The 71,675-nt window shown below is 32.6% G+C and overlaps 10 protein-coding genes and 1 long non-coding RNA gene across 12 annotated transcripts; 8 read left to right on the top strand and 3 right to left on the bottom strand.

The window, feature by feature from the left end:
- The first annotated feature begins 8,392 nt into the window (after positions 1–8,392).
- Positions 8,393–11,918, top strand: LOC119689830 (protein FAM92A). The gene is made up of 5 exons (XM_038104745.1): positions 8,393–8,681; positions 9,251–9,410; positions 9,475–9,615; positions 10,148–10,621; positions 11,072–11,918. Exons 1-5 carry the CDS (start codon positions 8,542–8,544, stop codon positions 11,378–11,380), a joined length of 1,224 nt encoding a protein of 407 aa, XP_037960673.1. The 5' UTR covers positions 8,393–8,541; the 3' UTR covers positions 11,381–11,918.
- A 2,153-nt stretch (positions 11,919–14,071) lies between these two features.
- On the bottom strand, positions 14,072–18,129 carry LOC119662212 (heat shock factor-binding protein 1). Its single transcript, XM_038071785.1, has 2 exons — positions 17,856–18,129; positions 14,072–14,665 (listed from the first exon to the last, which is right to left on the bottom strand). The coding sequence occupies exons 1-2, from the start codon at positions 17,952–17,954 to the stop codon at positions 14,510–14,512; spliced, it is 255 nt and encodes an 84-aa protein (XP_037927713.1). The 5' UTR covers positions 17,955–18,129; the 3' UTR covers positions 14,072–14,509.
- Positions 18,130–19,399: 1,270 nt separating this feature from the next.
- LOC119662483 lies at positions 19,400–21,702 on the top strand. The gene is made up of 2 exons (XR_005250787.1): positions 19,400–19,477; positions 19,544–21,702. It is a non-coding gene; the product is annotated as an uncharacterized LOC119662483 (long non-coding RNA).
- Positions 21,703–22,542: 840 nt separating this feature from the next.
- LOC119662481 (RING finger protein vilya-like) lies at positions 22,543–24,775 on the bottom strand. Its single transcript, XM_038072111.1, has 4 exons — positions 24,112–24,775; positions 23,893–24,050; positions 23,619–23,823; positions 22,543–22,574 (listed from the first exon to the last, which is right to left on the bottom strand). Exons 1-3 carry the CDS (start codon positions 24,484–24,486, stop codon positions 23,628–23,630), a joined length of 729 nt encoding a protein of 242 aa, XP_037928039.1. The 5' UTR covers positions 24,487–24,775; the 3' UTR covers positions 22,543–22,574; positions 23,619–23,627.
- A 100-nt stretch (positions 24,776–24,875) lies between these two features.
- Positions 24,876–27,454, top strand: LOC119662482 (calmodulin-beta-like). Of its 2 annotated transcripts, none has more exons than XM_038072113.1 (2): positions 24,876–24,958; positions 26,766–27,454. In XM_038072113.1, the coding sequence occupies exon 2, from the start codon at positions 26,879–26,881 to the stop codon at positions 27,335–27,337; it is 459 nt and encodes a 152-aa protein (XP_037928041.1). In that variant the 5' UTR covers positions 24,876–24,958; positions 26,766–26,878; the 3' UTR covers positions 27,338–27,454. The 2 variants fall into 2 exon arrangements, with proteins under 2 accessions (XP_037928041.1, XP_037928040.1); XM_038072112.1 differs by having other exon boundaries at positions 26,761–27,454.
- A 2,058-nt stretch (positions 27,455–29,512) lies between these two features.
- LOC119688200 lies at positions 29,513–30,276 on the top strand. The gene is made up of 2 exons (XM_038102883.1): positions 29,513–30,183; positions 30,264–30,276. The coding sequence occupies exons 1-2, from the start codon at positions 29,513–29,515 to the stop codon at positions 30,274–30,276; spliced, it is 684 nt and encodes a 227-aa protein (XP_037958811.1).
- A 250-nt stretch (positions 30,277–30,526) lies between these two features.
- Positions 30,527–32,491, top strand: LOC119688199. The gene is made up of 3 exons (XM_038102882.1): positions 30,527–31,224; positions 31,294–31,765; positions 32,120–32,491. Exons 1-3 carry the CDS (start codon positions 30,527–30,529, stop codon positions 32,489–32,491), a joined length of 1,542 nt encoding a protein of 513 aa, XP_037958810.1.
- Positions 32,492–33,749: 1,258 nt separating this feature from the next.
- On the bottom strand, positions 33,750–34,690 carry LOC119688198 (gustatory receptor for bitter taste 22e-like). Its single transcript, XM_038102881.1, has 2 exons — positions 33,959–34,690; positions 33,750–33,902 (listed from the first exon to the last, which is right to left on the bottom strand). Exons 1-2 carry the CDS (start codon positions 34,688–34,690, stop codon positions 33,750–33,752), a joined length of 885 nt encoding a protein of 294 aa, XP_037958809.1.
- A 1,909-nt stretch (positions 34,691–36,599) lies between these two features.
- On the top strand, positions 36,600–37,085 carry LOC119688197 (neo-calmodulin-like). Its single transcript, XM_038102880.1, has one exon. It carries the CDS (start codon positions 36,600–36,602, stop codon positions 37,083–37,085), a length of 486 nt encoding a protein of 161 aa, XP_037958808.1.
- Positions 37,086–38,123: 1,038 nt separating this feature from the next.
- LOC119690229 (calmodulin-like) lies at positions 38,124–38,785 on the top strand. The gene has a single exon (XM_038105247.1). It carries the CDS (start codon positions 38,278–38,280, stop codon positions 38,728–38,730), a length of 453 nt encoding a protein of 150 aa, XP_037961175.1. The 5' UTR covers positions 38,124–38,277; the 3' UTR covers positions 38,731–38,785.
- Positions 38,786–53,228: 14,443 nt separating this feature from the next.
- Positions 53,229–70,770, top strand: LOC119688196 (serine-rich adhesin for platelets-like). Its single transcript, XM_038102879.1, has 10 exons — positions 53,229–56,048; positions 67,271–67,422; positions 68,417–68,577; positions 68,838–69,110; positions 69,404–69,500; positions 69,617–69,744; positions 69,863–70,005; positions 70,074–70,190; positions 70,347–70,449; positions 70,535–70,770. Exons 1-10 carry the CDS (start codon positions 53,229–53,231, stop codon positions 70,768–70,770), a joined length of 4,230 nt encoding a protein of 1,409 aa, XP_037958807.1.
- The last annotated feature ends 905 nt before the right edge of the window (positions 70,771–71,675 follow it).

Genomic DNA, 71,675 nt, shown 5'->3' with positions numbered 1-71,675 from the left:
TTTAAATTTATACAAAAACACTCAGCAGAATGTTTGTGAGCACAAAAAACAACCAAAAACCAAAAATCAACCAAACAACCAAACAACCAGAAGAGTATATTCGGAAAAAAAATATAAACAAATTAAATAAAAAAAAATACATACTTAACAGAAATCTGTATAAACTTACCAAAATATTGAGACATGTAGATTTGTAAGCAAAAGTTGGACAAGTAACCTACAACAACAAAGATAAATCGCGCACTCTTCCACCAAAAATTGCGTACTCATTTAATAGCAAAACCAACAACCGACAGTCCAACCGACCGTCCGACAGACCCACTTGGCGACCAGCGCTCCCACGGTTTGCCTGTTTTTTTTTTTGTTTTGTGCAAATTTTTCGCTTCTCCGACAATAATTGCCCGCCCATATGTAGGCATATATTTACGAGACGCTGCAGCCGGCGACTATTTTAAGTTCACAAATATTCCCCATAATAAAACAGCTCTATAAAATTTGCGAAATTGTCACCGATACTCGCCTCAGTTGACAACTGTGCCCATAGGCGTACAGAAAAGGGAACTCAACTGTGGTGCTTACCCATATACTCGTATATTTAATTCGCAAACTGTTTTGACAGTAGTCTGTAAAACAAAACAAGGCAGAAATATACACTTTACGCCAATAAATAGATATCAAGAAACTTTTGGCCCTCAATGGATCAGAGTACTGCCAGCTTAAATATTTTGTAATAAAATAATTTCCAAAGCTTTTTTTGTGAAGAAATTCTTAACACCAAACAAGATCAATAATTTCCATTTTAATATTTTCCTTTGATCCAGAGCATATGGGTGTCTGTTGAACTCATCTTATTGATATCATAATTTAGAGTAGAATGTTTCAACTTGCAACAACCTCAAAACTCTCTTGCTGAAGATCGATATTGTTTTTTGTCCTAAGGAATATCTTTGCCATTTAGTTTAGTGATTCTTGGAATGTCATGGCAGTAGAAACATTTTCTCATTTTTATCCAATCGTCCAAATAGTATTAGTTATAGACCCAGTAGCACCATAAAAAGATTTAGGTGCACAGAATTTCATGGCTGAACTAGTATTTTTGTGTTTATGACGCCTTCATTGTTATCAATTTTATAAATAATTATAAATAGAATAAATTTATTTAGGATTTATTTATACAAGCACATTTTTTTTAGATAATATGTGAAGCACAAACATATTTAAATATTAAAGCTTATATTCAGCAACATAAACAAAAAATTTCAGTGCAAAATTTTACACCCGTCGCTTAAAAATTAATAGTTTCTTTTAAGTAAAGTCTAGATCTAAATGCATAAGCCACTGTCTGAGAGAAGCCTACAGGGAATGCTCAATGGCTGTAGGTCAACGGATTTGACCTACAGCCTAAAACGGATTTGTTACATAAAATTGAATTGCAGTTTCCGATCAACTCATACTACCTTATTCTATATGCCTTATTCTAGGGCTACATATCGAACGATTTCAAAATAAAAATTTAAGTAAAAATTATTCACTTTTAATAGTCTGGGACAAGGCATTGTTGTTTCATAGGTCCCGCTCAAGTCAAAACACACATACGACATGCCCTTCTACAATCAGAAAAAAATAAAGTAACTGCGTGGTCTTGCTTGACCCTCACTATCTAATACAATCACCGTAATGACGCGACACTGTCTCATAGGCAGACATGCCTACCTGTTAGGAGTTCTTTTTAATGGCTTCTGTAATAGCTGTTGGTGCCCAGCATTTGCAGAATGGCGATTATCCACTACAGCATTGTCCGTTTTATTGAAACGATCAAGTACTTTCCCAGTCCGATATAGATAATCTTGTAAAAGCTAGCGTGCAATAATGGCTTTGGTGTCACAACAGGCCAACATATAGTGTTTAAGTGAGCTGTGTCTTCTCTTGTGACGATTTCTCACTGAGATCTAACATCAAGTAAGCTCGATAAGTAAGCTCGATAAGTAGTAAGGTAGTATGATCTTGATTCCCTAACCGAACAGAGTTATTCCACCTTTTGGAAGAAGATCAGATTGTTTTTTTTGAATAAGATCCTAATTGCAGATGAGAACAATATTTTTCTTATGTTTCAAACCAAAACCGTGTAACGTCAAATCAAATCTATTACTAAAAGTCTTATCTCTCTGCAGACAGAGATGACATTGTGTCACAACAAATAGTCTTAGCTTGTTCAAATAATAGCTTAGACTATATGATCATGATTCCTCACATAACCTTTAAGTGACTTTAAATCTCTTCAGCTGACGATGGATAATTCTTGGTATTGAAATGGATAAGCCATCTCCGTAACCTGTCAATTATCTGAAGTGTTTCGGCAGAGTGTGCTTATCTGTTTATCTGGAAAGTACTGATGTCAGTTATTAATATGAATAGTGCTTAATCCCAGCATAATTAACTGTCCTACGCCGCTGTACAAAGTATCTATGTGTGAAGTGTAAAACGAATGAATTCTGCGTAGCAAATTATGTGTTCTGTGATTTCTGTTTGCTGATCTCAATTAATTTAAATTTTTTGTTTATTTATTTAACGCTTTACGCTTTGCTTTGTTTTTGTTTTTGTTTTTGTTGTGACGTGATGTGATGTGTTGTGATGCGATGTGATGTGATGTGGCGCAAACTGGATTCTTAAGTCTGCAATTTATTCTTTTTGCTGCTGTATCTCCTCGCCTTGGGAATTCGTACTTGTGTCTGACCAAGTTGAGGAATGCACTTTAATCCATTTCGGGAATTCACAAATTTGCTCTGCAATTTATTTTTATTGCTGTTGAAACTTTATTGGCTTTTAAACGCTGTTACGCTGAATGAGCAATGGCTCACACCGGCTCAATAGCGAAAACGACACTGGCAGCGCCACTGACACTGACACTGGCACTGGCATGGAAACCGAAACCGACACCGACTCCGACTTCGACTTCGACACCAATAACTAATTTAGTGTAATTACTTCAAATTAATTGAAATTAATTTTGCTGATGAATTGTTTAAAGTTGATCTAATCTCTTTCAGATACAACAAAAACGAAACCAGCCGCGACATGTTTGGCCAAATAAAATTTGTAAGAAATCAACTTTTTTTTATAATAGATAATGAATAAATGAATTTGGAATTGAAGACATCTTTTTAAATCTTTTATGGGTATTACGTTATATATTATGGAAAATGGAGTTTATACCTACAAGCTAGTGATGCACTTGCAGTAGTTATTATTCCATTACTATGGAACATGCTAAATAACAGTATAGGATGGAGTCAGGCTCTCTGTTTTAAAATATTGACTTATATGGGTTATCTATTTTGTGGCTATAAAGCAAGACCTCAATATAATATATCTGGGATTGACATTTCGATAGAACCTTTATTTTGATATATTGCTTTGATCTTGTCATCATATGTGAAATACATCATTTAAATGTCCTTCACAGGACATCTAACACTACCGTATCGCTAATCACTTGATCAGTTCTAAGCATATATAATATTTCGATTTGAGTCATTCCGTAAAAAAATTTACGTGGACAATTGTTTCATCTATTTTAAACACTAAGTAGCTGAAAAGTATAGACACAGACTAATTCACAAACAGACAAGCATTTCTATACGCGTGGTATGTTGCAAAATAAACTGGATATCTTGTAAAACAATGCTTATTTTTTTATTTGTAATCCAAACTTGCTACCACTTCAGATGGAATAACTCGGTTTCTATTCTCTGAAGTGCGACGATATTTTACTATATAATGCACCTCATATATGTGCTTGACTTGTGATTATCACTTTAACTTTTTTCTACTGCATTACAAACATCTCAATTAATATGTCAATTTCACGCTGTGTGGTTAAAGATTAGAAAAATAATCGTAACCGTGGAGAACAATAATCCAAGAATGGCCACAAAATGCATTATGTTTCAAAATTCGTCAATAAATAGTGAGTAGTAGCAATGGAGAGAAATAACTACTGACGATTATTTTAAACCTTTATTTAGTACTCTAAATACGAACTCTAGTTCACTTCGTATGTAACAACATTCCATGAAATCTTTATAGTACCAACTGACTATAGGACAAAACTTTTTAATTACTTAATTTCTTAATAATCTTCTTAATAATCTGATCACCAACTGTGATGCACTAGGCCACAGAAGAATCAAAATTTTAGGTACATACCAACTGGAGGATGAAGACTTTCGAAAACTTCCTCCGAAGGAGCTGGTTCGATTCCTCGAGATACTAAATATCTAAATACAAAGGTGTGTACAATAGATCAAACTAATTGCAGTGCATAGGGGTCTTAGCCTAACCATTACTTTTTAATTAAAATGAAGTTGTTTTGTGTTAAAGGAAAATTATTGAATTTATATCCTTCCTATTCAAAACTTCTTTTCAGTCCACCTAAATGTGTTCCAGATTTCAGTGCATCAACAAGAACATCCAACCCTACATACTCGTACTTATGGCAAAAATTATCGGCAGCTATAAATCATGAGCTCATTCATCTAGTAGAACTAAAGATTCCTTAAAGAATATGCTGGTTGATAACACTCTACATGATGATAACATGTGTAGACCAATTCCAATTTAGGTTTTAATACTTATTCTGAAAATCTATTGATACGAAAAACATAGAGTAATGAGCTTAGTTGTGAAAACATAACACACGCATTTACATTTGCATTAAATTCAAAAGATATAAGATACAATAACTAAGCACTGATTAAATCAAGAAAATCAAGTGTAATTTAACTCAATATAGCCGGCAGTAGAAAGTCTGTGTCACAGCAATGTCCTTAATAGCAATGTTTAGAGCTTAACAATAACAAATCTCTAGCCCAATGTCCTGACCGTACGTGAATGAGCAGTCATTGAAATATCATAATCAATATAAGCGAGGAGCTCAACCACAAGAATCAATGTGATTTCTATTCACAGATGCAGCCATCATTAAAAGATAATGTGAATATTACAAAATATTATTGAAAATGCATAATGCAACCACAACAACTACAACAACGAAGCGCAAGTTATAAATCCTTGCAACAAGGACGCACGCACATCTGCACATCTTGTGGTTTTACTGATAACACAGAATGGCAAAATTATTAAATCCTTTTGAAAATCAAAATCAAAATCAAAATAAAAATAAATATAAAAATAAATAGATTAAAAATTCTTTAAGAAACTTAGAAAATATTATTTACAAAGCATTTGCTTTGCTTTGCAAAACTATGCTTCTCTGATTTAATTTTAATCAAAGATAGTTTTGCAATAACGTTTTTACATACGGCAACTGTGAAATGCACTTCAAACGCATACCACAGACACACAACATACAATTGCAGATACAAGATACATTTCACATTTCACATTTTACCTTGTTTAAAATAAAATTAATTTAATTAATTCCCAAATAATGTAAAGCACAAATGCTTTGTACACAGCATTGTGTGAGGAGGATATGTGAAACACTCAAACACTCAAACTACCAGAGGTGAAGTACCTCAACAATTGCAGGGAAGTCGGCAGGACTCTTGGTACTGCGGAAGGCAACTAACAGGAAAGATGGTAGAATTGTGATTTTCAATTTAAATTCGATTGATTAAAAAAGCAATTTCTCAGGTTTACCGTCAAATGTGGAATGTCTTATGCCTTTCAATTCAATTACAGACAACTTAATATTCGAATTATTGCGATATATTCAAAAATATATTATATGTGCATAATGACTGCAATGGGTCAGCCGTTCCCCAATCCAACATTTTACATTGGCACTATAGTCAAATGCTGAGGAAATAACTAAAGCTCGCTTAGTTGTTATGGATTTACACTGATGTCCATGGCAACCCCATGCGCAATTAGTATTTCTGGTGAAGTTAACAAGAACCACTGTATATATTTCACTGTCTTCGTTAAGCGTATGAAAAAACTGACTCCTATATAATGAAATCCCTTCGACTTTGATCCTCCACTCTATAATGTTAATTAATTAATAATTATTTCCGTGCTTTTTCTAACCACCTTATCTGCTAGCTTATATCCTGCATATATATATATTCAAGTGTGCAGGAACCCAATAGTGAAGAACTCAAGAACCCAATAGTGTGATACTCAATGTTTAGAAATGAAGAGCGTCTTTTCGTTACAGTCCTCGAATTAAATATGATTTATTCAAATTTTCTACTACAAACACAATATGTATCAGTCGTCTCCATTACAGCGATGAGAACATTTTAGCCAACCAAGTATATGGTAAGTACTGAGCGCTATTAACTACGAGTAAGAAATGTTAATTGAATATTTTCAAATATAATAGTTGTACCAAGAACGGATATTACCAGATAGACAGATATTACACTCACACGTTGTACAAAGAGTGATCTCTCTGATATCTCTTTGTGCCTGTTCTTTTCGACGTTGTCTATGCGTAGAACGCTTTGGCCTTTGTGTCTGTTTTGGTGGTCTACCAACTTAACCTCCAATATATAGCTTATGTTTGAAACATATAAATGTAGCAATGTAGTCTTTATTTATATAATGTTCTTCATATATACGTTAAAATTAAATATTATTTGTTACATCCATCGCTAACATTAGAAATAAAGCCAATTTTTAGTTAATCTGACAAAATTTCCATTTCATTTGAATTATTGGTTTATCCATTTTTTGGTTCCCGAAAACAGATTTATGATTGAGATTTCAATCCAATTCCTGATTAAATGTATTGCTTAGAGCGTGTCATCAGGTGTGTAGTACAACTTCACTTCAAACCTACTCCAAAGAACCTCTTACAGTAAGGCATTCTTTTGAGGTGGTTTTTGATAGCTTGTCAACTTATTGCTGTCATATAACTGATAATAGTCCATGCATAACTTGCAGGATGCTTGTCTTTAAAGTGTAAAAATTTTGAACATTGTTCCCTTAAACACGATCCTTTGCGTTACACGAAACTATACGTTCGGAAATTTCTCGCGCAACAAACTCAAAACAGAACGAGTTTTGTGACCTGAGCCAATGTCGCTATATCTGCCACATCCATACTTTCGACTTCACGCCAAAAAAAACCTGTTCTCATGTAATAATCAAGCGATAAGGTTTGACAATTTGTGTCACAGGTCCGCATTTTTAACATGTGTCGGCCAATCACATCTCCTCACCAAATGCCACATGAATAATGATAAGGTCATTACTGTGAAGTTTCTCTGACTCATTGCCCCAGACGGGATTATATTATTCGTTGACAGATCCACCAAGCGAACAACAATCCTCATTGATGAAGAAAGTATGATGGGAAATATAATTTATAATTAATTAATTAATTTAGTAATTAAGTTAATTAAGAACATACAAATTAATTGTAATGTAAACATTTTATTGAAGTTGCACAAGCATTATGTGGTTAGCGGCCAGTTGAATGAAGTAAATATATTAAAGGAGTTTATTCCACGCTAATGGCAAGGATATAAAAGCCCTATTATAGAAGCTTTTTATTATAGAAATTTTGATAGACCAACATTTTTCAACCATTTTTGTTAAAAGGTTTTCAAATACAAAAACCCATACATCGCATTACAGTTATCCTAGGATCATTGGAACCAGCTCTTAGGAGTGACAGACTAGCAGACTAGATATATTGTCTTATGTTATGTTATAGTTAGATAAACTATTATGTTCTAGGGTAAGTAGCATCTTTTAAGACAACAACGTGGTTCCTTTCATAAATTGAGTCGTTCATGCATAATAAATCAACGATTGCTTAAACTTAGAGCTCTATTTAAAAAGCTCAGTGAACCTGAAAATATTCTGAAAAGCTTCAAATTGTATAAGCTTTTCAGTTGGCGTACATATACATACATACAATATAATATTATAATAATATATCGTATTATAATTACTCGGTGACAGAAACTGATAAGAAATTGTCTTATTTTGCGCCATTGTAAGGACCGTAAGGAAACTGTGCAGTAGTCGGTTTTTGTACTCACTACAAAGACCGTAATATTTAGACTTGTAGCAAAGACCGTATAATTGTGAAGAATATACCGTATTACTTGATAGACCGTAATATTAAAAAAAAAAACAAAAAAAGCTATAAACAACTTATGAACTTGTGCGGTTCTTTGCAGGATTTCTTGATCCACAAGTTATTAGAAAATGTGGCCTGAAATACATGTTTTTAATATAAACTGTTATCAGTAATCCATTTGGAAGTACGATATATGGATGTGTTCTTATTGAACAAAGCTTTTTATAGCAACATTGAACACAGCCAACTTTTTCGGTTATGTAGAAATTTCCTTCAAAAAACCAAGCAAATCAAATTTCACTTACGTTTTCGTTGCCAAGCCAACAGAGGACTGACCATAACAGAATCGTAAACAAAATCATATCAGAGCCTTTCATTAGTGTATTTATAACATTGTTAAGATTTTATTAGAACGTCGGAAATTTCGGAAATTGTTGAAGAATTGAAGATAAGTGCATCAAATTAGTAAAATAGATAAAAGTATGTTTCGTCGTAGCAAAATTCCATTCGCTAGCGAAAAAGATGATCGCGTAAAATTTCTCAACCAACGCGTCAATTTAGCAGAAAAACATTTGGCAATCATTTGCACAGCGTTCGCCTCCTATGCTCGGAAAATGGCCAGGTTTGTAAGACGGTTTCATTTATCCTGAGATGTACTGTGCGTAGACATATACATATATGAACATAAATTAATTTATAATAAGTGTTATTACTATATTAAGTGCTCCGGTTTTGCAGCGAACTGCTGCCCTTACTGACTGCTGCACTTCGAGGCACATCAGCGATAAATAATATTCAGTACTGACGCTCTACTGCTTCAACGATTGTAAGATACACTAGATCATATTGTGGAATGCATCGGTATGTGGAGCTACGCCGGATTTACGAAAGTGCTTCCAATATTATTTGAACTGTTCGTCGCTTCGAATGCTTAGCTCCAGTACAGTGGATGACTCAAAAATATTAAAACGTTTGCAGTCATACGTTGTAAAGAATTGTAAAGAACAATTAACATCAACTACTTCGTCAGTTGAAAATGACAGACCTACAAAAAATTCATTCCAAATGCCCGAACTGCTCAAACACCGTCAGGCTCGAGCACTTTATGGCACTCACTTGACTCATTTTCATTAGTTCAAATCATATTTTGTATAAATTTACTATTCCATAAGATTTGTTTGGAACTTTCAGGTTTCGTGACTCTCATGATGATATGGCAAAATGCTTTAAGAACTACGTCGATGAAGAGGATCTAAATGAATCGCTTGCAGAAGGCTTGAAGAACTTTTTTACGGCAATCACTGTATTGGGAGATTATATCGATGGCGCTCTGCATTGTTTGGAAAATAAGGTTCACTACTGACAATTTTAATTTCAATATCAATCATAACTGAAGCCATCTGAACTGATTTCAGGTGCTGACACAGATTTTTCAGTTTGAGAACGTCTGTAAGATGACTCGCGAGAAACTGCGTAATGCCGTGAATGCCCGCAATAGGGAAGTTGACAAGCAACGTCAAATGTTGGAGTTAAAAAATAAATTCGCTGCAAATAATGTAAGTTTATTGAAATCACTTCATTATGTTATTAAGTTGTCAACAATCCAGAGGGATTGGATTCATTGCGTTAACTGCCTTCAAGAATTATAGCCCTTGTTTTGGTTGTTAGAACCATAAATGGATTACATGACGAATAGAGTGAGGCGAAGAAGTGAGTTACACTATGCGAGAAAATTTAGGAACTATATGAATATGGATGGTACTTTGGGTCTATTACAGTGTCGGTTGATTTTCATTGAAGACTTAAAATGACTGAACAAAAGAATGATGCAAAAATGGTTAATATATTATATTGCTATCATGTTTAGAATAACTTCTACTCTCACCGCAAAGTAACAGCTTTTCAACAACATTTAGTATTGTCCTTTTTAAGAATAGAAACGGATTGGTTAGGCAATAGTACACTTCAGTCCATAAGATTTATTAAAACATTTATAAAAAGTTCCTTTACTATTTGCACTCTAATTATTATTTATTACTATTATTATTATTGCTTTATTAATTAATTGATTGATTGGTTTACTTACAGACCGCAGCAGATGCTGAACTGATGAAGGCTAAACAAGAGGTGCATCGTACGAACAAAGAAATCAATGAGATTTTATATGATTTCGAAAAGCAAAAGCTAAAAGAAGTCAAAACTTCCTTGCTCGATTTTGTTTACATATCGATGAAATATCACACGAAAGCCATAGAAACTCTGACTGCGTCCTTTTACGATTTAAACAACATCGACGTTCATGGTGATCATTTAGCTCTTCAAAATTTGATCAGAAAGAAAGAGAAATCTATATTGCTTAAGAGCAGTAAATCGCAATCGCTGGATCAGTTGGATAGAGACAGTTCACCCAGTCCACTGAATCAAAGTAAAAGACTGTCAACAAGTAACAAAACACTCAATACAATCGATTACGATAAGGATCGACTTACTAAAGACGACTATGACGACGAGGATGAAGATGAGGATATTGATGAAGAAGATGACGACGTCGATGAAGATGAGGTAAATAAATTTACTTTGATTTAAGTACAAGTTTAAGAATAATATCTTTTACTTCATAGAAATATATATCATAAGATATTTTTATTAAGATATAAAAGCAAAGTATAGTGTATAAAGAAATATTTACACTACACACTATCGTATATATAGGTATACGAGTATAACATCTGCTACGAGTGTAACTAATTCCATATATATGTGTTTCTTGTGACATTAATAGCTATAATAATAACTGATATAATATATTCGTAATCTACATATTGACAAACGGAAGAAATGAAGTTTAGAGTTAAAATAAGACCTCACGAAAATTTTAAACCACATAGTGAATCCTTTGTCCCAAACGCATAAATATTTTTTATTTTACTTGTTTTTAATTACATTAATACATATAATTAATACATATGTATTCTAAGAAATTGTCAAGAAATGATTTTTTACATATTCTAGAGCACGGAGGATAACAGTAGTTCACAGCGACAGAAAGGTTATGAGACTGGGTCTGAAGATTTGAGTAAAAGCGACGCTGATGTCAAAACAACAGAGAATCTAACAGAATCCAAAACGCTCGGAGCATTTAAAAAAGTTGATAGCAGTTTTCTTGCAGAAACCAATAGTGACAATGATTTCGATCAAAGCAAATATCCCTTCCGAAGACGGCAGAATACTCGAAATCTCTTCAAAACAGCAGCAGCAACCACACCAAAAGTAAGGTTGCGAAAGCACCCGCGTGAACTCTCACATACGAATCAAAAATAAATCTGCACAGTGACGGCCTGATGGTATGGCAATTTCCGACTAATTTCTGATTGGTCGCAAAATTATTATGACAACGTCAACAAATTGTTGAGCAATCACCAACACAACCAGACGTAATAAAAATAATAGAAGCCATGGAAGCCGTTACTGTTTAGCTTTAAATCATCCACATACTTTCAGTTTGCATGTCGTTCCAATAATCATACTCAAATACACTTTAATACGTGCTTATATATACAAAATTTAGGTGCACTCAGTGAAAAATCCACAAAAACTCATTACTAAAACGACACTACAACGACAACGACAACGACAAGACATGGAGAAAAAGGGAACTGCCATCAAAGGCTCGCAGAGGAGTAAACATGCACTCCAACTCGCTAAGACGAGGTCGGAGAAAAATAGATTTCTCGCACAAAACTTTTACGAATCGCCCGAAAAAGAAAGGAATGTTATGTTTGTTAAATCAATAAAATCATTTAAAGCCAAAAACAATTAAATTAATCTATTTCTATTCGAAGAGTTAAATCGATATATACTTCTTATAAGGACGATTCAATTGTAACTTCCATATTAAAATATTAAAAACGTAATAATTACATTAACTTAAATACGTGTATTATTTTCAAGAAACTCGGCTTTAAAAAAAAATACATTTACATATATGATATGTTGGTATGAAGATATAGATCGAGACAGAGACAGGATGATCCTATATCTAAATGGAAGATATATGAAGACTCGATTGCATGGAAAGATTTACGGATGTTTATTCTTGAATACAATTTCATTAGTAATTTTTTATGCATTACATAAAACATTATTCCCTACCATTATTGGATTAGTAATGGACTGAATCTGCTTAACTTAGTTTCTATGCTTTCACGCATTCATCAATTCATCAATTTATGTATTCATTGAAAATGTCTTTATTTTTATGCTCGACATTTTACCATATAAATTATGTTTCCGTACGCTAATCCTTTAAATTCTGGCTATATCTACTCCATTTCTGGAACTAGAACAGATAAGGTTATGTCTGCGATCTTAAGGATCCACTTAGTTCAAGTTCCTGTACAAAGTTTGAAGAGCTGTAAAACCCTTTGAAAATCTAAATGAGGTGTTCTTTAAAAAGAGGTCATGTAGATAACTAAGACACTTTAGAAAATATGTTCCCAGCATGTTTAATCTTCGTTGATAAGTCTATTTTAATGTAAGTATTTTTTATATAATTACCTTTTAGTCTGCTACCCATGTTTCCGCCATCAATAGTTATAATCATATTGCATTACGTATTACCACAGCTAGTTTAGTTGTCTTTACATCCTTATTTAATTTAAAAGACATAAAATAATTCTTCAATATTATACATATTATATTTATGGAAAATCACTATACCATATACACCATACCATATAATAGATTGTCATTACATTCAGGACTTCATTGCATCAGAATTCAGAACCAGGAGTTACTAGGTTCTTCTAAGCTTATATTCATTTTCTACACTGTTCTATCTGGAGTGTGGACGTTAAATTTAAAAATAAATTTAATATCTGCTATATGCAACGACTATCAGAACTAGTACGACCTTTGCCGCCATTTTGGTTTAAGTATTCATAGAAGTTAGAAGTTTATGTGTAACTAACGACTAATTTTCATCACTAGATATATTCCAAGGAAAGCAAGGATAGACGTTTATTAATTCAGATAACACATCTATTGCTCATTGTGATGCCCTCAAAATAGCAAAATACGAGTATATTCTTTTAATTGTTAAACAAATATACGATAATTAACAATACACATAAAAGGATAATGTTGGGATTGAATCCTTGCAACTTCTTCCCCGTATTGAATTACCCCTTAGAAACCATAACGCTTCGAACCGCAATTGCTTTCACTTGATAACACTCATATACCTCAGATTTATTTTTCAAGCAGGTGTACCTAATGGGAAAAACCAACCTTCTGAGGTTATCTTTGATGTGAAAAACAATAATAGATTTCATTAGGTTAATGTGGATAATCTATAAGCCATCTCTTAGATTTATTAGTCTCTAGCGATGAGCGATGTAGGATATTGAGACTCCTTCACCTTCCCAAATTTTGCAGCCGCTAGACATGTTACTGACAATATACTCGGGAGATAGACGTTAGTCATGTTCCAAATGCTCTTTTTAAAATGAAACATATTTTAATGTGAATTTAATTATAATTCTGAAGTTTCTTCAAATTTAGTTAATATAATGAAGTAGTTTTCTATATAAAAAACACCAATTTTGTGTTGTTTTACGTTTTTTTCACGTTTTCCATTTCAAAAATTTATTTGTTATATTAACTAAGGAAAATTGACAATTTAATTTATAAAGTTTTTACACAAGCTAAAATGAATGTCATAACTATAGTTAATAGTTAATAGTTTATAGGTAATAGGGAATATGTAATATGTAATATGTAATATGTAAATTAAATTCTAATTATGCGTTTACGTGTATATAATTTATTTGAACAATTTTAAAAACAAAAAGGATTTGCTTTAGTTTCCTTGAATATTGCTGAACGGTAATATGTCCAGCAAAACGATTCGTTCATCAAATAAATATCTTACAGTTTCAGTTTATAATGAAATAAAAAAACTATTACAAAATGTTAATCAACATCAAGTTATAATGTAAGTTATAATGTATATAAGTGGGGAAGTAAGAAAACTTTTATTGATTGCTTAAGAAATTTCAATATCTCGTGCCTATATATGTGCATATACAATATTTTCGTATCTCTACATTATTTATGTATGAATGCATGCATGCATGCATGTACATCTTAGGTATGAATGTATAAATAATTCATTTATAATTATAAGATCAATAAGAATAATAAGAGTTATAATAATAATAATAAAAATAATAATCATAATAATTAGAATAATTAGAATAATAATAATTGATTTTATTTGGGCTGTGCTTGTTACGTATTGTATTTTTAAAATGATATAATTTCTCTTTAAATATTATTTTCACTTGTATAAAATATTAAATGTAAACTGGTATGGAGAGGGAAGTAGTAGAGTTGAGTGTTCTTTATGAATTCGTTAACAGCCTCATCAGTGCATTATTTCTAACACAATTACTTTTCAGGTCCCTCAACACCCGCTTGGTTCATAAGGTCCGCAATACTCTTCTCCAAGTCATCTATTCTATTGCCCATATCATCGATGCGGGTGATTATTTGATCCGACATCGTTTGGAATTTGTCCTGAACATTTTGCAATAAATTTTGTACCTAAACAAAAAATAAAAATTAATTTAATTAATTAATTAAAAAATAATCGAATGGGTCACAGTGCTAAATGATCGGGCACAAGCATAAGAGAACATCAAATTGCTTCAAGCTTCAAATAGATCGAATAATATTCGAGGGACTTGTTTATAAAAAGCACAATTCTATAATTACTTCAATTCCAAGACCGATTGACTAAGCGCTCAACCATTGGTGTATTTAGTTGGGATTAAGGGATAGATTCTCACTTGACAAAATAATCTACAGAGGACACATTTCCAAAAAAAATATTTTCTAGTATATCTTCACTTGACACAATCCTGGTAAAGCCTACCTACAGTGGTTAGAAGAAAATTCAGATTAGTTCTGACACCTATCCTATTCTCTGGATGTCTAATCGAGAGATAGTTCAATAACTCAAAAGTTAATAACTGGAAAAGGATACCAAGTTTGTAATATTCGGCGTAAATATTTTTTTACAGAGCTGGAAGCAATCCACATTCAGTTTTTATATCCATAATATACCAGTAACCCACTATTTACGTTAAAGATATATAATTTTTTGACAGTGATCAGTAATCAAATTATATTATGGATATATTTATTTGTTGGAAAAAAAGCTTAAGATTTACTAATCCCAACTTTTACATCTCATTGTGGTGATTGTAGATCGAGTAGTATTTTTGTTGTTCGATGCCAGCTGAAATTATCTTTTCTGCGTTAGGATGAAACTTCGACAAGAAACTTGACACTTGGTCATCTCTAAGAAGTGACTTCAAGACATAGAACCGTACATTTCTAGAGTTGTGATTGTAGGAAGTGATATTAACCGAAAATATTTTCTTTACGAAAGGGTAAAGCTACGATAGGAGTTATTTGATCGTCGCTAAAGACTGATACCAGAAATAGACTAAACATTTTTAAAGACTAGTATTTATAGTTAAGCTGCCAAAATAAACTAAAGTCAAGTACGGATAAATTTGGGGATGCCCGATATCTGCACTAACTGAAGCTCTACTCCTCATGACGTCGCTCATCTGTTCTCATATCCTAATACACATATTAATATGAGTTCAATTTATCTTTGGTTTCGACTTATTAAAGTGGGCAGGTTTGTCCTCTCCACCCAGAAGAGTTTCAATTAAGTCTCACTAGACCACTCACTAATGCCAACTCTAACCGCAACACTGCCTTTTATATTTTTTGCTTTATAAATCTCCATGGGCTGCAATACTAACTAAGTGTTTTCGTTCGAAGTTGGAAGCTAGAACAGTGTGAAGCGTTCTAAACAGAATAGAATATACCAATACCATATCTACAAATATTGCCATATGTTAAAGTAATAATAGATAAAATCCCGTAAAAGACCGATATAAAAATATATAATCCGAATTTATATCTTACTATCTGGCATTTGGTCAGCAAAAGATATTATTAAAACCAGAAAGTATGTTATTGAAAGACAACGAGGTGACAGGTGATTCAGGCACAACAGACTTTTGGTGTCTGGCAGATTTAATTATTGTAAAATTGAACAGATTAGACTTACTTATATATAAATTATCGTAAGCACAAATTTTCATTGGAAGTCATTAGTAATCAGCACAAAATCATATTGCAAAATATTAATGAGAAAACAGACGCCAAACCTGGGATATATGAAATCGACGACCAACTTATATTAATTTGCAACTGATAAAAACAGTCAGCACTAGGTTACTTTAAGACTATATAGTATGATGACAAGACTGTCAAAGATCGATCTATTACCGATCACACATAGCAGAGGCATGTACAGAAAAGGTCAGTATACTGTCGAGTACGACACCCCGGCTTTAAGATTTGGTGGTGGCGGGGATCCTGAATTCACCGATATTTATGGGCAGAGTTATAGATACTTGTTTAGTCCAAGAAGTAAAGAGGGTGGCTGAGGATTTATTTGGTGATAGATGAAGATTTCTATTATCGAAAAACGATGCCACAGAAGGAGATATTCATTTTGTTTGTTGCACAATATAGATCTAGTGATTTCCTTGACTAGATTTCACGTTCTACACATAATTGAATTGGAGAAAACTGCACTATATTTAAGTTATTTTAATAACAAACAGAAAAATGAATCATCTCAATAGTATTTGTAATCTTCCTTCAAAAGAAAAATCAAAGCATTTAAGCAAAATGGGAAAAGCAATCACAAAATTCGGAAGGATAAGCGATTATATACGAATATAGTCACTGAATTCTCAATTCAGCAGTTGAAAAAAAAATAATAAATAAATTTCGGTACATTATGCTTTCATTAACAAAACGCAGCATTTGTTCAAAGAAGAGACGGAAGAAGAACAGTTGTTTCTCTTTCGATATTCACACTAAGCCAGGAGGTATCGAGTCACGTCAAGGACACACCCGAAGCATTTAAACAATCCAATATTGCAACCATCCATGTTGTTGCCACTAAAACAACTTCGTTACACAGATGGATGCATTAAATAAATATTTTGCATAAATATCAGCGATACGTTGCGATGTACGTGCCGTGTCACTGCAGCTATTGGAACCGCATGGAAGGCATGGCAACAGCAAACATTTTCCGTTGCTAACGTCGACAAAATACTTGGGGCTGCAAAAGTTGAAGTAAATCGAAGTATAGATGAATGTAGTTATACTACCGAATGCAAGAGCAGGCAAGTTCTAAAATAAACTGTCTGCATATGTCATAAAAATAAAAGTAAGTTACTTCTGCGATAATCTATCTTGAGTCGTTGATCTGGCGGTCGAAAACCCCAAAGAAGTGCTCTGACAAAATAGACTGGACATCTGAGGCAGGGCATTGTGGCGTTTTGAAGCGCATTGATCACCCATGCCGACACCCATGCCAAGCTGCTGTGCGTCCGCATGAACATTGCTATAATGATAAGTGGACTTAAATAAGCAAATAATTAAAAAAGCTTTAATACACAAAACTCAGAAAATTACAATGGGAGTATTCTTTCGCCTGGCACTGCGAAAATGCGCTGCATTTGACAGGCCACAGGCCGCAGGCCACAGAACGGAGAACGCGAAATGTTATTAATCGCGCACAAACAAGTACACACACGCATACCAAACCTAATGCAAATAACTCAAAAATATAGAATTACTATTAGTGAACAAAGAAAACAACAAATCACAAAAATGTTTAATATTTACTCACATAAATTGTTAGCTCTTGCATGTTTTTAGGATCTGCATTGCTGTTGAGTGAATAATTCTGGTCCAAGTCGCTATCGATATCATTTTTTACATCAGTCATGTTTGTTTTTGTAGATTATGTGTTATTATTAACTACAAGTACACTTTATATAAAATATTTATAATAAAAATTGCTCTCCCTCTTTTTGATTACAATTATTATTTTTCTGCTATGCAACGTCTCCCCACGCACACCAATCAAGCAAACTATGTGCAATGAATGTAGCAGCTAAAGTGACAGCCATGTCAAGTCTTTGTTTTTTGTTTTTGCTTGTTGACATTTCTGTTAAATACACAATGCGTTGCCAATCACTACCGTTGCTAAGCAAACGTGCACCGCGCGCTCTCGCGGTAATAAACCTACATGCAAATGTAAATATCTTCAGCCAAAAATGATTATTGCCATATAAAGGTGAATATAACGAATTTAATAAATTTGGTAATTTGGATGTATTTAATCAGAACTATATATTGTGCTGGCAATTATAAAATGACTAATTTTAAGAGAATTCTTATTTACTTGTGCTCAAAATTCATTGACATTATCAAAATGCATTATTTGTAAGTGTTACATATGTGCTAAATTGCTATAATGCGTTAAATGTGTGCTAAATAATTTATATTAAAACTCAATATATAACATTTTAGCAAACTGAGATAAAGCAGCACAAGTACATTTACAAATTATTAAAGTAAAACTATCTAATCAGTCTATTTAATCTATTTTTCTATTTAATTTAATCTAAAACTATCTAATCAGATATTAAAGATTCAGATATGCGAATAGCAGCCTTTATTTTTCAAAATATTTATTAAACTTTTTAATTTTAATGTATTTTAACAAACGAACATTCAGTTTTGTTTTGTTCGTTTTTAACACAAACCAATTAACCTCCTCGATATTCTTATTGCTTTATTCAATAAAAATTTCAAGAATCAGTCTATGTTTTATGTATAATAAATCTAGGAACTTGATTTGATTGTACAATTGCAACAACATTTGCATTGCGATAAACAGTAATTCATATAATAATAAAAGTCGTTTATCATTATCAATATTACACATTATGATACGACTATTACAAATAATAGTAATAGTTTATCAATAAATTTTGGATTTGCAAGTTTGTATTATTTTCAGATATTATAAAAATTATTACCAAGCATGCAAATCATTTTTAGTGCTTAACACGCAAGCAAATAATCACTATGAATAAATAAGTAGTTATATAATCATAATAAAATATTTAAGAAATTTTTATCAAAACAATAATTATAAAACGAATGTTAATATATTTATGTCTTATTACTTGCACATAAAACTCTATTATTTTCTATATACAATATATTAAAAATATACACACATTTTTTAGCCACTACTGTTAACTTGGAATTCTGTTTTTTGTAGCTTCTCTTCGGCCGCTCGCATTTCTTCAAAATTCTTATTTATTTGTTTATTTTATTGTAAATGTAATAACACAAAAAATATGTTTAAAATATAATATAAATATATGTAAGATCGAATTAGAAATAAAAAGTTGTTTGGCGTGTTATTTTGAATTTCTTCCAAAGCAAATTGCTCTGGTATGGCTTTGACATATGATAATATGTTAAATTAATTTGCGCTTTTTAATTAATGTGTTTGTTTAGATTATTAATTCCGGATTGGGAAGCCTAAATATGTTCTCTTTATTATTGGAGTGCTACAGTCTGCTTTGCTTGAAGCAGAATGGTCATTATTGCCTTTTTTGCAGCCTGCTTTGTGTATCTGCTTGTCCGGGAATCAATGGGAGTGTCGCTTACAAGACACTTGGGCTTCGAAGCTGACGACTGATTTCGGAGCGTATAGTTAGACAGTCTTGGTGCAGCGCAAGCGACGCTCTAGCAACGTGACAAACATCTGCACTGCAAACAGCTGTATGATAATCAACAGAACATATCTCGATGGAGAGTTCTTAACCGTAAATAATTAAGTTGGATATATAAATGCTCTATAAACGCTATATCACGAAAGGTACAATATCTCAACTAGCAAACTTTTATGAATGCGATGGATTTATCGCTACAAAATGTCGCTGAAAACTATCGTTTCATCTATTATTTTGTCCAGCTGCGGTTGCATACATATTCCTGTGGCGTTTATTTTGTCTCCAACTAATGCATAAATTTCGCTCTGTTTAGAAAACAAATAACCAGTGGGTATAACAATATGTATAAACATAATATATCGTATAGGCCGCGGTCGACAATTCTTCCTCGTGATATCACTGGAAATTGGTGCGCTGCACAACTGCTGCTATGAAGTCGTTTTAATATCATCAGCACTTTACCACTATTCTAATTGGAGATCCTTTAATAAAACTTCTTACAATATCTGGTTCATACCAGTAGGTACATTATGTTAACTTTTGCGTTGGTTATACATATGACACAGTCCCCAGTTATTTAGTAACTTCACTAGTAGAAAATAAAGAAAGACGGAGACAAACAGAGATGAGGTTAAAATGAAAATAAAATGACTGAAACTTCAGTTAGTGTCTGTAGAACATTGAAATAATTCATACCTACTTTGTTGGCTTGACAGATTTGTGTCGTCCTTGTGAGCTTTCAGTAGCGGGGGGCTTCCATTATCTCCCCCTGGCTAGTTACACCAACCGCTTGCTGTCCACAGTTGGCAGCAGGGAATGGTTTCAAATCATTTGTCACTTGGTTTTTGTGCCGAAGATACAGACGTCATTTACCGTGCTTTCCGCCAGCAGGAAAAGAGCCAAACATTTTTATAACTGGGCCAACTTCGTAGGCCGTTAACTTTTAATATTCGTATTATGTCATTGTTGGGATATAATTCACACAGCTCATCATTTCATACGATAAACGTTACCAATGCGTAAGCGACAATTTATCTTCCAAAGAACTTTTCTCTTGAATGCTTCAATATAGCACGGTACTGTGATGATGAAATTCGTAGCTCTCTGATGAAGATGTGATGGTACGATTGTGTTGAATATGAAAAGATAAAAATATGTAGGCAGACTAAACATTAAGCATCACAACTTGCCTGATCGCCGATAATTTCAGATTGGACATTACTAATCGAGGATTATTCAATATAAGAAAGTTAACAGGTCCACATGCTGTTGAGAAATATCTTTTTTAATCAGGGTAGGTAACCTGTAAATACTACGTATGATATGGTATCAGTATTGTTCAACTCATAGAGAAGTTTATACTTACGGTCTAACAGCTAAAGGCCTCAGTGTCCAGACCTGTATCAATCTCTCATTATTAATAAATAAATAAAAAAATACTTACGGCGTAATATCTTGTGAGCTTAATGACGTTGTTCGACATATTAACTGCTTTTATCTGTTGTTCTTAGTTCAGTTGGAAGAACGGACGAATTTTTAACGATTTTGTGTATCAAAATAATCAACTTTATTGTCTACATACAACTAAACTTTTGAGTTCAGTCTACCCAGGACATACCTTCAGATTTACTCGAGGTGCCTAGGTCAGATAACTGTCAACAGATGTGAAAATATTGGCACTAGAAAGTGAGACGAATGACTGGGTTTAAAAGGATACTAAATAAGCTTTATGCCAGCTCTATTTTCTGTTGTATTTAAGATCAGTTTATAATGTTGGCTGCATCTTCAGCATTATATTCGTCTCAAACGGACACATGTGGCCTTATGTTGGTGATGTCATTGCTGTTATCGCCTGGAACAAAAACTATTCGTGAGTCTGTGAATAAGTAATTCATTATCGATTAAAGTAAAATAAAAATTTAAATCTATAATATATGTTTATCATAAGACTTTTTATACTTAAATGCTTAGTATTAAAATACCTTCAGAATGTAGCATCATTCAAGTATTGGTCCAACCAATCTTATGAACAAATTTCTTCCGCAAATATTTCATTTTAAGATCTCTTCTCAAACACTGTAACTGCAGCCTTCAAATGCCGTCTGTCCATCCTAGGATTTGTTCAGTTGCATTTACCTATTGTACCTTCTCTCTGGTGAAGAACAGGAATTTAAGTTTGGGTACAGCTTGCACTAATCCATGGAGACATGAGTGGTTGTTTCTCAACACTTTTTACTAGTTCCAGCAGTTAGTCAATGAGATTGCTGAACTATATCATTAGCTGTCATATGAATTTTTGATTTGATGTAGAAATGTAGAATTAAATGTCTAATTCGGCACTGTGAGTGTTACATTGCTCCTTCTAGGTTATTACACACTCGTATTATATTATATTTTATAACTAAAGTCAACTTAAAAGCTACCTAATGAAATTGCGGCTTCTGACTTGGTGGAAGCACAATTGGTTGAAGTCTCTACTAAACTAGACATTAAAGCCAACTGCTTTCTGGAAACACAACCAAACTTCGGACGGCAAAATACATATGTTCCAAATAATAAGCTAAGATATATATATATTATATATATATTACTTATTTTTTATTACTCTACATTACTGTTAGACAACTACTTAAAACTCAAGAAAAAAATTGTTATTTATTTATTTCTTTAAAATGCGATTTGGAAAAGTTGGATGAGATGAAGCCTAAGATGAAGTCCTTGGTCCAAGTCAAAAAAAGGTTTCCGTGTACAAAATATATTTATTTAAAAATTGCACACAACAATGAACACAATTTTATTAATAAAAGTTGTATCTGAAAAAATAAAAAAGTCTATATTAAGTTATCAAATGATTATAAGAAAAAAAAAATTAATATATATAATAGGATATGATATATGTATATATGAATAATAAAGTACGCGACGATTCATATTTCTGGGACATCCGGGAAGAAATATAAGTAATGCCGCCTATTCTGATCACTAAAACATCCACTATAACATCCACTTTGGTTCAAAACTATAAGTCACTTTTATTCTAACTAATAGATATGAAGCTATTGTTAGAAAGCTACAAATAGCATAATGAAAAGATTTTTTCAGAACAGGCAACTTTACCCCAATCTTGAAAATATCCTTCCAAACGCTATTCGAAATAAAAAAACATCTAAAGCACAAAATAATCATCCCGTGTCCAAAATCAGTAAATGAGTTTGGAAGTTAATTGTAATAAACGAAAAATTCCAAATATATAAGTGAAAGAGTTATCGGAAAAGAATCGGGGCTACACAAGAAGACGGAAGCTAATGCCAATATCATAACTATGAACTGGAAATATTATATGGACATTCAAATACACTTGCATACGCGTATAACTTTAAGAAATACTGAGGACACGTAATTAAATCAGATAAAACCAACCAATTCAACGAAATACAGAATAGAGAATATGTATGAAGACGAGGCTGACGAAATCTCTTAATCTTGCGAAATCGCTTGGGTGAGAAAAAGATATTGAACTACGCAAGCTGGAGATTCTGCTTAATGAAGACGAAAGCAGCAACAAGCAAAGGCAAGAATATTTCACCACTGACAGTTAGACTAAAATTACTGCATTATCAAAGTCATCGTTAACAATGGGGCACACGTAGATTGAAAGCATATCAAAATGTGTTCCACGATGAGCTTAGTTTTAGTCACAGGCGATCTCAAAGGGTCTTAGCCGTCAAAAGTTTACCTAATTTAGTCATTTGGAAGATTTGAAATAAATTTCTACTTAAGAAGCATGGATTCTCTATTATGTGTTAAAATCTCGAGCGAACACTGTATTAGAGTAAATAAAAAAAAAAAAAACTTACATTAAATGTTTAAGAATTAAACTCAGAGTCTGCAGGCTGCTTTAGACTATCAACGTTCGCCTCAAACGGATTTGATATATACTGGTCTGAACGTCCAGACGGCTGTATATCCCCAAGCTGCTCACCTATTGGATCATCATGTACACAACCATTGCCAGATTCAGTTGCTGAACTGCATGCACCCATTTGTTGTACTTCCTCAGTCCTAGAAAGCATTGCCAACATTAGAAATATTATGGAATCCCATGTAAATCTTATTAGCTTGGAAACTTACATTGCCGTTTCCGCGGTTTTGGGCCTCTTCGCAATCTGGCACATTTCGCGTTCCTGCTCTTTGCGCTCGAGGCGCAACTTATCCAACTCATCCTGGTTTGGTTTATCATCAACGCGTAATGCAGCTATTTCATCCTCCATTGCCATTATTTTGTGTGCCTAAAAATTTTAGATAAGATTAGCAGAGCACAAATACATTTATTTTGCAAATTATATCTACTATTTCTATCATGCCCTGGTACAAGTGAATTTGTTGCTTCTGCTGAAACTGCAAAACATGGAAGGCAGGCATCTCGTCTTGCCAGGGATTCGGATGAAAGAGTTTCTTCATTTGCTGCGGCATGTCATTATTTATCTCGCTGATGCTTACTACTTCCTCACAAACCGGACATTTCCGGTCTGACAAAACCGAAGTGACCGAATTGACCGAAGTTGGTGATGCTGTGGAACACGTTTCGCAAGTTACATGATCACAAGCGTGTAAAAAAAAGGTACGTTCCCTCTTTATGTACAATTCATAGCAAAGGTGGCAATGCACCCAATGGACGTTCTTTTCGTAGTCATCCTTATTTGCAAAGAGCTCCTCATAAATCATTTTATAAAAATATATGTGTTTATGTGCAATAGAGCGGTATCTCTTCGTTGAAGTTTCGCAAACTACTTTATTTTCTGCGCGTTTAAACTAATCCGCGATAAAATATATTGCTGTGTTTATCGATAACAATAATCGAAAATAGTTGTCACAAGGCGCACTAGAGACCAAAATCTGTAGTTAAAAATCAAACCTTACTGTACAGAGAAACTGTTTTAATGATTTTTTGTTCTCTGACAGATATCTAAGGTAAATGAATTTTCAATTTGATACTAAAACGATTGGTACATTGATTGAAACTGATAAGAAGCATAGTACAATCCTAGCAGGCGTGCTTTTTAAGAAATATTGATTTATTCGCATTTAAAAAATAAATCCCTATCTTTTAATTTGGATTTCAAATAGATATTTCTTTTTTATTTCAATCTGAAAAGGGAGCTTCTAGTGCAATTGAATGTGGATGCCGTTTCCATTGGTGAGCTATATAATCTTGTAACAAAGTGTTTGGAAGAATAAGTCTAGTAATGCTTATTACTTGTCCCACCATTTCGGTGTCTAAAGTGACTAGCAAAAAAAATTGTTTCGTCCATCACTTCACGGTCCACATAAATTGGATAAAGAAGTTTATTTTCAATGAAAACTGAAATTCCTATTCGGGTCAAACGTTTTCAGATTTCTTTGTTTGGGACTAGGTTTGGTGCTAATCCAATCTTTTTGAATATAACGAAACGATTTAATGTTCCTTAGAGAATTGAAAATATTTTTAAATGTTTTTATAGTTTGTAATATGGATCGATTTATTGGCTAATGAGAGTAGTGGTGGCATTTTGTCATTTGTGTGTACGAGTGAGCTTGGGATGAAACCCGATCGCTTTTGAAACTACTTTTTTAAATTCCCTATTTCCAAAGTTTTAATATCATATTCTTTTTTTTTAATTTTTGAGTTGTTACGTCCAAACTATTTTTTTTTTTAGGATTTTATTGGCGTCTGAATTAGTATATTACGTATAGACGTATTTCGGCAAATTTGCTTTTGTTTTCATCCGGAGAATTCCTAATATTAAAAACATCGAACTTATGAACTATTTACACTCATTACATGTCTTATATTTAATTTTAATCAGTAGGATTATGTGCAGGTAGGTCGGTGAACTGGTACCTTGCTTGGATTTGTTTTTAAAATGTATTTAAAAAGCCATGATGATACATTGACCTTATCGCCGTTAAGCAGAGGTGTGGCCAGATGTTTTTGTATTTCGATGTTCTCTGCCGTTTCTAATTTCCAGCTATCCCTTATATTTTTAATTATATGGACTTTATCTCTGCCGATGCGGTGATTTTTTGTATGTATGTGCTGATTTGCTTTTATGTGAGGATTTATTTATTGTGATTTAATATTGCCCAACAATGTATACGTAAATTAGTCCCATAAATATTTTTAGAACGAATTTTAATATAATTTTAACAGCAAATTTTATTCTGATGGGTTCAAATTTATATATAACGCAAGTTATAGTGCAATCTCTTGATTTACAGATTTTGTCAAGCTCCTACATTTTGGCTGTCAAGCTCCTATTTTAGATTGACATATGTAAGTTAACTTTTATACTTTATGACAAGGAACTGCATTTATCATATTACTAACATATATTCTTTTAAATTTTCAGAACAATTTTAAAGGCAGGGATATCGCGTCTTTTTAAAAGGGAACTGCTATCTATGCGGAAATGTAAAGGAACTGCTGCAACAGTGTGAATGATTTACAGTCTTCGGAGGCATTCGATTTCACTCAGAATATTTATCGCAATTATTGATTACTCAGATTATATACTTTGTATATGAAACGCTTTAGTTTGCTCACTTATACAATATAAATAATTACGCCAAATATAGTCATCCCAATTTGAGATTGAAGCGGCAGCGCTGGCTTGGTCATGTCTTGCAAATGGATGAAAGTGCTCCGGCTAGAAAAGTGTTTGATTCAATGCCCGCAGGTGGAAACCGCGGTAGAGGAAGTCCGCATTGAGATTGTGTGGTCTTTGAGGGGTTTTGATTTATGAAGGGTGCTAATCTGAAACTTTTTAATTATTTATTTATTCATTTATGTGAATCATACATTCAGAAGTCAATTTTTGTTGCTTTTACAATTTTATTACGTTTTAATCTCAGATTACTATTGATATCGATCAAGTTTTAGAAAAACTGAGTTGCTTTTGAAATTAATTTGAAAAGCAAAAAAAATTGATTGGTATTCTCTTTAATATATTTTTTTCGCAGAATAGATATTAAATTAGAGTTCTTCGTTTTGGAAATACCACCAAATTTAAAAAAATTTACGTTTGTTCTTGGTTTGGGAATCAATGTAACGTTACTGCATTGCATAATTCAGAGAAAAATGTCTAAAATATTTGAACCTCTAACACAGGAGGAAATAGATGAATTTGCGGCCGCCTTCTCCGTATTTGATAAAGATGCTAAAGGAGTAATCACCACGCAACAATTAGGTATTGTTATGCGTTGTCTGAATCAGAATCCTTCTGAGGCCCAGTTGGATGCAATGGTCCAGGAAATTGATCCAAATGGCACTGGTATTATTGATTTCCATGGATTTCTTGTTGTGATGGCACGCAATATGAAGGAACCAGATAAAGAAGAGGACATCTGTAAGGCTTTTCGTGTTTTTGATAAAGATGGCACAGGTTTCGTTACGCTTGCCGAACTTAAACATATTATGACCAACTTTGGTGAAAACCTTACTAATGATGAAATCGAGGAGTTGATACGCGAGGCCCAGATTACGAACACTGAACTAATTGACTACAAGAAGCTAGTTGCTATGATGGCTCCCAAGTGACATAGTTTTGCCAACACGCCTAAAAATTTCATGTAATTATGTATTTCAATCATTGATTGTTTATTTGTAAAATGAATTAAGCGGTTCAAAAGCTTGATGTATTTTAAAATAAAAATCTTACTTAATCTATATCATGATATTTACATTATTCTTTTTTACATATAATATTCTTTTGAAAGTCAAATTATCGTTGCATTATTAACTGTTTTGACTTCAGTATTGAAATGTGACTCTTTCAGGTCATTATGTTGTAGTACATTGAATTACTGGACAACTGGATAATAAGCAATCTGTAGCTTCTTTCTTTCTTCATATATTTTACTGGCATGAACCACACCAAGCTAAGAAATTATCTATAACAATAAGTTAAAAAATATTGAAATATAAGCATTGCGTAGCCGTTTGGTCTACAACAAACTTTTGTTATTAACTCGTATACTTTGAATCAAAGAACACTTTTGTTTAAAGCGCGGTGCAGACTATTATTTTTGAGTGTTATTCAAGGGAGAAAATCTAAGAATGACATTCAAAAATGGTAGTCTGCACCTTTGAATGACACTCAACCAACATGTTGGTACATCATTCAGCCTCTCGCCAATATGTTGTGAGTGATAGACTGTCACCCAAAAGCTTGCATTTGTCACTCAAGAGTATATTTTTGTGGAACACAGCGTGCGTAAACACCCTTATCTTCAAAAATTTTGCTTGAATGACACGTCTTAAATGTGAGCATGTTCAAATTCGGTCGCTGGAATAAATTTAAGCAAGCGAGAGTGCAACTTGAATGACATTCAATTATAATAGTCTACACCGCGCTTAAGTAAAGAAAGAAAGAGAGTGTTAATCATAAAAACAAATGCATATGTGTTCAGAGAGCAAAGTTGATATTTTCAAATATATCATGATTACCGTTATCGGAAGACAAACTTGGACTGTGGAAAAATCTTTTTTAAACTCTTAAAATATATAACATATTCTCTATCAGAAACAAACTTAACATACATTTTCGAAACTTTATTATCAACATTGAGCGTGCATAAAGCATTTTTTTTAATTAATGTGTTAATCCACAAAATATATTTTTATTTAGATATCTCCAAAATCAAATAAGGTTTTCTTTTAAAACATAATTTTTAACCCGAAAATATGTCGTAACGATTTGAGTCTTCACCCTATTACCTCCGATAGAGTCTAATTTTTAAGTCACTTTTCTTAACTTTGAATACGTTATGAGAAAACTTATTTAAAATATTCATTCCGGCGCTTCTCTTGCGTTTCGAAGCCATTTATGTAGTAGGACTTGTTTTCGGGTTCAGAAATGAAAGAAGTTTGTTTCGGTGATAACCTCTTTATTGGACAAATATTTTTTACACTTTTTTCATAGGCGCTTCAAAAGTCTGCGAACATATAATAATCGCTGGGGGCCAGATATGGCGAATACGTTGGATGAAAACAAAAATCTTAAAAAGGTTTGTGCAATTTCGCCATTGTAACCAGCGACAATCAGATTCTGCATTGTCTCGGTGTAAAAGAACTTTTTTCCTCTTCATTTGGGGTTATTTTCTGCGATCTCGTCTCTCAAACGCACCAATAATATACGTTATTGATGGTTTTCCCTTTTTCAAGGTATACCATGATCTATACTATACCATGATCATTTTAAAATAAAGATGCCATAACCTTACCAGATGATGGCTATCATCGGTTGGTGTCCATTTATCTGACTGTCGATTTGATTCTAGAGTGAAGTAGTGGATCAGTATGTCATCCATTGTCACATGTTGATGCCATGTCCATTTCGAAATAAATTTTTCTCATGGACAAAAGTGAATGTGAGATAAATTCAACACTTTCCTTTGATATGTTTAGAGTATCAGCTATTTTTGGAAACTTTTCTTTATTTTTCTAAAACAGTTGGGGGCGCCATCTATACATTAATTTTGAGACTTTTCACCTGATGCAGTATGTTTAAGTTTAAGAAAACTTAGTAACGTTCGACATTCTATATGAAAAGAATGAAGTTAAATAAATTTCTTGATGTTGGTTTGAAAGCAAAATGATAGAAAATTTTTGGTCCCTACATTAGTATTAGTAAATTGTCAGTCTTATCTTGTGGTATTGAAGGGGGGCAAACATTTTGTCAACTATTCTTTGAAAACATCAATAGTGCCCAAAATGTACAAACATTTAACTCAAGCACAAATCGACAAATATGCAGCTACTTTCGAAACGTTCGCAACAAATGAATCTGGTGTAATAAAAACTGAAGAGTTTTTTGTTATAATGCGTTGTATGGATCTAACACCAACAGAAACTCAGCGAAGAATGGTGCAGGAGATACATTTGAAATATAATGGAAAACTAGATTTGGAAAAGTTTCTTTTAGTAATGAGAGAAAGTTCAAGGACACCGGACAGTAAAGACAAACTCTCTGAGTGTACACATGAAGATAAGATAGAGCAGACAAACACGCCGAACGTGCCGAAAGCGTCTAAACCCTTTACTCAGAAAGAAATCGATGAATATACAGCTACATTCGATACATTTGACATAAATTCTTATGGGACATTAAAAACCCAAGAGTTTTTTGTTATAATGCGTTGGCTGGATCTGCGTCCTACAGAAGTTCAATTGAAAATGCTGAAAGAGACTGATTCAAAGTTTGGAGGAAAAATCGACCTAAATAAATTTCTACTCTTAATGAAAGAAAATAGAAAGTTATCTGACAGTAAAGAAGAACTTCCTGAACACACAATTGAGGATGAAATGGAGAAGACCACCGCATTGAAAGTGTGTAAGTCTTTAACTCAGCAAGAAATCGATGAATATACAACTACATTTGAAGTGTTTGATGAAAATTCTTGTGGGTCAATAAAAACCCAAGAATTTTTTGTTATAATGCGTCATTTGGGTTTGCATCCTACAGAAACTCAATTTAAAATGGTGCAGGAAACCCATTCGAAGTGTGGGGGAAAAATCGATTTAAATAAATTTCTACTCTTAATGAAAGAAAATAGAAAGTTGTCTGACAGTAAAGAAGAAACAAAGGAGGATAAAATGGAGAAGACGACCACATCGAAAATATGTAAATCTTTAACTCAAAAAGAAATCGATGAATACAAAACCACATTTGAAATGTTTGATCAAAATTCTTGTGGGTCAATAAAAACCCAAGAATTTTTTGTTATAATGCGTCATTTGGGTCTGAATCCTACCGAAGCTCAATTTAAAATGGTGCAGGAAACTCATACAAAGTTTGGAGGAAAAATGGATCTAAATAAATTTCTACTGTTAATGAAAGAAAATAGAAAGTTATCTGACAGTAAAGAAGAACTCCCCGAGCACACAATTGAGGATGAAATAGAGAAGATGACCACATTGAAAGTGTGTAAGTCTTTAACTCAGCAAGAAATCGATGAATATACAACAACATTTGAAATGTTTGATGAAAATTCTTGCGGGTCTATAAAAATCCAACAATTCTTTGTTATAATGCGTCATTTGGGTCTGAATCCTACAGAAGTTCAATTGGAAATGGTAAAAGAAACTGATGCAAATTTTGGGGGAAAAATTGATTTAAATAAATTTCTTCTGTTAATGAAAGAAAATAGAGAGTTATCCAGCAGTGAAGAAGAACTCCCTGAGCATACAATTGAAAGTAATTTAGATTATATAGAAACATCAAGTACGTTTGAACCCCTTACTCAAATAGAACTTGATGAACCTCTAACTCAAACAGAAATCGAAGAATATACAGCTACATTTGAAGCATTCGACATAAATTCTTGCGGGACAATAAAAACTCAAGAATTTCTTGCTGTTATGTGTTATCTGAATCTTACTCCTACAGAGAAGCAGTTAGAAATAATGCAAGAGATTGATTCAAAGTTTGAGGGAAAAATCGATTTAATTAAATTTCTTCTTTTAATGAAGGAAAATGAAAAGTTATTAAGTAGTAAGGAAGAACTTTCTGATCATAAAATTGAAGTCAAGTTAGAGAATGTGGCCACATCAAAGACATCTGAAAATTTGATTCTGAAAGAAAATCAGAAAGAATATTCAGCAACAATCGAAGTATTTGATAAAAATTGCTGCGGGACAAATAAAAACGAAGAGTTTTCTGTCATTACGCGTTGTCTGGATCAAGAGCCTACAGATATTCAATTGGAAATGGTGCAAGACATTGATTCAAAATTTAGTGGAGAAATGGATCGTAAAAAAATTCTTCTTCCAATGAAAGAAAATAGAATGTTATTGGACTGTAAAAAAGAACATCTTGAGCATAAAATTGAAGATAAGATAGAGAAAACAAACAACTCACAAATGCCTGTGTCCTGTTATCATAAAAAAATCATTGAATGTACACCATACCCCGATATGTTCAATAAAGCCACCAATACCCCAATCACAAAGAGACAATTCATGAACGTGATGTGTTGTCTGAACTTCAAATCCATATATGATCAATTAGAAAACTTACAGAAGGTTGACTCTGAATGCGACAACGATACTGGTTTTAAGGAATTTCTTTTTTTGATCAGAAAAAATAAGAAGTCCTATAACAAAAATGAACTTGACGAAAATAAAAGTAAATATGAGTTGGGTGTGCAATCTATGAATTATAAACCATCTGCAAGTAATAAAGACCAAATAAATAAGATTTCAATAAAATGCAATTTAAAGAAGTCGCAAGTTAAGCACCTGTTCAAGCTTTTGTCACAAAATCAAATCGGGGAAGTTATATATACTTTTGACAGTTTTGATAAAAATGTTGTCGATAAGATAACTACTGAGCAATTAGGAACGGTGATATCTTTTTTGAGGCAGAGTCCTTTAGGCTATCTAATTGCAAATTTTACTAAGAAGATTGATCATTTGGACGGGGGTCTGTTAGACCACAGCGGTTCTCTGGTTGAATCGGCGCGCAGTGCTAAATCCATTTCGAAGGCTGAAGAACTCTGCAGAGCCTTTCGTGTTTTTGACAGAGAACAAAGTGGCTTCATATCAATGACCAAATTTCGACATGTGCTGACAAATTTAGGCGAAAGAATGTCAAATGAAGAAGTCGATGAAATAATACGCGAAACAGGCATTCAGAATGACAAAGAATTAGACTACAAAAAACTGGCTGATATTTTGACTGAAGAGAGTTAAATTGAATTCAAAACTGCTTCAATATCCATCAAGATACAACACACATTTTTGGCTGTTACAAAATTCGAAATAAATTAAATCACTTTAAATGTTTAATGTGTATTATTTTTTTTGAAACTTCTTTCATCCCATATATTGAATAAATAATTATTTAATAGTGTTAGCGGGCTCAAAAATTCTATTTGGAAAATATTCGAAAATCTTAATCAAAATTCACTTGTTAATCCTTTGAACACTGGACAGATGGTTTCTGCGAAATAATACATTGAAACCTGCTTACCAAAAGGTTTCGAAAATTTGTTGGAACACCAGGAATAAAGGAACTACGTCAATAATTTCTGCATCATTATAACGTGCCAGCTCACACTACTGAGTTCCAATTTCCTGGTTCTATTGTCCAGTTGCTTCTGTTTGCGTAAAAGATTAAAAAAATTTGAGAGAAGGGTCTTCGGCAATACGATGATAATAGTAAGTCTTGAAGTTGCAAATCTGAAAAAATCTGGTGTGCAGAACTGTTTTACAAAATGGATCTGTTTGTTTTGAAAATGATAGAAATTAATGAAGTTATTAAAAAAAAATTAAAATAATGGAGATTAAAGTTATAATATTAAACGTAATTTTATCAATCAAAAAAGCAAACTGTTAGCCCATTCGTATATGAGTATATATACATATATATATAATAGGTGCAACAATTGTTTAGTAAAATAACTATTTATATAGGCTCCAAACAGGTAAGTTTCTTTTTTTCTTTTTACGCTTTTTACGCATTAACCACAATCTGGCGCCCCGGAAAGTGAGTGCCCGACTCCCACGAACTAAAACACATCCTCTAAAATATTCATTCCTGGAACCTTGTCCTACCCCGGGACTACGTTAGTATTACTTCGAGGTAGGATCCCTATTAGTCAAATAAGACTTCCATTCCGCTACTGCTGCAGGTGATTAACTTTGTCCTTCGTCGCGTTACATCTGCTTACTCCAGCTGTCTTCTGTCAAGGTCTACTGTTTAGGTATCTTGAGATATGATGCAGAAATAGTTTCGGTTTTCAGATTTGAAGCTTCTGTTTTGCTTTATGCTTAGCTTTACAAAAATTAAATAGAACTGAGGATTTTTATAATCTGGTCTTTATACTAACAGTAAGTGTTTTGAGTCGTAGTTTTGTATGGTAACTTAACATGGAATCACACTCCTGATATTATATTAATGTACTTATTATTACTCAAACAATTTAAATTTAAACATGTTTTGTTGTTTTTACAGATTCATATAATCAAACTGTACCAGGAATACGAGATAGAGTATTGCAGTCATAAGTACCCTGTGGCCTGTGCTGTGATTTAGTTCAAAGAAATCGCAGATACGGAAGTCTAAAGTATGGCTGCAGCATAAAATGGAAAACATTTCAAGCTGTAATGAATAAATGCAATTATTATGTGGTATAGGTATGTATATATAATACTTACGCTTTGTGCTTCTTCCCTGTCTAGATTTGTGTATTCTCCAAAGATTTGTAGGAAAGACAACGTTTCACTGGCTGTGCGTAAAGTGTGCTCGCATACGGTTATATTGATCCAAAAATCTATTACATTAACTATAAAACCTTGCGAAAAGTAAAAAAAATTTTCAAATGTGACCTCTACTATTTTTCCACTGAAGAAGACGCATATATAAAACAGACTCTGCACATTTGCACTTACGAACGAACCGATCAGCATTAGTAATTGCTGTTCATATAGTCTGGACAGCTTCGCAGATACATACATAAGGCGTATATATATGTCAGTCATTCTGTTGAATTCCTCCACTAAACTTTTGGCAGGGTGTAAACAATTCTGTATACCAACTGCAGTAACGTTCCTTACTGCACTTGGTTGGTTCCGCTGGAGTCTCACGCACTCGAATTGCTGGTGCAGTAACCAAAAGTAGCGATAAATGTACAGAACAGCAATGAAATAATGCATTTCAACAAAAAAGAGCACATTCTGCAGGACAATCACCATCAAAATCATAATCAAAAAACTAATACTTGGCGAGCTAGTGACGCCGTACAACGTGTATATCATGGATAAGGACTGTGCCAGCGTAATCGCAGCTTTACTAAGCAAATAATAATCGAAGCGGGCGCAATCCCAATCGTGGGTTGTTGAGCTATTGAAATATTGCTGCTGCAGTGCCAACAGTTCGTTGAACACCATTTGCACGCTGCGTCGTCCTGTCCAATTTTTGACGAGCACAACAATTAACGTTACTATGCTTAAGCTCACATGCACAGTATTTATAAGTCCATTCAGTGGCTTCTTTGTAAAGAACTCGATTTCCAGGTTACGTGCGTCCGTCGGTAAAGTAAAACTAATCAAGCTAATGGTCAACAAATTTATGCATACGCTGTATAGGAGAGCGCAGTTGGACAGCTCCAGCCTTTTCGTCCTTGCATTGTGCCGAAGTGGCAGTAAGCCCAAACAAACACTGATCCAAACAGTGGATTGGAGCACGAAATTGACGGTCTTTTTACGTACCCACTGAGCAACTGACATGTCTTGCTGCGACTTTGCGCGAACTTTTCCGTATTGCAACTGTGGAATTTGTGCTCCTAAGTTGTTTGGGTTTGCTTAAATGACAGGAAACATTGTGGAAACTAATCAATAGAAATTTAATCAATTATTAATTTAATTAAGGTAACAAATTCAGGTTCGCTTGTTTATTATATTTCGGTGTGAGCGAAATTGCTGGCGATTATTTTTGTGTGTTAATGATGGCGTGGATTCATGACACATTGATGATTACACTCGTACGATTATAGATAGTCTACAGTGTGACTATGACTGTGTGACTGTTTGATATAATGTCTTGGAAATGATATGAGTTTACTACACATAAGTCTAGAGAAGTATAGTTGTTAAAATCAAATAATTTGCAATAAAAACAATGCATTCAATTTTTAAATATTTTCTCGGTTTTATTATATTAAACAAATGTATACACATAATTTCGGGACATGGTAATAATCAGAACTGCACTCCTTCAAAAATGAAGAAAATCAGAATGTTAATATCAATGCCGTTCTAAATAGAGCTCGGATCAACGCCGAGGTCTGCTTTTAGTTTCAACAAGACGATTGCAGATTGAAGTTATTAGAGCACATGTGCAAAAGACTACGTTAGCCTATTTTTTGTGGAAATGCGGATAAGTCAAGAATGATTTCAGTTTTTGTAGAAAAATTGAGCTCAAGGAAGCAGTTTTAAAAAAATATCCGTTAAGCCCAATGGACTAGAATTCTTTTTCTTGTCATGGATACCATAAAATTACGAGTATCTATCGAGAAAAGAATATTTGTCTCATTTACTTAAATTATGTTTGTTTTCCTTAAGTTAAAATTCTACTTCTCTTAAACCTTGGTCAGACATAGAGTTTTTTGAATTGCTTATGGCACCGGTTTTTTAAATTTTGATCTAAAGTAAATGGTTTCATGTAATACCATGGTTGTTTCAATGTTCAATCATAGATTCCTTAAATATATATACATGTATTGACACGACATTGAATTATTATTCCTAACAGGTGGTTTAGTGGGTTCAAGTCAAGTCAAAAGACATTGAATTTTATTAAGTATGGGTATACATCAGATAAAAACTCTATCGTAACTGTTCATAACTGTTGGCTGTTTAGAACATATTTTAATGCAGAAAATATAAAACCAAAAGACTTGGAAAAATTATTGGAATTTATGTGACATTCAAAACAGAAGATTGCTTAGTCCATTCACAGATTCATAGTGTTGAAGAGATAAGAAGGCTCCAATATTCTTTATATGGAAATACTTTAGAGTAAACTAAGCTACATTTGAAATATATTTCAAAAGCAAAAAGTAAAAAGTAAAAAGTAAAAAATAAAAATGATTCTTATTGTAACGTTATTAAAAATAAAAATTATAATTTTGTTTTCAAACATTTAAGTGCTTCCCAATAACCTCTAAAAAAATGAAAAAATTTTCTAAATTCTAAAATTTAAATCTACTAATTAATTTGCGAAACTTGATTAGATTAAATTTAGAAAACTTTGTCAGGTTATTGGGAATATCAGTACCCAAGTACCCAAATACCCAAGATGACTGAACGCATAAGTGCAAAACTAGCCAAGGAGCTTGAAACTGCATTTAATCTGTTCGATAAAGACCGAATGGGTTATCTTCCAATAAGGGAATTGCCATTCATTATACGTGCATTGTGCCATTACCCTACCCCAGCGGAAATGCAAAAAATGATCCACGATTGTGATCCGGAGGGTTATGGAATTCTTCACTATCCCTTGTTCCTATTGATGATGGCACGAAAAGTGAAGGTTATCACTCCCGAACAAGAAATCCGTGACGCCTTTCGTGTATTTGATACGGTTGGAAAGGGCTATATATCAGCTGACGTACTTAAACATGCTATGTGTAATTTGGGTGATAAGATAACCGAAGACCAGGCCGACGATATGATAGCAGAAGCCACTGTAGATGATAACGGACAAATAATGTATGAAGAATACGTTGAAATGATTAAGCCTAAGCCTAAAGTACCTAAAGTAGAACCAGAACAACAACAATAACCACTATTTACCTAATATTGCAGAGAAACTTAGTCTTAAAATACACAGAAACTTTTATCAGTTAAAATATTATAATTTTAAAATATTCCACATAAAATAAATAACGCAATATTTATCCTTCCCGTAATAATTGTTTAATTTTTTTAGTTAGTTGGAACTATTTTTAATTAACCAATATTTTAATATAAATATTTATTTTTTAGAAATAATGAATACAGGGCTACGCTCCATCTTTGAATTAAACATACACCAGTACATAAAATGAATTACTCCAGATTTTGTAGTAGTTGATCAACGCTTCCAATACATCACATCAGACGCAGGTTTTACAAAAAGCATATAGCATTGTTGACCAAATTATTAGGGATCCTCCCTGAAGTAGTGCGAAAGCGATCCCGGGGAATAAATTTCGCAGAAGAATAGGAAGTATTTTAGTTCGTATACTACAAAGTAGGAGTCGGACTCACCATTCCGCTACGATTATTTCACGGTGCATAAAGCATGCCCCCTCTTCAACACAAAAAAAAAAGAATCATATTCGATATAATCGAATTGCTATCAACTACCGAATTGCAATTTCAATACCAAACATCGTATTCAATTTTTTAATGGGTCTCAGAGAAGACAGTTCTGCTAACAACTATATCTGACCTTGTATGACGATTTGAATACTTTGCCTATTAGAAATTCTTTAGGATACCAGGTATAGCGTTCGGCAATATAGCTATCACCGGAAGTAGCTCTTAATGCCGCTATAAAACAAATTGTGTTACGAGTACAAGAAAATAGTTTATGGCAGATTTCTGGTGTTTGACTGTTAAATCAATTATCTCCAAAGTATCACGAACAAAGTATGTTTGTTCATTACATTATAAGTCTTTAATTAATCTGAGGTGCTTCTAACTATATTTGAAGCAGTGCTAAGAACTAAGAACATAAACATAATTATATTTGTGGATTCTATAGTATATTAGTTATAAAACAAAGATACCTTTAGATTTTATATCTATATTCAAAGTGAAGTTTAATAATTTTATTAAGCATTTTAGAGAATATGTGTTTGTTCCAAAAAGTTTAGGTCATTAAAAACATTAAAAAAATTTGCAGTTCTCTCTTATTGAGAATTTACGGCAGAAATAAAGAATCGGGCTCCTGTCATTTAGATCATTCAGTCACAGTAAAAACTGCAGAAATGGCTAGATCCTTGACCAAACAAGAAATCAACGAATTTGCTGTGGCGTTTTCCATGTTCGATAAGGACGCTACAGGCTCTATAACCACTGCACAGTTGGGTATTGTGATGCGTTGTCTAAATATGAATCCATTAGAGACGGAAGTGGAAAGGATGATAAAAAAGCTCGATTCTATTGCTAACGGAATGGTTAACTTCGATGAATTCCTTGTTTTGATTGCACTCAATTTGAAAAATAGTAACGAAAATGAGCTTTATAAAGCCTTTCGTGTTTTTGACAAGAAACAAACGGGCTTGATACCGATGGCTGACTTTCGACATGTGTTAACTAATATGGGTGAAAAGCTTACTGATGGTGAAGTCGATGAAATCTTACAGGAGGCGGGCTTGGTAAACTTTGAGCAAATAGATTATGAAAAATTGGCTGCTATGATGACTCATATTTTAAACTAATCCACCAAATTCTCAGTTTATTGATTATTTTTTAATAAAGACAAGTTTATTTCGTATACTTTGCATTATTATTAATAGTGCGAGCTATGACTAAAAATCAAATTATAATTCATTAAAAACCCAATATTTGTGAAGCGTTTATAAGTTATACTAACCATTTTTGCCACTTCAAAATGTAATTGGAATATATTAATATCAATAAGATATCCTCACAAACCATGCTGATTCTAATGCTTTAGTTTCCGGATTTCAAATGACATATATATGTCAGACCTTACATATGAGCCAATAAGTACTCAAGAAAACTTTTATATACTTCAGCGATGATGAAGATATACTGATATAGTTAATGAAAATATCAACCAGATTTGACTGTACAAACAGGTATTGTATCTTATTAACGTGGGGTTGCAACGCCAGGTCTGGGGCAGCTTGGACACTGATATTCGAGGTAGTTCAGGTATTGATGTTTTTAATTCTGCTCATGTATTGCAACGATAGCTAATTTTGGTAATGAAACAAAAGTCCTACCTTCAGCTGATGGCAGTCTGTACAAATTGTAAGATTTCTGTTGACTATTCTCTTCTAGCTGTTCTATTCTAGAGCTGTTGGTTAACATTATTTCTCTGGCAACTCAGATTCCACACCTTATTTAATAATTAGTGTAAAATCTTGAATAATGATACACAGTCATTTTTGAATGATAAAAAAGCTTTCCTTAGCTAGCCATATCTTGATGATGTGATTGCTGTTGATTTTTAGTTATTTATTAAGCACTGACAAAGATATCTGACATAGCTATCTACCATATAAGAGTAGTTAAAGTTATTTTTATATTATTTGAAAATCATTCCTCATACTCATTCATATGCAAGACAATATATAAAACATTACTCGCACCGTGGCTCTTAGGTAGGACTTCTTATCCATTAATTGCCCTTTACTCATATTCTGCTATTGTCAGGAAACGATTCTAATACCTCCATCTGTATATCCTTTTATCAAATGAATGGAACGAAGGCAATCCAGAAGTGTTTCGTTTCTACTGTCCTATTTATGGTATAATAATGTATAATAATACAATATTCAAGAAAAGCGTAATATAGCTTCAACTCTAAAAGGTTGGGTGCGTAAAAGAAAATTAAAATATGGATCACAATGAAAAAGAAAATGGGTCATAGTGTTGGCAACGCTGATAATCATGTGAAATATATATCACTTAACCAAATACCTGTGCTTTTTTTTTGTCCTACCCCCGGACAACGTTAGTATTACTTGGAGGTAGGGTCCGTATTAGTCATTTAAGACTTCCATCGCCTGTTTGAGTTCTTAAAACATGAACAAAGAAAGAGACTTAGTGTGACTGCACACTGAGCTCAAAACTGGTAATTGAGGTGGAGATTCCTAGAAACTAGAGATATTCATTTATATCTCAAGTAAGTAAATGTATGTAGTATATAGTCGTATAAATATAGTAATTGCTAAGATTCGAAACTTTATCGTGTCGATATAAAATTTTAATGTTGTTAGGTTTAGTGCTATCAGTTACTCAGTTACTCAGTTACTCAGTTACTGTAATTGTTTAACTAAATTATCCTTCTTTATTCTTGTTCTTAGTTCGAAGAAATATTTCATTTTCGTAGGTAACTCAATTTGTTTTGCTAACTTGTGACTTCTTTAAAGTTAAATAGCTAAATTTCCAAATGGGTTTTTGCTGGAACTCATTAAAAATTTAGTTTCACATGCAAGACAAAACGTAAACTCCTAACGTAAGTACCTTTCATATACGTAGATACAACGCAGATACAACGCAGATACAACGCAGATACAACGTAGATACAAAAATAAATAAAAAAGGAAAAACGAGGAATAAAAACGAAAACAAAAACAAAAAACTCTTAAAACTTATCTGACGTTTGTTTCGTTTTGGTTGTTTTAACTTCCAGTTAAGCATGTTAGAATAACAAGATTTATTTTCTGAAAGGATGCATCGCGGAGGTTGGGAGAGAGTCGAGTAAACAGTTTTTTGCTATTTCTGCTTTTTCGTCTGTGCCAAGGAAATGCAAGTTTAGATACAAATTTCGTTACATGTCAACTATATTTTTTAATGATTTCGGTTATTTAAATAAGTTTTTGTTTTAATTTTTTCTCAATAATAGCTAAAAATGCTTCTTATGAAAAACCTTCTTATTTACATTAACATAGAAAAGCAAATAACAGATTATTATCATTAAAAAATGGGTTATTACCATTGTTTCTCTGGGTTTTGTGAACATCTGCGTTAATAAGAAAGTTATTCCATGTCAGTATAATTCTCTATAAATTTAATTGGGGATACTGCACCAAAATATTTCTAAATATTTTTTTCCATGGCAATAACAAAAAATATTCATATTTAAATATATATTCATACAGAGATATAGGTATACATATATGTAGCATAACAGTATTCAAGTTGACACATCGAATATCAGATAGGTCATCATCATGAATATATCAATCTGAATAACTACTTGCTAACTTGGGATAGAGACTGTATTTACTAATATTAACATAAGTCAGGGTTTAAAATTAAAGTTCTAATTCTAAATTTTCGATTATAAAGGTCTGTTAAGAATTTGTAAGATTTTAATATAGAGAAAGACTAATGTAGAAACAATGCGTTTGTCTTATTAGAAATAAAAACCTTTTGTTTCGAAGTATTTCTGCACTTTCAAAGGAGGATATAAAATGATTGCATGAAATGTTTCTCATAAGAACGCAAAAAATCCTTTTACCGCAAACTACATGTGTATAGACGTCGTTTTTTTTTTTTTTGACTCGGAAAAAGCTACTAAGAAGTTTCAAAGGAGAAATAGCTATGCTGGTACAGTTAAGTTGATTCCTTTAAAAAGCATTTTGCTCGATTCATGTTTTGGTTTAGGGTTTCAGGGCGTCTTCTTGTCTGAAGCTACACTGAAGTTGTACTCTAGATTTTATCTGAAGTGAGTTTTTGTCACTTTAAATATTTATAAGCACGGACTCAGTATATATATATATATGATAAAACGAGTTTATGTCCATATATACTGAATGTAATTAATTTTAAATTATAATTTTTGGGTGAAAAAATTAAGTAAATATAAATTTTTATATGCATTTTCCAGTCATAAGACCAGAGTCTTGCCTAAATAAAATATACAATTTAAAAAAACATAATGCACTGGCCAAAAAAACCCGACCTATTATTAGTAATAATTTTATTTTCTAACAAGAAATTTATTCAAATTTTCGATATATTATATCGCCTACTCATATGAAGTTAAGCGCTGACACCCTGCAATTCGCGGTGCTCTGAACTTCATTTGTACGCGATTCCGACTTTTACTATCTCAGCTTTCAGTTCACGGGTGTTGCATGCACAACACTCAAGCAATACACTTAAAAGTATCTTTCGGATTTTTTGTGATTTTTTTGTGACTTGCAACAATGTGTGAAAATCTAACTCCGTTTTGAAATACAACGCAAATGAACGCTCTGTTATTGTGGTTAACTTCAGGGCATTTCAAAATTAAAAGAAAAAACATTTTAATGGGAAGCCTGAAAGACTGCTAACTGCTAAAGTGCACAAAAGATACACAAAAATCACTTCAGCGTTTAACGAAAACGTTCCAAACTTTTGATACCCGTACATATTAAAATTTTTCCCAGTTCAAAAATGTTGTCACATTTCAGTTGGAAGTTCTTCTTCTTCGTTGCGTGAACTTTTAAAACGGAAATTGAAAATGAATATAGAAATTTTAAAATTAAATTTTATAAGAAATTTTAAAATAATTTAAGATATGTACCATATACGAGTATGTTCATATAAAAACATATAAACCTAATCTATATATCTATCTATTAGTTATTAATCATTTATGTTTTTTGCATATAAATGGAAAGAATCCGCCTATTTAAGCGGAAACTGTTTCTCGTGATTGTACCAACTATAAGCGCAAGTCCAACGGTACGCACTTCCCCATCTCTGTCCTTTATGACAATGTCAAGATCACTCGTGTTGACGAGTACCGGCTTCATGATCTCCCCCCTAACGTCTCCTCAATACCCATCGCAATCCCCACGTCATCCCCTTCTATAACCACGGCTTTCGTGACCCTGGTCACAAAGTTTACTGTTAGTTTCACCCCTGTTTTTTAGCCATAACCCCATCCTTTCAACCCTTCAATATCACCCATTATGCTTATGCATTCTGGCTTAGATGAACCTAGCCCATTAGGTATTAAGCCTATTTGCTCTCATCTCATTATCTCTCTCTGTTGATTACTGGAATAATGTTTCCACAGCGTTGTGGAAATCATCTCCATTCATTCTTCAGAGGTGTTCAAGTCTGACATTGTGGCTTTCGAAGCTATTCACCTACTGTAAAAAAAAACGATTGCATATAAATCGCAGGTAAAACATATTGCATTCATATAAAGATGATGGGATGCTTGCTTACCAGGGAAACATCCTGTTTTGAATAAAATTTTATAAATAATTGAATTTTTATTATAAGTGAACATAATTTAATCTATGAGTAGTCTTAAATAGATTTACTTTACTTGAGTAGTCTTAAATAGAGTTCTTTAAAAAATCAAACGAATCTGTACATCTTCTTCTTCCGGCAGTATCAGCTGCAGTTGCAGAACGAACTTTATATTGGTGACTCAAAATAGATACTTCTAGTATAAAATCGGTTTAAGTTATCATTATCGATTATTATTATATTTCCATCATGGATGAATTAGCTTGTTAAATAGACTCGTATTGTAATAATGTCTTCGATTCACTTTAAATTTGTGAATAAATATGACTATGAAGTTGTTGTAATTTGACTATGAAGTTGTTGTAATATGAAGCATATTTTGAACTTATTTTTGAAAACAAAATAATAATTTTTAATTGGAAAATTTTATTAGCACTATTTTTCAAAAAATGAAAGAAACATTCTATTTTATAAGATTGTTATTCTTGTTGCCCAACAACACATCAATGTACTAAGTGCAAAAAGTGGAAAAAAAGTATCTTTAAATTAAATTAATAACTTGACTTAGAAGCACATTAGGTTGATTAATGTGCTTCTAAGGTGTTTGAGGAGCCGTAGTGGAAAGCTATAAATAGTAAATATGATGTTCTTTATATTCTCTGACATATATCATTTAAATATTCTATCCCCATTACAGCATATTTGGGCTGTTCAACTTTATTAAATATACATAAGCTTTAAACTTTGCCTCAGCTAAGTTTATATAGCTATAAAAATATAATTTGAGGTTTCACAGAAGTGTTTGTTTACTCCTTCACCTACAGCCAATATTCAAGACCCGCGAATACCCAGTCGATTCCGCAACTACATTCAAATAAGCGAAACACATTAATTATGTGCAAAATGCCGGTAATGGTTTTCACACCATTAGAAGTAATTTATTAGTCTAATTACTTCTACATAAAATCCAGCAAAATACTTAAGTGCAACAACAACAACACTAAGAGGAGCAGCAACAACAGTGACGTTGGCATTCGCATTCGTATTCGCATCCGTATTCGCATCTACAATAACCAGTTGAGAATGGTAACCAAGTGCTTCACTCGTTTAAGTAAAATTTGATGGCGGTGGAAGATACTTTCCAGCAACAAACAACCCGTCAAAGTTGTTGATACAATGGAAATTGCTGATTACCTTTGCGGAAATTCGCTTACTTAGCGAATACATGACATTCGGAAGAAGCCTTGGGTATAGAAATAAAAAGTATGAATGTTTTTGAAATAATATTAACATATATAAATATACTCGCTTACTACAGGAGATGCACGTGAATTGGTATTGAGAAATGGAATATACTCCAATATTTAAAAAATAAAATTCTATAATAATTAAAAATGTTGTAGAAATTATATACGCAATGCGTGATTATTATTGATTATAGTTTATTTAAAGTACACTTAAAACAATATTTGGAAATTGTTGTAGTATGAATTTTTTTCAATGTCTATGCCTATGTAAACACAAACAAATAATGATAAAAAACATGTTCTGCCGTGTTGTTTTTATGGAGATTATATGGTATACTTCATCAACAATCAACATTGATATCGTTTTGTTGCCATGGAAATTAAATCCAATCCAAGCCACAAACAATTTGTAAAATAGACATTTAATTTATTCAGAAATCGGTAACTGTACGAAATGTTATCAAAATGTAGTCAAAATATTTATTAAATATCAAATTTTTAGCTTATGAAAAGTTAAACGAATACGAATACGAATACGAATATTCATATTCAGATGGTAGATGGCAGATTGCAGATGCAGATTGCAGAACGGGCGCTGTGCGTATGAAATTGATACCCCAATATATTCTTGCATATATCCGTATTAAGGGCAGACGACTAAGCACATGCATAAAAAACGAGTTAATATTTCAGTGCCCGCAGGACTGTTGGCAGTATTATGAGAAAAAGTTAATAATAAATGTTTCATAATTAAAATTGTACAGAAAAACTAGTTGCACAAGAATTGAAAGTCCTCTCTACCATAAAAAGTCACATTTGCAGTTTGTAATTTCATATTGCGACGCTGGCTTCAGGAGTGCAAAGAGCTGGCAAAGAGCTGGCAAAGTGCTGGCAAAGTGTTTGCAAAAAGTCAAACAAATGTGGTTTAATATTAAGTTTCAGATAGAAATGAACACAAAACGAATTTTAAGGATAACCAAAGAGGAAAGTCATTACCCGACACAGCGTGGCCAAATGCAAACCTCATATCCATGCTGCGCTTCTGCAGTTTGTTATGAATTTATTATTAGCGATTTCAGTTTACACATGTATTGCTTCCTGTTTGCAAAGGCGAAAGTGTCCTTTCTCCATCTCATATAAAAGAGTTAACTCTGGTTGGAGCAGTTAACTCTGAATGGCGAACAGTTTTATGCAAACTACAAAGGAATAAAACGACGTTTCTTATATGATTACGGTTTTTTTTGTGCAGATTTTAGTAAATAAGCTTAATGGTTTTTTTACGTTCAATGGGGGTGAGGAAAGTACATTTATGTAAAGGGTAGTGCATAGGCTGAACCAGAATAAAATGTTGCATTTAATATTCGTTATTGATACTAAGTCCAAGAGAAAGTGGTTAAATTTAGAAGATAGGATTATATTCCGGTTCACACACTTAAGATTTTCTCTTAAGGGTGCCACCGTCGCTCTCTATCTCTCATTTAAGTGACAATGGTCTAAAGTCGATTTGGAATGACAAAACTATCTAGTTCCCTATTGCTACGTGCCGTTCTACTAGTTCTTTGGTAGATTAATTAATTATGATTGACGAAATATGATAGATCAAAAGAAGTTACATGTGCAGCTGTCTTAATCGATGGAAGTGTTCAATATTTTCTAGTGACCGTTTTTATTTCTAGAGACATAACAGTCGTCCTGGTGGAAGTATCAACCTTAAGGATGAAATCGTACCTTCTGTCCTTCTACCTTCTATAGTCCAAACAAACTATCCGGAACAGCCATTAAGACACTTCTAAGATACTGCAAGATACAACTAAGCTTCTTTTGCAGACAAACTTTCCCGGTTCCGTAACTGGAACAATGAAGTAAATTTTACAGCAAAGACATTGTTTCCATGCATCAGGAATATGCAGTATCTAGTGTTATTTTGACAGTGTTAGGGAGAAATGGGCGTTCAACTGATTTTAATTTCTTTATGGTACTATTATATATCGTTTTGGATATCTCATTCTCGGATATTATTCTCGACTTATCAATCAAAATCGTTCACTACGAATTGTAATTCTGTATAGTTCCAAAGTCTTATAAGATAATTTCTCTGGGGTCTTGTGAGCTAAAAACTGTAAAAACATGATAAATAATATGCAGAACAACTCATAGCGAAGTCTGGATTTTCATTCTATTCAGCTTGCTTGCTCCAAAGGATAATCCACATAATCGCGCTGCACCATCTAGTCAGCAATATCCAAAGTTATTACAATTTCAATAATTTGTCGACTTGATCTGTCTGGAGTCAAAAGCATTGTTGATTTATTTGGTAATCATAACTAAGGAACTACATATTTTGCATATTAACATATTCATATATATACGGAGAGGCAAGTATCACCGTATACTCTAATCTTCTCAAGCTAATCTAGATTGTGTGTAGCCAATATGGTACCCGGAATCTATTTCGTTACGTTACGTTACAAATGAGATATTCCGAGATTGCCTAGTCTGTCCGTCCGTTGATTCTAGATATAGCTAATGTAGCATATAGACGTTGTTATGTTTTTTAAAGAAATTTCATATTATTTTAAATAAAATGAATTTGATGACTTTTCTAGTTTCTTGTTAATACGATTTGTCTCGTGAATACTCGTATATTTCATATAACTTTTTCAAGCAATTAAAAACAGTTGTTTTAAGAGATATGTCCTCTTTCAATAAGCTTTCAACAAACGCAAGTGCCTTTATTGTCTTTAAAATTGACAATAGAAGAGTACGTAGCAGTCCAAATGTAGCAACATCATCAGCTGTTGTTTGCAATGTTGCTGCTTTCCCAAGCAACATGATTTGTTTTGGGTTTTTCAGTGAAAAATTCCCAGTATCTTTTAGAGCAATGGAAAAAGAGTGAAAATACTGGTGAGCTTCTGTCAAAGCTACTGGCAACAAATAGGTTTTTAAAGGATGCTGTGCGATGCTGTGAAATACCACAGCATCTGGCGTAAAATTTTAGTAGCGGGCAAACGTTCAAACGTGTCGGTTCTTCCCTTGCATCTCACGTTAAAGGACCTCATCTCAATCACGAATCTCTCGTGCGGAAAAGTAAATATTTACGTTAATTCAAAAACAAATTCGCACAATCAACGAAGAGTTGACATCGTGCTAAGTGACTTAATATTTATTTAATAAAAAAAAATCTACGAAATACAGGATTAAAAGTTTTGTGTAAAATGTTATAATAAATATATATTAATTTTAAATAAAAATAAACATTTAATGCAATCAATGCAGCTCATAAAGCAATTAACTTTAAAAATTGTGTGCGAGTTCAATAATTTTTTTTGCAAAATTTAAATAATAAATATTTATAATTTCAGGTAAATAATGAGATATTATTATTTAAAATAAAACTTTAATAATAATTTTTCGAAAGAAAAAAACATTTAATAATATGACTTCAAATTTCATTCCTTTTATTATAAAATATTTTAAAATTTTTATAAAACACATTGAGCACAATAACAGATAACATAAGTTAATTAATTAATTCATTAAAAATTAGTTCATTAAAAATATGTTAATCAGAGTTAATTAACAAATAACAAATATTTCATAGCTAATGAAGAGAATTTTTTTTTAAAACAATGGTTGTGAATGGCCTTATTATAATTTTTATTATATATAAATATATTATTTAAATAAGAGAGTATAACATAATTATACTAACTTTTATTATTATATCATTATTATAAGTTATCATTACTTATGATCTTATGAATTTTTCATTTATTATAAATTAATTATATTATTAGATTAGATTTTAAAACGGATTGGGACTTGTCACCACGTCACTGCATCCTTTAAGGATTATTGTGACATCCCCACTTTAGTTTCATAGACAAGTAGCAGTTAAAAACACCATTATGTTCTTTGGAGAGATGTTGCCAAATTCCGTTATCACTGTGACAGTCACGTCAGACACAAAATGTGTTCTGCTGTTTGCTAAAGCCTACAGCTATCGTCTCTAGTAATAGCTAGGCTCGATAGATCCCTTTTAACTCTGCAATGCCCAGTGAGAAATCCTGTGAAATTGTATAAATAGCTGTAAAAAAATATAGTCCTCCTTTAAGTAGAAGTGACTCGATGTTTATCAATCAACTACTGATTCATCTTGGAAAATGCACTGTTTGGAGTCATCTATAAACTATAAACTGGTAGTATAATTGGGCCGTACTACTTCCGTCAATGGAGACATCAGACTTCTTGTCATAGATGACGATGATATCTTATATTAACAATTGCTTATGTTGGCTTATCATTTTTTTTTTGTGTTTGTTGTATTCACTAAATGTAAATATTTGGTTAAAAAGTTTTGATATATATACGATTCTAATTTATAAAATTATAATATTTGATTTTTTTGGATTTAAAAAAACCCGTCGCATTTCATGTATGGTTAGTTTAAGTTCATAAGTCATTTGATTTTAAAGCAGAAGCAGTTTTTTTAGGTTTATACAAAAACTTGAAGTACAACCTGGAAATGTTAATTTTTGATATAATTTAGCCCTTTTATATATAATTGAATAGTTGAATAATTCGACGCTTGAACAATTTTTCGTCCAGAGGTGCTAAGTTTAACATTCTTGGATCTCAATACCGTTTTAAATCAATACTGCTGAAAAATACTTGATGATTTTTATTGATGTAGAGGAAATAAGTATCTTTCAATCTTTCGTACAAAAGCTATAATACCCTTCGTTGTGTAGTTCCTATCTACGAACAGAAACCAGAACTGTTGTTTCATTCTACTGCCGTTTCGATCCAACGTAAATCCGGGTAATCACAAAAAATGTGACCAGCAGTTTCGTCCCCTCCATATAGAGACGAAAGCTTGCTGCATATACTAGATTCATTTTTTTTGAGTCGATAACCCAGGCTTAGATGGTCTTAAGTGTGTCCTGCTTTCGCAAGACTCTCCTACTTAGGGTCGCACTATATCAATGCAGTAAGAGAGCTAAATTCTATTTCTTTAGCTCGTGTCAATGGCTTTGCGGCCAGTACTGAATGGTTATAGTGACAGGTGTTAAATTGTTAAGGGTATTACAATGGAACTCATTGTCTAAGTGCGTCTTCGAACGGCCCCAGTAATCTAAACTAAACTAAGTATGCATTATGAATTTGTTTTTCAGCATGGCAGGTTAAAGTATTATGTAAAATAATTGTGTTGCGTTATATACAGTTGTTGATTCTTGATAAGACTTGTTTCGAAGTAAATCTTGTTTAGGATTACTAGACTTCAACTTTTGTAGATTGTTGAATTATATTTTTGTTTTAGATGGCAGTCGAATCTTTCAGTACTGATTTTATAAACAATGATTAAATAAAAAATAATACTTTCTTTCCTGGGCTGTAATTACTCAAAAATTGTAACCTCTTTAGTCCATTAAAAATTTCATTCATCCACTTAAGCTTTTTCTGTGATAAATATCTGTTATTAGCCTGCAATGTTTATGAACCTGCAAATTATGTTTCATTTCAAAATTTAATTTAATTTAGACGGAATCGAATAGCAAAGAAAAGGCAAAAAAAAAATTTATTTAATTTAATGAAATTTGGCTGACCATAGAACTCTGTTTCGATATTAACAAGTACTCATCATCATATAAACTAATTAAGAAATTCGAATATTTCCCTAGACCATAGATGATGACTCCTTGGCAATACTCGAAACAGCGTTCTATAGTCAGCCAAATTTCAATAAATTAAATAAATTTTTGTCCTTGTGTTTTCTTTGCTATTCGAACCTGTCTAACTTTTAAGTAGTTTCTTTTTGTCATAAAGACGCGGCACTTTTGGCAAGAAAAAATTAACATGAATTTAATTTAATTTAATAAATTAATATTAGTTCAATTCAAAGAATGAACTATATAAATTTATTGATATTTAATTGTTTATATTTAAGTATTTATTTTTTTTAGTACTTTTAAGTTTAAAGTTGTGGTTAGGCGTTAGCCACTAACCGCAATAAATCTGAATTAAAAATACACTATCGCATTAAAGGTTTAAAAAATTTTAAAATTTTATATAATAAAATAAAGACAGCAAAAATGATTATTTCAGTTAAATTTGTAATTTTAATTCATAAATATTGATGTGTTGAATATCTAATTAATAAAATATTTAACATCTCTATTTTTTCATTACTCCATATTTACAGTGCGTGAATTTAAATTACGTCCAAAAATCATGCCTACAAATAATCTGATAATCTGAAGGTCTAAGAATTATTACCGCCGAAACCAAACAATGCCACGAGATTCTTTTGGGAGTCGTAGCAAGTAACTAATAGCCTTATCGCGATTACTCAAGGCGAGATTTGAGTATAACAATGACAATTTCTCGAAAATAGTTTAGTTGCTATCTGAATTTGATCCCATTATGAAAGAACTCATAAATCAATATTGAAATATAATATTGATTTATAAGGCAATGTATTATAAATCTAATGAACATATACAGCAACTGGCGAGTAGAGAATCATAGTCAAGCAATTTGGTAAATATTAGTCAACTCTATAACTCGTGATTGTCGACTTTGCAAAAGCTTTTGATGATATCAATCGCAATACTATCTAGAAAGCTGTAGAGACGAACGGTAGCCGAACTGTACAAAATTAATTATTATGTTGAAAATTTTCCGAGTTAGTGCATCTGAGCACTTTCACTCTTTGATAGGTGGGGAATTTTTTCAGAGTCCCATCCATCTCACTGACTTATTTGTGTATCCTCCATAAGCTTCGTCATTATTCAATGACTAATCTAAGATCTGCGTACCGCCCCGTGCAGTTAGTGATTAGTCTGAGGTTGGATAGAGCTAAGTAACGCAGCCTGCCGATTTTCGCATATAGCTTCAGGGCTCTGTCCCTTATGTATTTTGGACCGGATCTAAGATGCTAAGAGACCTTAGGCATGTCATTCGTGTGAATGTATCATGGCACTTTGAAGAGTCTTCGGAGAGCGTGACTTTGAGCAACATATAGCTTCTAGATAGTAAAGTCGGTAGCTTTGCTTATCATATACAGAGTCAAATAAACTAACTTTTTTAATTGCAAACCAGCGTTAATTAAGAATGTATATGCTCTTTTGCCTTCATACTGGCGAATTATTATTCAGAGTAAATCAAAGGCTGAAAGACTTGTAGCACCCCAACGATATGCACATCAAGACTCAAGACCACTATCTTGCACTATAAAGAATTTAGATCATTAATACTTTCTGTTATGTGGAAAGCATCATCTATATTGACTATAGCCCAGTTGACAATACACAGAACAACATCCAAAAAGCACGAGTCCCCTTTGAAAACTTGCATTATAAATATAAAGAACACAAAAGCATACATCATATAATAAAAATATGCTCCCTTAGAACCAAATATATGTTAAATTGAATGAAAAGTTGGTAAATTCCAAAAAACACTCATTGCTCAAATTAAAAGACAAATATTAAGTTTATTGGAGAAGTCCTTATTGTTAAAATATATTAAGCATTGTTAGAATGTAAGCTCAAGATAGCAGGTGATTTGAAAGACCACAAATTACTTGGATCTGAGCCACATACCTATAATGAATTCGAGAAAACATCCAATGAGTTATGTGCTAAAAATAGGAAAGATTCTTTTTTAAGTCGCTATGTTTATAATGGAAAATGGTTACAGACATACATGTGAAGGATGCTACTTAAACTTCTTGTCAATCATTTGATTAGGGCTGATGATTCGCTGCATATACTGTGTGCAGTTAAATATCGACTTTGAATTTTTAAATAGAACACTTTTAAAGCGACCAGGCCCTCAGCATGGTTAATAGCATGCCTAAATATCTTGGGTATGGTATCGTGGGTGTGGCTGGAGCGAATCAATTTAAAAGAAGGATTGAAGTATTTTATTCTGGTGTTAAATATATGCTTATGTATAATTGTTGAATAAAAACATTTTCACTCTGAAATAATATATTTTATAAGTGAGAAATAATTATTCTTATATGTACATATATACCCCATCTTGAAGTAAGTCGATATAGTCGCTTAAAGTCATTCTGTGAATGTTTCCTTTAGTACTGATTATAATCAATATAGTTCCATTTATTATTTTTTTATTGAATATGTAATTTTTCATTATCTCATCTCATAAATGCATTTATTAACAATTAAGGCAATACTTTAGGCCATTGCTTTAATTTATTAAATAATTTATTTATTTTTGTTCTGATCATTGTTTGTGACGCATATTATTTAATGGCAAGGATGGTTACTTTTACGCTGGAGTGTCCATTAGGTACTGCACAATATAGGAATAATGTAATGGGTTTCTTTGTAATATCAACTTAATTACTCGATTACAATTGTTAATCGTTGTCCTGTAAAAAACAGAGAAGCTTTTATCGACATTCGCGATTATGTACTAAAATTTACTTAAAACTGAGTGTAATTAATTGTTTTGTCAGTTTGCATGCAAATTAATTGAATTCAATGCTAGTGGGCTTAATTTTTATAATGGAAATGCATAAATCAAGTAAAATTGAAAATAAATTAATAAATTATTATTAAGCATAATTTAATGTGAATTTTTTCATAAATCAAAATCAATATGGTACGTTGCTCACACGTTCGTTTTGTATTTATTATTTGCAGCACGCGAAAATAAACTAGGAGCATTGCGACTAATTGAAATTCATAAACGATATTGGGACCGATTAAAAAATGTTTTTAAAAGTACCAGAAATAAATGTTTTAGTGTATATTTGCGGGCTGCTATGCCTTGAAATTTCTGGGCACGTAAGTGGCGTTGCAAATACGCAAAGCAAACAAACTGCTGCACCAACAGCAACTGAAAAAAGATACGTGACTGCATTTGCAGCATTAGAAACAGGAACGGAATTCGATGTGAAAGCAAAGGTGCCTGCAAGTACAAGTTCGCCAGCAGCAACATCAAACACTGGTTCCATGCGAGCAACTGAAGCGGAAGCAACAACGAAGCGTTTTGAGGAAACAAAGATAAAGGATATGCATTCAAATTTGGCAAATTTATCAAATGCACAGTCGGCAAACTTCCTTCACAACAGCAACATCACCAAAAATAAGAACATGCACAGTGCTGTTTGGGGGAAAACAATAAAACTGGACAGTAAATCGATTGAAATTAGTACTACCAACCAGCAACAGAGCAATAGAAGACTGCAACAGAGTGTGGGCAACCGCAAGACTTTTACACGTGCAACAAGCCCAGTTGTGGAACCAATAAAACGTAGCACAGCAAACCATACAGCTTACAAGCAACATGCCACCAACTTGCCCAAGAATGAATATGTGCATGTATCAGGGTCTACTGAAATTGTAAAGAGTGCTGAGTTCAAGCAACCGTCAAGTGCAGAAAGTTTTTTTGTACATCCTAACACTGAACAAATGAAGCATTTAACAGTGCAACAGGAAATGCTGCAGTATACTGAACCCAACAACGTGATTACACCAAGGAACAGTAATCAAAGAAACAATTATAACAATAACAACAATAGCAAAAATGCCGTCAGCAATATGGCGAATTTGACAAGTGCTACAGCCGCGACAGCAACACAGCTGACGGAACGGAAGGTTGCTCGTAATAAAGAAAAGCCCCATATGCCCCATATGCAGCAAAAGTCAGTAAAATTTGGTAATTTGAAAAAAGAATCTGATTTTCAAGTAGCAACAGCAACAGCAACAGCAGCAGCAGCAGCAGCAGCAGCAACAAAAATTGCATACAAGAATGTACCAACTTATTTTTTAAGTGAAGAACGAAACACTGTTGCGATGCATCAGAAGAATCACATCCTCGAAACTCAAACTAACGACAACACAACTTTGGCTCAGCAAATACATGAGCCTCTTAGTGCACGGAATATAAATAAGAGCAACGTCAACTTGGGCTTAGGGCAGTCGCACAAAAAAGTTGTTGCTTTAGTTGGTACAGAAGATTTCATGGAGCGACGTGTTAAAAAAAGTTTTCCCAAGCCAGTGCAACGGCACCGTGAAGCTAGCGACGTTATGTCCTTGCCACACATTGATTTCGCCAATACAAAATTCAAAATTGATACACGCAACTTACTGCAAGCGCAATTTACACTAACCACCAACAGAAGCAACATTCCTGTCGACAGTGTCGCTGTAGCTGGCACTCAAGTTGCTGCAGCTGCTCATAAAAATGTTGTACGAATAACAAAAGTTCAACCGGAATTTTCCACAACAAAATTTTACAACAACAAAGAGTTCCAGAATGAAATGTTGCAACGCAAAAAGGAACAAGAAGAAGAACTGCAATTGCAGCGGCAGCGGCAGCGGCAGCTTCGGCAAAGGCACTACGATATAGAGCAAGGTACGCTAATTGCTGCCGCATATAACATTACAAGCAATAGCAGTAATACCGAAGGTATTATCAGCAACAGAAACCCGCTTACGAACAATATTACCAGCAATATAGCAACTGCAGTATCGAATCAACAACACAAAGTTTTAAAAAATACAAAAGACTTTGACAAGCAAATGCATTTAACTATTAAGATGCCAGCAAGTATTGAGCTTAAAGTACCAACTACAACAGCAAAGGATGCAACCAACACAACACACACAACCCACACAACACACACAACCAGCACAACAATAAGAACTACAGTAGTTGGAAATGATGAATATAAACTAAGGGAAACATTAGTAGCAACATATTTAAATAAAAATCATAGGGAAGTGAAACGCGCCAAACAACAAACAAATTTTATCCGACATAAAGGTACACCAGCTATTATTACTCCTACTTCGATTCCTAATCAGATTCCAGCTGCTGCCGCCACTACTACAACGAGAACTGCAACTGTACAGATATCAACTGAAGCCAAACTTAATGCGAGCAACACAACAAAAATCAACAGTACCAGCACCAGCACCAACACCAACACCCGTACCCGTACCAGTACCAGTACCAGTAGCGGCAACAGTAACACTACCAATAATAGTAGTAAACACAGCAACATACAAGCAATAATCGCACCATCTATTACTACAGCTGACACTAACACTTCGACTACTGCGCCAACCACTGCAAGCAATACTCTAACCATTCCTGTTGTTAATGTCCTCAATAAATCTTCTGCTAGAATTGCCACAATCAATTGGCGTCCCACATTTACTGCTACCGCAACGCCATTGCCGTCTATATCAATTGAATCAGTTAATGCCACTATTACTACTACTTCTACTACAACAACTAGCACTACTTCTGCTTCTTCTACCTCTACTGGATTTGCTGCTGGTTTTAATGGCGCTGCTGCTCCTGATACTACTCATACAATTTCGAGAACTGCTATTACTGGTGACACATTATCTTACGCAGCTTATCTGACAAAATCAACATCAAAGCCAATTGCACACCCACGTCTCCTCAATCGTTTACAGGAGAAAATCAATTCCTTGGAATGCGAAATACAAAATGTGACACAGGACTCCCATCTGTGGCGTGGCAATGAGACGCATGAATTGTTATTGCCGTTTGCCGTAAGTATTAAAAATAAAATCTATATCATATAATCTTAATAATATTTCAAGTAAGAAAACCAACAAAGTGGAAGAGAATCGACTACGCACGACACAAGCTATCTACTCAACATGCGAGTACTCAAGCTTAAACATATTTACGACTTCAAACATGTGCTCATACTCGTACTTGTGTAAATTGATTATAAATATGCGATTAATATGCCCGTACATATGTGATTCCAGACATGTCAAGACAAATTAAAGCATTTTTATTTCTTTAAATTAAGACATTTAAAAAATATTTACTTATATACTTGTACATATGGTATACCCTCAACATTGTTCATATCAACAAAAGTTATATTGATGGAGCGTATTGTCCTTTTCCTTTTCCATTCGGTGGTGTAAACAGGTGGCTTGTCAATGGCCATAAACAACACAGCTAGCAATTTGCCTATTTGACGATGAATTATAGTGCTGGAAGCAAGCACTATTTGCATCGTGTTATTATTATATCGGTTTTCAGTGTTGTAGATGTGTACGCTGTGAGATTATTAGGTTATTTCATAGACTGCACTCGTAGATAGTATCTCAATCCGATATTATTACATTATGAGCGGCAAAAAATAATTAACAAAGTTTTTTATTTTATTTCTATTATTTATTAGTATTTATTGATTCAAAAATTCATACAGCACTTATAGAAATTTGTTGTCTGTCAGATTGGCATATAAAAAGTGGCCCACATTATTATAACATTATTATTCATATAAATTCATCAATAACTAATCATCAGTAACTTAATTATTAGTGTTGCCACCATTTTGTGTTGCCACAACAAGACTTTAACTTCTTCTTCGGACAGAAGTGTTTTATCAAAAAAAAATACGTCTACGTTCTCTGAAAATTAGACATACACCAATAATATGATATATATTTTCTATTTCATGATGATTACACAAACAACAAATTTTTTTATGTGAACGATAAAGAAAAATTATCTTATATCCTAGAATATTTTATTCCCTAGTTGACAGTTTTTGTGGTAGTGGACATATAATTTCGCAAGTTATATTCAACTCTTTGAGTCTATCAGTTTAATCCTTTTGCCGGACTCAGCGTTATTTTAGGTTCAGTGAAATAATATTTATTATAGTATAATTATATAATTAATAATTAATTATATATAATATAATATATTATTATATTTTTTTTTTATATTTTTTAATCCGACTATAGGTCCTTTTTTGTTAAATAACTCAACGTTCAATAATTTTTATTATATTTTATATATCGACTTTCCTTGAGAGTCATCGTAAGGATCGCGATCTAACATAAATTAATATTAATAAAACTTTATCTAAATCATCCTCTTTATTCTATCGTCTATATTTATAATAAATTATCTTTTACATAAATTTAAAGTTTTACATAAATTTAGTTTAAAAGTAGTTTTGTTTTTATTTTTTAATGAAATAAAAATTAATTTCTTACTGCGAAAACAGATTTGAATATATTTAAATGAATAACTTTTAAATGATCTCTATTGATTGCTCTGCCGCTCTTTTTTTTTAAATGCAAAATTTTAAAGAGGTTTTTTCGAAAAGTAGTGAAGTACAACAACAAAAATTCTTTTTATATTATTTTAATTAATTGAATTTTTGGCTAACCATACAGCTGTTTCGGGTGTTGCCAAAAACCCATTATCAGTGGTCTTGAAAATTGTTCTTGTATTTAATTAGTCTTAAATAATTTTTTTAGACTGCACACAAGTACCAGAAATCGAACTTGTGCCCTGCCAAATTTGAAGCTCAGAGTCAGCGCTACTTAATCAACTGACTCAAAGCTATACTTGGCTTTTATGTTCGCACATTTTTCTGGAATTTTGTTAATTTGCTGTGAAAGTTTTTATTCCCAAATTCACTTGCTGTATTTATATTAGAACGAAACCAAAAACCAGCTGTAGAATAACTGAATTAATTAATCATATTATTATTATTATTATAATTTATTACATTTTTATTTTTAATTATTAAATTTCAATACTGTTCTGTTTGTAGAGGCATTATTTGTTGCATGATATATATATTGTTTCTTATGTATAGAACCTAATCTAACATAGAAACGTAATACTGAGAAAGTCATGCTAATGTTACTCCACGAGTCGCACGGGCGAGACCCATATTTTGTGAATATAAGATTTCAATTTAAAAATGACCAGAATTAGGGCTTTAAAGAATTAAACTTAAAAAATACTTGTAAGTTAATTAATTGTCATCGTATAATTATTATTTGGGGCTTAAGGTTCGGCAGTAATTGTGAAAAGTATTGCACAAAATAGAAACATAACTACAATCCGATGCCCTCTTTTAAGTGAAACTCGTGGGATTTTCATAGAAAAAAGTTCCTCATCTTCATGGAATGAAAAACTAAGTATTCTCGTCAGTTAAATCTAGTGGAACATGAAATGTACTTGGCACAATCGCAAAGCAACAAGCCAAGTACTTTGCTGCTGGAAATGAGGCTTTTACGGTCATAATAGCGAAACGGAACGAATAACGAAAATTTGAGCTTCCCTGCTAATTCAAGTTAGAGGTCCTTTGTTGAGGTTGCTTAACTCATTGCAAATCAAAAATTAATTTCGTATTTTGAAATTCATTTCGCATTTCTTCGCAAAATTCATAGCCAACCCCGCGGCTGTCAATTAACCGATGTGCTGCCTTTTCGGCGTGCAATCCCACTTAAAAATATTAAACAAAAAGTAAAATATTAAATAAAAAAATATATAAAATATAAAAATATGGTAGATATAAAATCTAGAAAAACTATAAGTTTTATTTCACATTTCATTATGTATCTTCTCTTGTAGTGAAGCTTTATTTTTATTTCTATTTTTATTTCTATTTTTATAATTTTATTTTTTTTATTTATTTACGTTTATTTACAATTTTTGAGCAAACGAGTTAGTTACTATTTCCATTTGGATTTTTCTGCTTTTCCATTTTGCCATTTTTCCATTTTCATTTGCTTGATTGTTGATGGTTTAAGTTTTTCACTATTTTTCAATTTATGTTGTTAAGTTGAAAGTTTTTCTTTGCAAGATAAAAATAATATTATATGAGATAAAAGTTTGAAGTATTTAGTTTTGCTATTTTTTACTTAACATAACAGTGGAAACTGATTTCAATGACAGTTAAAATGAGTCGTTCCGTGCAAAGTTTGTTTTAAATAATTAGATTTAATTATATGGTAAAAAGTTCCTAAAGTGCAGGAAAAAGTATGTAAACTTAGTTTGCGCACTAAAGACTCTTTTGTGCGACTACTAGGCACAGCAATCCAACAGACGCTTCTGGTGTTGACACTAACAATTGCCGAAAGAACTACTGAACTACAGAAGTACAGTCTTGCATGCTAAGTAGTGTACGGCGGGAGGGAATGCCAAAAGGCTTGGATGATAATTATGCGAGATAAGTAGACACATATGCATATTTTATATTTGCATATATACCTACATGCCTCTCAATTATGTACTGCACGAAATTCTCTCCAAGGCACCAAGAAACTTACTATTTCAAAATACTTGAGGTTACTAACAACTAAGAGTGACATGGCCTACGATTTCACTTCTTTTACCTTCTTAAACATCATTGTGAAAACTTCATTAAGAAGCGCTCACTTAATATTTAAGAAGAATCAAACAGATATTAAATAAAAATTTAAAATAGATTATGAGTTGTAAATATTAAAATCTAATATAATAAAATATATATATAATATAATAAAATATAATAACAATTTTTGATGATAAACAATGAGACACATTCCATTTTACAAGATATACATATGAGAATGTTAACATTTTACAATTTAAACTTGCATAAAAATAATCCGAATGAAAAGTTTAAATGTAACTACAGAAGATTGTCTCCAGGTTTCACATTTATTCAACCCAAGTATAGATTTAAAATACTTATAATATTCATAACATATATTTAAAGATGTGTTATGTTGAGGTTCGTTGAGTCAGTGCACTTGAGCACTTTTACTCTCTATTAACAGCGAGGTTTCTACATACCCCTCTCTACATCTTGACTGGATTATGGCTTATCACTTCATCAGACTAAGCAATAATTGACATCAGATCTGCATACCTCCCCGAGGAGCGTGTAACTTTTCTGAGATTCGATAACGCAGTGTTGGTAAGTCTGCCAGTTTTTGTTAATAATTTCAGGGCTCCATCCTTTAGATGTGTGTAAACTATTTTATGAGATCTAAATCTGAACAGTGTTTTAAACCAATACAAATATTAAGACTATGCTAAGATTAAGTTGAGATTAAATACAGTGAAATCGAATGTTTTGAAGTTGTTATAAAATTAATATTGTAAGAACTAGAAAACTTTCCATTAAGCAATCAACTCTTACAAGGTGATTTGGAAGGAGGAGAGTTGCGGTTGTGATTATTCCTTATTGTTTTCTCTATTCATTTATCTTTATGTGTTAATCTTAGTACAATACGTATACAACATTATTAAAATGTCCTCCATGAGACATCTTGTAGTGGTGATTGCTTGTGTGGTTATTCTCGATGGGTTATGGAGATATAGCTGGTAATAACTTGTTCATAACTTAACAGATGTACGTCAATAAGTTTCAAAACTTTGGTGGGAATTTGAAGATTGTTTACATGAACGTGATTTTATAATAGGTCGTGTTTTACGAACTATGGCTACTGCGGTGACCTTAATAAGACCACATAAATTCCAATTCTATATCTTCAAATCAAATTGTTCATCATGTTACTTTAGTGATTAAAATTGACAGTCTGTGTTACACTTTCTTTATCATAAAAAAAATATAGGTCTGTAATAGTTGCAGATCAAATACCACACCATTATTAAAGTTCATTCTACTAAGTCTGCAAATTTCCTCTTAATATAATGTAAATTATGTATATTATATTATATATAACGTTTAGAAGTTAGAAATTTTTTGTCTTTGGAAGCAGATTCTATCCATATTAAAAAAAAAGATTAGTTGAATATATTGTTTGTTTAAATAAAATAAAAATCACTCTTTGCATTGACAAAATTTGTGTCTGTCACGATTTTAATCGCTTGGTGGTGAAAAATACTTTAGGAAATTACCATAAATTTTTTTTATTCATCACTAGGCTTACTGAAAATTGCAAGGCTTGTATATATATACATTGTTTTATATGTACATAAAAGTCAAGTACGGCTTTAGGTCAGTTAGTTAACGTGCGCTGACTCTGAGCATCAAATTTGGCAGGACACTAGTTCGATTTCTGGTACTTGCAGTCTCAAAAAAAAATTATTTACGTCTTTATTTATTAAATATAAGACCACTGATGATGTGTTTTTGGCAATACTCGAAACAGCTGTATGGTTAGCCAAAAACTCAATTAATTAAAATAATATAAAGTGAATTTTTGCAGTTGTGTTTTAATACTTCTCGAAAAAATCTCTTTATATTTTTATTTAAGGATTTTTATTACTTGAGACGGAAAAACGTTGTTATTAATTGAACGAATGCAAGAAACTCAGTGCTCTTTGTTCTTAAAACTAATTGACTACTACAATGTACTCATAATATATGTTAATATGATGTTTCGAGTATATCATATATATAATACATAAGGAAAAATAACTGTTTCTTTGTGGTTATACTCATATTACTTAATTGAATAAATCTAACACATTGATTGCCTTAGGCAATAAATAGTTTCAATAGAGTTATTATAACCCTTGTAAGTACAATGCTGTAACCTTATACTTTCAAATTTCAGTTAGCATAATACAAATATTCTATAGCTTTTCAGATTTACACAAATATAAAACATGTTCTTAAATATTCAAAATCTTTGCGTTTAATTTTTTATGTCTACATAAACACATCCCATGAACTTCCACTACTTCTTTATTTCAGTTTATTTAATCTAACTATTCAGTGCAGTCTGTTAAGGTCTGTTAGGGTCTGTTAAAGTTAAACAGCAACAACAACAACAACAACAACAACAACAAGATATAGTAGTGTTCAAAATTTGTTTGAAATTGAAAAAGAATAACCTCATTTGAATATTATCATCCCCGCATAGTTTCAAATGCAAATCAATATAATATGATGCTTAAATAGATTAATAAAAGTAAAAGGAAATAAACCCAAGTTATTTCCTTTCAAACGCAATTTTCACTCTAAAGGAAGTTATTAGATATATAAGAAATGAAAAAGTGGAAAGCAAAAAATGTAAATTTGGTCAGAGGAGCTATGCAAGAATGGTGAAAAGTGAAAAGTGAAAAGGATATGCAGAGAAAGTGTACCTACGTTTTTATGGGCTTACATTCTGGCAACCTTTTTATGTTCGATTATCCTCTTGATTTTGTACATAAACTTCTCCACACTAAATTACAATAAAACTTTTACTGCTGCCAAGTAAACAATTCGCAAAAAAAGGATACAAATTTCGTCTTAATAGAAAACAAACTCCGCCGGAAGGAAACTCGTGCTTTTTTATTTCCATTTTGCTGGTTTCCCTTTTTGGCAAGAAAGTTTATATGCTCAAGAAAACACAAATTTACGTACTTTTGCTAAAATTTCCTTAAATATTTTCACCATTACACTAATGTTGTTGTTACTGTTATTCATGCTGCTGTTTTGCTTTTCACAATAGTTTGTCTGTCTGTTTGTTTCTTTGTTTGCTTGTTTGTTTATTTGTTTGTTTGTTGAACAACTGTTTTCATTTAAATGTCGAACTACAGATTCTGTTGGCATATTTATTCCAAGAAAATGGAATTTTCTTTAATTAGAAATAATATCGGCGAAAGGTCCATTTTCAAATTATTAGCTCCTAAGCAGGCGACCAGACGACATTAAACCGTCAAAACGTTTATAAATCTCCGATCTTTTATTATTAAACACTTGCTGTTGAACAATAACTGAAGTTGGATCACTCAATTCCGAAAATTAGGACATACTGGGAAGGTATAGGATACTGAAGCTGAAAATGGATTTTTTTTTAATCCATTTTTTTTATTAGGTACAAGCTATCAGGTATGAATGACAATAAGTAGTATTTATTAATATGAATCGTAATAATACTTATTACGATCTGAAAAAAGAAAGGTGCATATACATTAAGACTGAAAAGTTTTCGGAAATTCTCATTTAAAATTCGCGCGCTGTATATTTTTCGATATTTTAAGTTTATGTAGTTTGGCAGCACTGTCCTTAATTACTATGCCAAAAATGAGCGCGATCTGTCAGACAGTTCGTTTACGGCAGCTGTTGAAACCAGTTCCCCTCAGTAGTGCGTTGCGAAATGTCTTCGACGGTCGTACGACCGTCCTGAAAGGCTTTGTACCACTCATAAACTTGAGTTTTCGATAAAACTGATTCCCCATAAGCCTTTTGTAGCATTCGCAACGATTCTGCACACGAAATTTCGTTCGAAACACAAAATTTGATGCAAACTCTTTGTCCAATATTTTTTTCCATTGTTTTTTTCGCAACGCACTACTGAGGTGAACTGGTTTCAACAGCTGCCGTAAACGAACTGTCTGACAGATCGCGCTCATTTTTGGCATAGTAATTGTCCTTAATTGCTGCCAAACTACATAAACTTAAAATATCGAAAAATATACAGCGCGCGAATTTTAAATGAGAATTTCCGAAAACTTTTCGGTCTTAATGTAGACTATGATCAGTGACATATCCATATATACTTAAAATAGAAATGTATGACCTAGTAAATCTTCTAATTTCTCAAAGCATTTATGTTGTAAATCTTCTCAGCTTTGTGAATGTTTTCCATTGTTTTTATTGTCCTACAAATCGATTACTTTAAGTGAGCGGCTAATATACTATAGTTAATATGAATAAGAAATCAACATTGAAAGTTTGGTGTAGGTAGAAGTGAACTTATAATAAATACGCGCTGGGTAAACATAATTTTATTATTTGCTTGGAAATAAACATTACCAAACAATATTCGAGATATTTCAAATATTAAATTCAGCTTTTCTAAATATATTTAAAACTTAGAAAATCAATTGTTGGTTTAGTTTTAAAATATTGTTAAAAAGCGCATCCCTTAATCTTTTGGTAGGTTGTAGTGGCAGGCACTTAGATAACTTCCATGCACCTCAATAAGTGATTTTTCGACGTTTTACTACCATATTCCTCGCAAAAACCCTAGTATGGAAGACTAGAGACTAAATTCATCCCGCCGAATTTCATCTTCACCGATGAACAATCTGATGAACTATCAGAGAAGTATCTTCCTAAGAACCTATATCTTCTGGACGCCGAAGCCGGGCATTCACAGAGAAAATGTATTATGGTTTCTTTTTCCTGCGAGTTTCCACAACTTCTGTAGTGAGGATTACGGGAATGCGCAGTTCCTATGTGTGGGCTCCTATACACCAATGATCAGAAAGAACTGCAGTAAGACTTGCAATGTTTTTGTTAATAATTATTATTTTGGAGCAAAAAATTATTTCTGTTAGTTAAGTAAACGCGGAAGAATAATTCTTAAAAAAGTTTTGAGACGATGCACATAATTATAAAAGGTTTTATATTATCTTATTAAGACATGTTCATGTTATGTAGAAGCTGTGATTTTATTATCTAATTTTATAACAACATATTTGTGCAATAGAGATAATTTAGAATTTCTGACAATTCGGGACTTCTATCAATTCAGGATTGCTATCGGGACTTCTGGTAGCGTGCAAAAGTAAATAAGCCATTTGCAGCAAGAAATTTCGTAGAGATTAAATTACAAAAATATTTTTCTCATCGCAAAAATTCTTTTCTCATTTATTAATTATTATTGGTTGATAAGACATTTTTTCTTATTTGTGATATAAGAATAACTAACAGAATTTAAGTTATTCTGAACTTAGCTGACTTTAATTTTTATAGAAACTTTATTATTGCTTTATATTGGATATAACCTTAAATACGGCTTTGAAAGAACTTTTTATATCGTGAATTTAATACATACATTTACAGCAAGAATAATTTTAAAAATTGTAAATGTTTTCATTTTTATGAAATATATTAATATATTAATCAATAATATTATTTTAAACTTTTATAGAATACTCAACGCAAATACAAACAATACATGCTTTGAAGCTCGAGCAACATCTGTTGTTGACATAACCGTTTTGTTTCAAATCACCCGAAAATTTGTCAAATTATATTGCATGAAAATGTATAGCTCTGAACCGAACCCATTTAGTGCTGAAGAGCATCAAATATTTTCAAGCATTACTCATTTTTGCACCGTTGTCCACAATACACATTTATAACAATTCTTGACTATATTCAACTTTTAAGTTGGCTCACCTTAAGAAAATCATCATACTTCGCAGATAACTGTACTTAAGCCTTAATCCTTAATCCTAATAAATTATTAAGTATGACATTAAGTTTATTAATTAATTAAAACGAATATGAAAAAGACTTATTATAAGATTAATCACGAATTTTGAATCAGAAAGCATTTCATTATTACTCGAACATTTCGGGAAATTAGAATATTTTTGTCAAAATAGGCAATAGATATCTAGCAACAAATAATAGACATATGATGGAAGTACAATTATTGTGCAGAAAATGTTTAATTTATGAAAAATAAAAGAAAAAATAAATTAAGACAGTTTGAGAAAAAAGGAGGTTTTAGAAAAATAATTGAAAATTTTCAAACAAATCAATTTCGATTTGATTTTACAAATCAATTACTTTGGCCTTAACAACCCGTTACCGAGCTTCGGCCTTACGCAGCATGTCTCCCACACCGTCTCCGCTGCGTGCACGCTTTCTCTAGTCTTTCCTCAACTTCAGCACCCCACCGGAGAGACTTTGTACCTCTTCTTCCGCCAACTACTGCTTGAAACACCTTTTTCGTTGGAGCAACACCTTTCATCCATTCTCACGACATGACCAAGCTAACGAAGCCGCTGGATGTTAATTCGCTGAACTATATCAATGTCGTGATAATACTCGTAGTTTATCTTACGAAGAACTTTTCTCTCGCACACTCGTAGTGCTGCTTTATCGTTCTGTGAAATTTCGTCCATGTTGTTGCGCCATACAGAAGCACAGGGAGGATGAATGACCTATAGAGCGTAACTTTCGTTTGTCGAGAGAGAGAGAGAGAGAGAGAGAGAGAGAGAGCTCTGCATCTCAATTGCCTATTGAGCCCATAGTAGCATTTATTAGCAATACTGATTCTTCGTCTGAAATCCAGGCTGACATCATTGGTGTTCGTAAGTATAGTCGCCCGTCACTACCTCGGCATACTTCGTTTTGCCCTCATTCACCGTTAAGCCCATTCTTGCAGATTCCTTTTCGATAGCAGCAAAGGCAGCTGTTACTTCACGTTTGCTATGCCCAATGTTGTCAGTGTCGTCGGCGTAAGCAAGGAGCTTATTCCAAACTTATTTGAGTAGAAAATTATATTGAATACTATAATAAAGATTGCTTAACTAATTATAAGAGTTTATTGAAGGTATTGGGAACAATGCAGATATTTGCAGTTAAAAAATGAAAATGGAGTTATCCACATTCATAAATCCATAGTTTTGTTGCTTTTTCGGATGAAGTTCGAAAACTTACTAAGCATATATGTGAGGTATGAAATTTATATGTTAGAATGAAGTTGAAGACCATATAGGTTGCTAAAACTTTTATAATCAATAGTTTAAATCAATAATTTAGTTGGTTTCAGTTTTTTAGTTACAAGTATCTTATAAAAATATAAACACTTATTACTTACACATATTTTTTTGTTGTGTTCTTTTGCTTTATGTTTAAGCAGAAACGGCTTTCCTATTGACTTTTCAAGTGTGTCCCTTCAACTCCCGTGAGTGCATTTATAGAAATCTGTAGGAAATCTGAAGGAGATGCCTTCGCTGAGTACAATAGAATGAAGTTTATTTGTTTTAAATTATAGCCTTTAAACAATTATGTTAAAATTATACGGTCGTTTTGTTTCGTTTTAAATTCATATCGTTTTAATTTCAACAATTATTTAACTTGTCCCAAACGTAAATTTACAGAGCACTTAACTCGTACCAATTTCTGAATTTCCGTCGGCCGAAGTATCTGATAAGCAAGTTTGTGCGTCAAATATTGTTGCATATCAAATTTACGAGTATAAATAAACATTTTACGAAGTTTAATTTGTTGTTCTTTTGTATTTCACTTTTGCAGTCTCCAGAAAGCTGTGAAATCGAGCACAAATGTTCCGGCGTGTCCTGGAGTGCCGAAGCAGAAATACAATCTGGTGACATTATAATTGTGGAAATAAACGATACGACTTTAATTCAAAAGACAAGCAAACTGAGCTACGAGTACACATACATGTAAGTATATATCTTTCTGCTGATGCTGTTGTATCAAAAAATTTGTTATTTCGTTATTGATAGATAGAATGTTGCACAGCAAATGTAATAAAATTTAATATTTATGCCGGTTAGTGAGTGTCCTTAATGTTGTAGCTAACATGGTTTGTTGTCGTTGTCGTTGTTGGCTGTAACTCGAGCGATTTGCAATATATATGTATGTATACAAAACAGCATTCGAGAACAACAGTGACTAGTTGGAGCTCTAACACATCACGACCTACATATATTGCTGGGCTGTTTTATACATGGGACCATCAGCAGCAGCAGCACCTATTTTGTTGCTACAGACGCATAGATTGAATGTGTGCAATATATTTTTATAACAGCAATTTTACTTCATTTATTGCATTTTAATATCCTCTTAAGTACTCTGTTATGCCATACACACATTTATATGTGCGCTTTAAAAATATTTCTATTTGTAGTTGTATTTGTATTTGTACATGTATTTGTATCAAGCAATGGTGGCAGATACTTTATTCTGTAGGTACATGCTGCGATTATATGCTTTGCGCTACATTTATTACTACTTTCCTATACTTTATTATCAAAACTCACATTTTTTAATGCTTTTCTTTGTATTTGTATTTTACTTTTTTCACTTCAAATTTCTTACTACTTCAGAGCTTTAAATTTTTAACGAATAAGGCTCTGGCTGGCCCACTACCCACTATTCCGAGGTTTTGTACATTCAAAATGGCTTTCATAGCTAATTGAGGAGTACTAGCTCCTCCTTCCACCACAACTAACTAACTAACTATGCACACGTTTTACAAGTTCTACCTACTACTGAAATAATGTATATGGAATGTATTTGCCAGAGTAGCTATTCAGGTATTCTCTCAGTTAGTCAGTTAGTCAGTTAGTGTCTCAGTGCTTAACTAATTCCTAGACATTTTTCTGCGTTTAAACCGACAAAATATGGACTGAAGATATTTGTTTTGTTTTTCAGTATTCACAATATTTTAGTTTATCAAGTCACGCGTGCTGGTCACGACCACTGTGATGTGACTGAAGGAATACTTATGGATATAACGCCTCTCGTAGTCGATGGTAGAAAATTTCTCACACTATATGATAAAGATCTAACGGAAGGGGTTAATTTATTAATTGGTGAGTTTATGACAAAGTAGAAAAACTGTACGGTCACTAAAACCTAACTATATGTATCCAAATTTATTTTATTTTTTATTTATTTATTTTGACTTTAAAACAAAAGGTTAATTTATAAATAAAATTATATAAAATTATAATAAAATTATATCAAGCATAATAATTATATTGCCCATATCAATACAAAATGTGATGTGGATGTGATGAAATAATTAATCATTGTAATTAAATAATAATTTATAATTTTTTAACCACCGTAGTGGTCTCGGAAAATTGGGGCAAGAATTGTGTGCGCTTGAAAGTAACCACGAAAATTGATAACTGTGGGGAGGATGCTGATTGTTCTGGTAAAGGAATATGTTATTCCAATGCAGTTATGGAGGAGTATGAGTGTCAATGTTGTACTGGTTTTACGGGCCCGCATTGTGAGGAAATTGATGCTTGCACACCAAATCCTTGTATAAATAATGGCATTTGTATAGACATATCGCAAGGGCATGAAGGAGGTGCCTATCAATGTCTATGTCCATATGGTATGTCTTGAAAACTAAAACTGAAAATTAAAATAAAAGTTATTAAGTAAAACAGAACGTCAATATTATTTATTATTTATAATAAAAAAGAAACTGACATATAAGGTTTTTTAATTATTTAATTTTATTTAATAACTCGCATTATAATGAAAAATAATCCATATATTCTATTTTATATATATATATATATTTTTATAATATATTATTGTGTATATTTCGACTACAACGTAAATAATTAATAAATATAAAATCAAATAATAATGAATCCGATATTATTTTATTTACAATTAAAGGATATATAGGCAAAAATTGCCAATTTGAAGCGGATCCATGTAATCCAGCTGAATGTTTGAATGGTGGCACTTGTCTAGGCAATTCCACACACTTTCGGTATGCGATCATCATCAATATATAATTATTAAATTTAAGTTATAACTAAACTATTATTAAATTTTTTCCATTATAATTATAATATCTTAAACAATATCTCTGCATGCACAACGCAGTTGTGATTGTAAACCTGGTTTCACTGGACTCTTCTGTCAGCATAGCATGAACTTTTGCGAGTCTTCACCGTGCATGCATGGCATATGTGTGGATCATGAGCATGGTTTCCGTTGCTTCTGCCAACCAGGTAACATCTGCCTATGTAACATGTATAATTCAATAAAAAATTTTTAAATATTATATGAAAATAATTCAATTATGTATTTCTTTATATTTTTTATAAAAACTCGTAAATTTCTGTAAAGGTTTTGCTGGCGAGTTGTGTAGTTACGAATATAATGAATGTGAATCAAATCCTTGCCAGAATGGAGCCGAATGCGTAGATTACATAGGCCGCTATGGGTGTAATTGTGCTAAGGGGTATACAGGAACCCGTTGTCAAGTAAAGGTAAGTGAAATGATCAGCATTACAAATTTTTCGATTATCGATTATGCTATGGTAACGACATCAAACAGGTGGACTTATGTGCAGACACACCATGTGCACCCGGATTACTGTGTGTGGATAATGGCGGGAATTATAGTTGTGTGTGTCCGAAGGGGGAATTGGATTGCAAAGAAGCACAAAGAACGGTACTTAATACTCAAGAAAAAATTTTTATCTTTTTAGTTTTTTATTAATAAAATATACAAACCATGGGAACACATCTGTGTTAAAAAATAATTTCATATTATTTTAAAAGTTTTGATAAATAAGAAGTCATCTACTATTCTGTTCTTCCACTACAGCAATGCAGCGAAAATATGTGCACACATGGTGGTACTTGCTGGCTGAGTGGTGCAACTTTTTATTGCGCTTGTCGTCCTGGTTACACTGGCATCAAGTGTGAAGGTAAATTAGGCAAACAGCAAACTCTCTGAAAAGCGATTTGAAAAAAATTTGAATTATGACATTTTCCATTACTTAATTCTGTTAGACGAATTCGTAGTTGAAACCGTCGTCAGCACCGATGAGTTTATGGTCGATGATACACACATCAACAACTATAATGACAAAAGTTTCGAGATTGCCGAACAAAATTCACTGAGGCTCAAGGACTCCGCAGATTTACAACACATGATTTATTTGGTAGCAGCAGCTTTTGCGACAACAATTTTAAGTGTTTGCATTGTGGCAAGTATTGAAATCCATAGACGATTTATATATAGTTAAGCAGGACGGCTTGCTTTAGATAGACAGTGTGTATATATATTTGATGTCTATATTTGAAATAGTCTTTTTATAGTTTTAATAGTTTTAATTGTTATAATGAAATATAAAATTTTTTTTTACTGCTAGTATTTGCGTTATCAGTTTTTAGTTCTCGTTAGAGATATCGTGAAAAAGATTAATAAGGACAATTTTGTTTGTTTATTTCTGTGTACCCGCAGCTCACCATTTGTCATTGCAAAGTGAATCAAACTTATCGTAGATTCACAGCACGCAAAAAATCATTTCTAAATAATTTTAGCTTTGGTCGACGCACAAAGTCCCAAAATGACTCCAAACGACATTGGCTTAGTGGTAAGGGTGTTCGCAGCAGGAATCTACTGCGCTCATCATTTATGTTACGCAGACAGGAACGAAATCAATATACAAATAACGCAAATGGTAGTACATCAATTAATTCGGCACAACAGGTGGGCCAAATGCATGAGCGACCATTTCAACGCCATTTGGCTATGAATCTGGAGAACGATATGTACTACACAGTTGACTTCAGCGAAACATCGCAGCATTCACCTCTTATAAAGTGATATGCAGGAAAAACAAATTCAATTGGTAAGTAATAGTCACTTGTAGATATATACACAAACTTGGAAATGACAATGCTTTCGGATGGCTTCTTACATCCGTTCTTACCAGAAAGCATTTGAAAGCAATTGAAATCATCATTATAATTTTAATTAAGGTATTAGGTCTGCACAAGGTCGGATTTAAATATTGAAGTTGCTTTAAAGACTATATAAAATTTTAGAGGGAATAAGAGTTTCAATAACCACAAAATCATTAAATTGTACAAGGTTTAGTATAAATAAATTTAAGGCGTTTTAAAATAAATTAAATTCAAATTTTGA

Source organism: Teleopsis dalmanni, chromosome X, assembly GCF_002237135.1.
Source record: "Teleopsis dalmanni isolate 2A chromosome X, ASM223713v2, whole genome shotgun sequence".
NCBI classification, from domain to species: domain Eukaryota; kingdom Metazoa; phylum Arthropoda; class Insecta; order Diptera; family Diopsidae; genus Teleopsis; species Teleopsis dalmanni.
The sequence above is the reverse complement of the archived record's forward strand: the minus strand, read 5'-3'. Positions and strand labels throughout refer to the sequence as shown.

Bases quoted from the DNA above. Each gene is read 5' to 3' on its own strand.
- LOC119689830 (XM_038104745.1), top strand. From the start codon at position 8,542: ATGTTTCGTCGTAGCAAAATTCCATTCGCTAGCGAAAAAGATGATCGC. The intron at 8,682-9,250 runs GTTTGTAAGACG...TGGAACTTTCAG, and splicing joins TATGCTCGGAAAATGGCCAG to GTTTCGTGACTCTCATGATG. The intron at 9,411-9,474 runs GTTCACTACTGA...AACTGATTTCAG, and splicing joins TGCATTGTTTGGAAAATAAG to GTGCTGACACAGATTTTTCA.
- LOC119662212 (XM_038071785.1), bottom strand. From the start codon at position 17,954: ATGACTGATGTAAAAAATGATATCGATAGCGACTTGGACCAGAATTAT. The intron at 14,666-17,855 runs GTGAGTAAATAT...TTTTTTGTTTAG, and splicing joins TGCAAGAGCTAACAATTTAT to GTACAAAATTTATTGCAAAA.
- LOC119662481 (XM_038072111.1), bottom strand. From the start codon at position 24,486: ATGATTTATGAGGAGCTCTTTGCAAATAAGGATGACTACGAAAAGAAC. The intron at 24,051-24,111 runs GTAGATATAATT...TAAAATTTTTAG, and splicing joins ACCAGGGCATGATAGAAATA to GCACACAAAATAATGGCAAT. The intron at 23,824-23,892 runs GTAAGTTTCCAA...AATGCTTTCTAG, and splicing joins AAAACCGCGGAAACGGCAAT to GACTGAGGAAGTACAACAAA.
- LOC119662482 (XM_038072113.1), top strand. From the start codon at position 26,879: ATGTCTAAAATATTTGAACCTCTAACACAGGAGGAAATAGATGAATTT.
- LOC119688200 (XM_038102883.1), top strand. From the start codon at position 29,513: ATGTACAAACATTTAACTCAAGCACAAATCGACAAATATGCAGCTACT.
- LOC119688199 (XM_038102882.1), top strand. From the start codon at position 30,527: ATGCGTCATTTGGGTCTGAATCCTACCGAAGCTCAATTTAAAATGGTG. The intron at 31,225-31,293 runs GTTTGAGGGAAA...GTTATTAAGTAG, and splicing joins ATGCAAGAGATTGATTCAAA to TAAGGAAGAACTTTCTGATC. The intron at 31,766-32,119 runs GTGATGTGTTGT...GTTGTCGATAAG, and splicing joins CAAAGAGACAATTCATGAAC to ATAACTACTGAGCAATTAGG.
- LOC119688198 (XM_038102881.1), bottom strand. From the start codon at position 34,690: ATGGTGTTCAACGAACTGTTGGCACTGCAGCAGCAATATTTCAATAGC. The intron at 33,903-33,958 runs GTAAGTATTATA...TATTCATTACAG, and splicing joins ACAGGGAAGAAGCACAAAGC to CTTGAAATGTTTTCCATTTT.
- LOC119688197 (XM_038102880.1), top strand. From the start codon at position 36,600: ATGACTGAACGCATAAGTGCAAAACTAGCCAAGGAGCTTGAAACTGCA.
- LOC119690229 (XM_038105247.1), top strand. From the start codon at position 38,278: ATGGCTAGATCCTTGACCAAACAAGAAATCAACGAATTTGCTGTGGCG.
- LOC119688196 (XM_038102879.1), top strand. From the start codon at position 53,229: ATGTTTTTAAAAGTACCAGAAATAAATGTTTTAGTGTATATTTGCGGG. The intron at 68,578-68,837 runs GTGAGTTTATGA...TAACCACCGTAG, and splicing joins AGGGGTTAATTTATTAATTG to TGGTCTCGGAAAATTGGGGC. The intron at 70,006-70,073 runs GTAAGTGAAATG...GACATCAAACAG, and splicing joins GAACCCGTTGTCAAGTAAAG to GTGGACTTATGTGCAGACAC.